The sequence below is a fragment of the Hemitrygon akajei genome, chromosome 9, assembly GCF_048418815.1.
Source record: "Hemitrygon akajei chromosome 9, sHemAka1.3, whole genome shotgun sequence".
Lineage (NCBI taxonomy): Eukaryota > Metazoa > Chordata > Chondrichthyes > Myliobatiformes > Dasyatidae > Hemitrygon > Hemitrygon akajei.
Window position 1 is genome coordinate 116,756,515 of NC_133132.1, and position 72,089 is coordinate 116,828,603.

The window sequence follows — 72,089 nt, forward strand, 5'->3', positions numbered from 1 at the left end:
TCTATAGCAGCTCTTTTGAAGGCAGCAGCTATCTTGAAGGTGCAGGAAGAATCTTCCTTTCTCACTACCAGATAAGCAAGGCGCTGTTGCTTGTTGATGAACTCCGGCAATTAGGCATTCTGCCAAATGCCTTTGGCAGTCTGCTTGGGGAGTTATTGACAGGATCCATAGTGTCCTCCTCCGCCCAGATATACTTGTGTTCAAAGTTGTGCAGCAAAGTCTAACTGAGTATTACAGGGCAATGAGGCCTGGGAACAGCAGAAGCAGGAAGAACTTCAGTATGGAGTGACACTTTGCGTTTGTGACCTTCAGTTCTTTGCACAGTCTGATGGAGCCACACACTGACATGTCGAAGTTGAATTTATTGTCAAATACAGAAGCACATGTATGCATACATGTAATGAAAAAGTTACTTGCAGCAGCATTAGAGGCACATAGCATCAAACACACAACATTCACAAGGAAAAAAAATGTTATACAGTTTTACACGGAAGAACACAATTAGAATTTTTAAAAAACTGAAATCCATTGCAGTGCGAAGTGGTTATAGCATTACTATACTAGGGTGACCTTCAGGACAATGGGCAATATTGGGCATATTTATTCCATTGTCTCCTAGGGCTTTGCAACATGATCCATTGGACACACTTCCCTTTGAATCCTCAGATGAGACAGAGCACAACACCGGTGACTGCCATGATAAAGGAGTGGGGTATGGGCCACACCTGTGTCTCATATAGCAGCACTGAGAACCTCACACCTGATGGCCAGGTTTCTGACCAATGCTGAAAGGGAGTGTCTCTCCCAGAGTCCCAGTTTTTATATTACTTGGACTATCCAGGCAAGTTTTGCATTACATCCCAGCTTATCCTATCCAGGTTCTCTTCACCTTTGTTTAGTCAGAATTGTTGGTGAAGCGAACAAACGATTGGCCGGGCCAGTTGTCAAGGAACATGGAGACCTTCTTGCTGCAAATGACTCTGACCCAGCTCAAACTGGGCACTGCTGCTGATCCATTAGCAGAAGAACATGGGATGGGTTAATGGACTGGGACAGTGTGATCAGAGTACTCTCTGCCCATTATAACTTCTTTTCTACTGCAATCCTTCTGATGGATTCTGAAAAATGTTCTATGCACGGTACAAACAAGACAGCGGAGACTGGACAACCTTGTTTAACTCCTGATTTGATGGGGAAGCTGTCCATTTTCTAAAAGTTAATTTGGACTGCAGTATTGATTCTATATGGACAGTTAGATTCAGTCCTTGATTCCCTCCTCAAACAGATCTTGGAGAACACATCCATTGTGTAGATGCATGATATTCAATAAGACGCCTTCTCCCGGTCCAAGCTGCCCAGACAAGTGTCTTCCCCTCTGTTCTACAACACGGTCAGAGATTTTCCTAGAATCCAGCTTTACTTAAATTTGAAATTATGTGTTTTCCTCAATGGTAAAAGCAGGTCAGTGGGGTAGAAATATATTCATTGTCACATATACTGAATATAGAATATAGTTGCATATAATATCATTGCATATTGCTATCATTAAAACTAAATTTTAGTGGATCACTATTTAGCTCTAACTATTGAAGAAAATATACCAATATTTATCGGTATCTGTAATATATGAATGTGATTTGTGTTCTTCATCACTTCCTTCTCACCCTCACCATCCATTCTTCCTCTAGCCAATCATGCCAGTCTGCTCCCAAATGTGTGACTTCATCTACATACATTTCCATGAGCAGTGGTATCATTTCAGGTCAGTAAGTACCGATCCTCACTTTGCACCTGGCCAGTGAGAGTCAATAGAACATCATATCCTCTTACATGTCCCAATCAGAATCCCTGAAAAGACCCATTCAATAGCTATCAGAGCATTTCTTGCCATCTTTCATTGCAAAAACCTGTAAGAAGTTTGCACATTCTCCCTGTGGCCACAAGGGCTTCCTCCGGGTGCTTTGGTTTCTTCCTGGAGTCCAAAGTCATGCCTTAATTGATCATTGTAACTTGTCCCATGATTAGGTCAGGATTAAATTGGAACGTTGCTGGGCAGCGTGGCTCAAAGGGCCGGATTGGACTATTCCATCCTGTAACTCAGTAAATAAATGAATGCCTTCTCAAAACCTGACACCAATTCAAATGAATGCAACTATTATGTGGACATAGGGTAGGTGGGCTGCTTTTCTCACTTCTATATTAGTATTAAATAATGAGGTTATTTGCATTTGGTCACTGCTATCAAATGATTGTGGGGGAAATAAACTGTTGTTGCTCTCATCTTCATCAACATAACCAAATGTGTGTGAAATGAGTACAATCTGCACACAACACCCTCTCAAGCACTTAGCACTAATAAGTCAAGAATTTCTTTCACACATCTTGTAGTTATACACTCTTGCATAAAACTTATTGCGAATATTAATATACAATCAAAACATAATTAATGTCTTAAGAGTTTAATATGTACTACAGACACATTATGATTGCCTAGTTCACCATGCTAATCTTTTTTATTATTGCCTTTAGATTCAAATTTGCAATAAACATCTTCTAACTTTTATATTTAAGGGCGTTACCATCACCATTCCTCACCTGGAAGTCAATTAACCAAAAGCATGGTTTCTGTGATAATGAGAGTAACAACGATGATACTCGTTCATTCAGCCCACTGTGATAAGACTGGTGAATGGTTCTTTTGTGTGATAAGATGGACTCCTGGCCTCACAATCTACAATGTTGTGATCTTAAACCTTATTGTCTACCTGCACTGTTACACTTTATTCTGCATTCTCTTATTGTTTTACCTTGTTCTGCCTCAATGTACTGTGCAATAATTTGATATTTATAAACAGTAGGCAAAACAAGCTTTTCACCTCGGTACAATAATAAACCAATTCCAACCCAAAGCTCACTAGACCAGTCCTACGAACATCTTGGTTACAAGAGCTGGTCACCAGCTATCCTGCAGCAGCGACTCAGATACTGACATTCCAAAGCCCAACCAATAACAACACATTAGGTGAGTGATAGAATATTCTCTACTTGCCTGCAGCTGTCATACAATAAGGCGCAAGGCCATGATGAGGTAGATTTGCGAGGTCATTACTCCATCGTTTCATTCGAGAGGTTGACTCTAGGCCTCACAATGTACATCATTATGTCTTTGCACCTTATCTTCTGCCTGTACTGCACGTTCTCTGTAACTGCAAAACAACATTCTGATATTGCTTTTCCCTTGTGCTACCTTGATGTACTGAAGTTATGAAAAGATTGTGAATAGCATGCAAAACAAATTTTTCCACTGTACCTTGGTAAATGTGATAATAAGAAGCCCATTTACCAATCATTCCAAAAGCTTGACAGCATCCAAGCCGTGACAACCTGTATGATTGGCATCTCATCATCTATTCTGAAAATCCAGTCCTCACTGCAAGCATCTCATGGCTGCAGTATCTGTAAAATTCATACCCTCCCAATTCATGACACCTACCATCAAGACAAGTGTTCCTCAAGCTGCCTGCCTCATTATGAATTGGAAATATATCACCCTTCCCTCATTGTACCCGATTATACATCAGGAACACCCTCTCCATCTGTCCTGTGAGAATACTTTCCTCAAATGGGTTGCAGCAGAAAATGACTTATTATTACTTTCTCACAGGCAATTAAACAATAAATGCTGGACTTACTCGCGGTGCCCACATCAGGAAAATGTATTTATTTCTTTCAAAAAAACATAAGTTTTAGACTTCAGGGGTATCAAGCATTACAGGACAAGGCAGGAAATTGCAGAGCAAGCTTAAGCTATTATGTAGCCCACTTCCACTCATGTTTCTCATACATTAAAACTAAACAAATAGAGGAATTCCAATTTACACACATGACCAATTTAACTCATGCTGAAGAGATCCTTGGTGCAACTTACATGAAGAATTTTATTTGTAATACTGTGTTCTTTAGGGGAACTTCCGGGAAGTGTTCCATGCTTGATTGCCAGATCACTCCTTCAAAGCCTGTTTTCAGGTGCTGAATTTGCTGTGGAGGGCAGGGGAATGAGACCGATTTTCCTGTGAAGCCTTTGCAAGCCAGAAGAAATGCATCAGTTCAACTCCATAATGCACAATTGCAAATGCATTAGCATGAGCACAATTTTTGTTCCCTCCTAGGTGTGGTGAATTTCTTTCCCCTGGTGTCCCTCAGGAATTCTGGTATGCTAATGCAAACACCCATCACAAATGTATTCAAATTAGCTTATTAATATTTATTCACTGCTGAATAAATGAATTAAAATGCCTTGAAGCACTACAAGGAATGGAGTAGCAACACCCATGTCATCTGAATAGGATTTGCCTTGAATTTGCAGAACTGGTATTCTTGGAAGGAATAATGATTAACATCATTGCTGTATAAGAAAGAACTAGGTGGCATAAAAGTCTGTGTTTCTGGCTAAAACCCTTCATCAGTTCTGACAAAGTCCTTGTTTTGGCCCAAAACATTGACTGTTCATTCCCCTCCATAAATGCTTGTTGAGTTCCTCCAGCATTTTGTGCGTGTGTTACTCTACAAAATCTCTTGTTTATGATACATTCAGTGTGCACTGCCCCCCCCCCCCCAAGGCTGGGGAATCAACAACTACAGGGTATAGGGTTAAGATATTTAATTGGACCTGGAAGGGCAGGTTTTTCCCCTGAAGAGTGGTCAGTATCTGGAGTGAGCTGCCAGATGAAGCAGGAACATTAGCATTTAAAAGCTACTTTAACATATATGTGAATGGGAAGATTCAGAGGGATGTGGGTCAACCACTGGCAAATGGGACTAGCTTAGAAGAAAATCTTGGCCAGCATGGACCAACTGGCTGAAGGGCTTGTTTCCAAACTGAATGACTCTGCAATTCTTCCCTTCCTGGGCCTCTCCAACTCAGTGGAATGGGACAAGCGTTGACTGATTCCGACAAAAAAGTCACATCGGAGTCGGAGTTAATTTCCTAGGCCCCCAAGTTGTTGAATGGGACAGACGTGTTGCCTAAGCCTGACAGCTCAGATGCCTGCTTGTTTGCAAAGGGACAGGCAAAAAATGTGGACTGGGCAAAGATGCCCACATGCAAGATAAAGGTTAGAGGAATGGGATTTGCTGCTGGTGCTTGCAAGAGTTGAGTGGGGCAGAGTGATTGAGTTTGATGTTAGAGGTCTTCAGATGTGACAAACAGAGAATGATCTTGGAAATAAAACATATTAGAAGTAATTCATTTTGAAAACATTGAATTCAATGCAACTAAACTTGGACAGAGGCAACTATACTGTGGATAAACAAGTTCATGGAAAGGAAAAGGTTCAGAATGATTGAATCCAGTACTGAAGACAGGTTTTGGCCTGAAATGACAGCTCTTTATTCCTCTCCATAGATGCAGTCTGACCCGCTGAGTTCCTCCAGCATTCTGTGCATGTTGCTCTGGATTCCAGCATCTGCAGCATCTCCTGAGTTTATAATCTCAGCACCCAGTTGAACTGAATCAACATTGTGTGATTTGAATGGGAAGAATATGAAGGCCGGAAATCACTGCCTAGATCACAGATCAGAATATTGTAGATCATCAAAACCACCAATTTTTGGGGTAGATGGCTTAATCACTTCCACTGGCAGCTCATTCCACACAAAACAGTATAGAAAAAAAAAAATTACTCATCAAGTTCCTACTAAATCTTTCCCCTAAAACAGTTTTTTTTTTGTATTTTAACTTGTTCCCTGTCCAAGACATTGAATGATGGCTGGCAATTTAAACAAACAACAGCACGTTACTTTTAAATAACTTACACTAGTAAAGCAGCTTTCATGCAGTCATTTCCTCTACGGGATAGAAGCTTCTGTTCTCAAGCAAGAAACTGCTGGAAATTCTCAGCATATCAAGCATCATCTGAGCAAAGAATAATAGAGTTAACATTCCAAGTTGATAACACCTTACCAGAAATGAGAAAAAAAAATGGTTTGATAATTCTATTTCTTGTTCCACAGAGGCCGTCTGATCTGCTGAGTGTTTTCCAGTATCTCCATTTTTTTTTAATTTCAGCTTTCATCATTTGCACTTTTTTTTCCCCATTTTAAAGCATTTATAGTCTGCTGCAATTCTCTCTCTGTAGGGCCTGGTGTTTTGGTTTTCAACTTCAGTTAACAATATGAAACATATTCAACAAAATAGAGAACAGCCAGAAGAAGATGGCACCAGCCAACAATGCTACCAAGGACAACATCCTCAATATGGGTCATGGAGCAACTCCTTTCACTTCTTTTTGATACGACTGCTGGAGCCTGCAAGCTACATTCTGGTGGTGTGTCCTCTTGTGATTTGGAGCTTTGCTGTGCCCGAGAGGGTAGCACGAGGCTGTGAGCAGAGCGTGCATCGTGGAGGCCAGGAGATAGGGCACGAGCCCTCGATCAACTCCATTTCTCACCGATCTTGCGATTAAAGAGCTGAGGAAGATAGAAATCATCAAGGCAAGTGCAGAGGGCAAGCAAGTGTTCAGTGCCATATAGCAGCCTCACACTCGTTGCTGCCGGAGGAAGGTGTCTGCATGTGATCGTCTCTATCCTTCTTGCTGCTCCAGAGGGAAGGCCCTTCCGTTCAAATGATCCCTCTCTCAATGCTGTTGGAAGATGGTGCCAGAGCAAGGTTTACTCAACGTGGTTTATGGATTGTGATCATAACACAACATTTTATGATATGTTCTAGTTTTCTGGTTGCTTCTCTTTTTGTTGCTAGTTTTGGGTGATTTTGAATCGAGCAGCCTGCAGATAATGAACACTGAGATGGACTGAAATATGCCTTTTGATTAAGTGTTTTAGTTTTTTTTGCTGTTAATGCAATTTCTTTTGTGCATTGAGGGAGTGTTGATTGTTTTTCTTTTTTGAACGGGTTCCATGGTTCTCCTTTGTTTCGTGGCTGTCTGTGGGGAAGACAAATCTCAATTGTATACTGCATACACACTTTGGTAATAAATGTACTTTGAATCCTTTTGAACAGCCAGTTACAAGTTACACTTAGTAAAAGGATATTTATGCACTGCGAGGCAAGCCATTCTGATTAGGTCCAAATTGGAGCAGCTTTCTGTTACATACCCATTATCATGGACTAAAATTACACAGATTCATTTAACCTTAAAATCAAAGATGGATTGGTTTTCAGCCTTCCCTGTCACCTGGGTAAGTAGGCAAGGCAAGAAGACACAGAAGTGTGCAAACCCAAAAACAGTTGGGATTACCATTTTCTTCCTCTTTAGCAGTCTCTCATGGCCAAAGGTAATCTTTTCCCACCCTGTTTTTGCAGGTTGAGGACCGATTTAAAATTTACAGACACTTCAGTGGGAAGTACAGCTGAGGCATGAATAGGTGCTGGTGAGGAAGAATGAGGATTAGGATATGCATTCTTTCCATTATTTACACTTGGTCTCCATATGCTTCCATCATAGATTTAATATGTTCATTGGCTGTCCACATGTTCCAACCCTATTTTGATTGACCAGGGATTCCAGTGATGCAGTGAGGATATCACATTTTTTCAAGATTTTAAGAGCATCCTTTCAGTGTTTTTCTCTGTTCCCTCAGATCTCACTTGATGAAATAATTTCTGATGAGCCATGTCACAATTCCAGCTCCGATAAATCCAAAACACATTTTGTTAAATTGCCGAACCAACATCGATGTCATCTTCCAGGTGAACATCCGAGTCCTGAGCATCTGAGCTGCTCCACTAGATCTGAAAGGCATGCTATGTCTTTCCTTGGCCCACCATCAGATTCCTGATCCTGATATTCCACTGAGCTCTGTCATGTCAGGAGATGACTAGAATTCTGGAAAAGTGCAATATTCCTACAGATTCATAGATCCCTGACTCATGGCTGTATGAAGAAGGGGCATTCATAAGGCATTACCAACCTCCAGTCCACACTCAAAAACCATGGATAAATCGTGGAAAGTGCACATGACCTGCCAAACTGTTTACCTGGCCGACCAATTTAGTTTCTGGACCAATTCTCCAGAACCATCAGCTTCCTCAGAATCCACAAAGATCGAGTGAAATCAAGACGTCAATCTGCTGGAGGAGCTGAACAAAGTAGGGACCATTTTCTGATCTATCAGTGCTTGCTGCCCTGCTTCCAGGGATCATCAGAAGATACATTCCTTTGCCATTCAGATAAAACTCTCAGCTCCCAGTCACTCCATCCTTGCTTACTTTACCAGCTTTGTTGCTATTCAGACACAAAGTTATGAGGATTAGTTTACTTTCACACCCCCTCATCTATTCTTTAATGGCACAATTCTCATGTCACAGTTCATCCTAATTCCTCAATGGGATTGTTTTATGAAAAATCTGTAAATATTTGTAAAATGGCATGTAAAAGAATATGATTGCTGGGGTTCTCTACAGTTACCTGATGAGGTAACCGTATTCTTTGGCCAGGAGCAGATGTCATCAGGTGGTGCCTAAGAGCGTTTCAACCCTTAACCACTACACTTTCCAAGTGGCAGGTCAGCATAGGTGGCCAAGTCACTGCCCATCTGCTCTTGACTTCTAGCTCAACTCCTCTTGCCTGTTCCAAATCCAGCAAGAGGCTCTTTTTGCTTCCTCCCCCATCCTACGAGCTGCTTGGTTCTTGCTCTTTTCATCAAGGCCCAGCACGGACAACAAGGTCCGTGCTGACCTTGCCAGCAACCCTCTACATCCAATTTCCAAGTGTAACAGCCATCCTTTGTCCCTGCATTCCTTGACTAAGGACTGGTACTTAAGGGCCTTCCTCTCATGAGCCTCCTTGCTTCCTTCCTCCCCTGGTACTGTGAGCTCCACCAGGATGATTTTCTTGTCTTCAGTGGACCACATTACAATGTCAGGTCGAAGTGTGATTAGTACTACCTCTGGAAACTGCAGCTTTCTCCCCACATCAACCCTCATCTCCCATGATTTGGCAGTTTGCAGAAGATTGGATTTAGGCCTCCTTGGTATGACGGCTGTAGCCCTCTCCCTGATGAGAATGACTGCCTGGTTTGCCTCTCTGCCAGCTGGTCTCATTTTACACCTCTCCCACTCCAGTATGTCAGCAGGGGACAGCAAGATTTGACCTATACCATCTTTGTTTTTGCATCCTGACAGTTTATATGCCAGAAAACCCTGCTGACCGGATAATTTTGAAAATGTCGGTTTCGCGTAAAAATGATAGGCACCCACACTATGCATTTTTAAAAATATCTCTATCCACATTGAAGCAGAGATTACGTCGAATCTCCTCCTGCTGCGCATGCGCAGGACCACCTACCAAAAACAAACGACATGTTTGGCGTTGATTCTCACTGTGAAAGACGGTGCGTGTTTGTTCAGTTACAGACTAGAAAAACTTAAACGACGGGCAGCTGTTGACTCTCATGCAGGAAGATTTAAAAGTTTTTAAAAAAAAACAAATACTGAAGCGTATGGAGGCAACCGACAGGGAATTTATGGACTGTATGACCCGGCTGATGACGAACATTGGAAAAACTGACAACTCTATTGCATTAATAAAGCACCTTGTTAAATGTGTAAATCATGTCTGTGTCAGTATTACCTTGTATTTCCATACAATGATACATTAGGCTGTTACACATCTATTGTCAGAGAAGTACTTGCATAAATAGGTAAACCACCTTCATACGAGCAAGGGCAGAAAACAGGGCAAAGTGAGTACAGTATACTTATTTATCCAGTAAGTTATGGGTCAAAGTCTTTGGTGAGTAGATTTCTAACTCTTCTGGCTTCAGTCTCGTTGCCTTCTGTTCTGAAATTGTTAGGTTGCGTTCAAGAAAACAATGAAATAGCGCACTGCCGTCTGATAACGTTTTCAGAAGTCTCCGGTTACCCTGTCCACACTGATCTGCCCGAGCAGTGTTTTTAAAAATACCCACCCTGGAAAACGTTTCTGAAAAGCTCCGGTTTCGGGGGACGAAAATAGCGTTTTAGTGTGGATGGAGGGTAAAAACGAAGAGAAAAGCTTCAGTTACGGATTTATCCAGCGTAGTGTGGACGTAGCCTTAGTTAGAATCCTCTCTCAGCAATTGTGATGGTGTATCTTTCACCAACCAACTGCCCAGCTCTTTGTTCATCCCTCCCCCATTTTTTAAATCTACTCATCTTTTGTTTCTCCAGCCCTGCCCAAGGGTTTTGTCCCAAAACATCGACTGTACTTTTTTTTCCCCCATAGATGCTGCCTGGCCTGCTGAGTTCCTCCAGCATTTTGTGTGTGTTGCTTGGTTTTCTGGCACTGGTAGATTTTCTCGTTTGTGATTTGCACTTGGAAAGATCCCATTTCATCAAGGCACCCTGTGACCCCAACTCTGCTGCCTTCGACACCCACCTTTCATCCTCGTGGTTCTGTACCTTTGCCTGGACCATGTCATATCTATCCCTTGCACTTGCACTCCTCCATCGTTGGAAGTGTTCTAAGCCGAGTCCTTGCCATCCTAGGCATTGTTTGCCAATGAGGTCTCTCAATTGCAGGGAGCTCACTGCCTGGTCTATGGCTGAGTTGGCGGCCCACTTTCTGCCTGATCTTGTAACTCCTGCTTGGTTTATTAGCTTGTCATCGGAGCCCCTCTTCGTTAACACAACTCTAAACTTTGTCATCAGAAGTGGTGGAGTTCAAGGTAGCAACGGGAGCTGTAGATGGCCTGATCTTATGTAGAGCTCCACTGAAGAAAAACATAGGGGGATCCCAGCCAATTCCGCAGGTACTTATTAACTATCCTCTCAATGCCTTCTACAGTGGTCATGGGGAACTCTTAAACCATGAAAAACCAGAGCAGCCTTGGTAGATGACCACATTGGTAAAGTTAAGACATGGCTATACCAGAGAGTCCAGTTTTGTTGATCCTCTTCGGCCCGCTTTACAGTGTTGGTGATGTTGGCGTTGTCCATCATTGCTGCATTAAAACATTTTCCAAGAAACAAGAAAAAAATTATGATAAGGAATTCTATAAAAAAAAAGTGGGACTTAGAAAACTGGATCTCAACTTAATAAGTGGCATAGTGACAGGAACTAAGGAGCAGGGGAGTTACCCGAGGAGATTTGTTAAACTTAATGCTGAATATTACACAAATAAAACTTAAACTCTCCACATTCTTTAGTGGCACAGTTAAGATTCTCTAGCTCTGTGGGCAAACAGAAATAGAAATTGAGCAATGAAAATCTTGAGTAGATTCCCTTTACCAAAGATGGACAATAGATAACTTACTCTTGTTCCAATCAGAGGTCAGTATGTACTTGGATTCTTTCCCTTCAAATAATCAATGAGGTTTCAAAGAGATCCCTCTTCATTCTTCTAATTTCCAGTGAGTACAGGCACAGAGCTATCAAACACTCCTCGTGTGTTAACTGTTTCGTTCCCAGAATCATTCTGGTGAACATTCTCTGGACTGCCTCCGATGCCAGCACAAATTTTCTTAGACAAGAGACCCAACACTGATCACAATACTCCAGCTGCATTCTGACCAATGGTCTATAAAAGGCCCAGCATTACATCCTTGCTTTTATATTCTAGTCCCCACAACATGAATCCTAACATTGCATTTGCCTTCCTTACCACCAACTCAACTTGCCAGTTAACTTTAGGGAATCCTGCACAAGAACTCCAAAGTCACTTTGCACCTCTGATTTTTATATATATTCTGTCCGTTTAGAAAATAGTCCATGCCTTTATTCCTTCTACCAAAGTGTATGACCAGGCACTTCCCAACACTGTTCTAGCTTCTACTTCGTTGCCTATTCTCCAAATTTGTCTAAGTCCTTCTGCAGACTCACTGCTTCCTGAATCCTACCTGCCCTCCACCTATTTTTGTATCATCTGCAAGTATGGTTCCAAAGCCATCAATTCCATCATCAAATCATTGACAGATAATGTGAAAAGAAATGGTCCCAATACTGATCCCTGTGGAACAGCACCAGCAGCCAACCAGAACAAGCCCCATATATTCTAACACTTTGCCTCCTGCCAGTCAGCCATGCTAATGTACTTTATGTAATACCATGGGCATTTATCTTGTTAAGTAGCCTTATTTGTGGCACCTTGTCAAAGGCCTTCTGCAAATACAAGTAAATGACATCGCTTAATCTCCCTTGTCTATCCTCCATTTTATTTCCTCAGAGTTCCAACACATTTGTCAGGCACGATTTTCCCTTAAGGAAACCATGCTCGCTCTGGCCTTCTTTATCATGTGTGTCCAAGTACCCCAAAACCTTATGCCTAATAATGGACTGTAGCGTCTTCCCAACCACTGAAGTCATCAGGTGAACATTGCTCTTATTGCATTCATTTACTATTTCCCGTTGAAGTTTATATCCCACATGCTCACTACTGTTCAGTGGCCTCTATATAACCTCATCGGATTCTTAACTCTACCCATAAGGATTCTACATTTTCTGATCCATTGTTGCCTCTTTTTAAGGATTTGATTTCATTTTTCAGCAACACAGCCACCACCAGCTTTGCCTACCTGCCTGTCCTTTCGATGTTAAGCTCCCAACTAGGATCTTCTTTCAGCCACGTCTCAGTGATGCCCACAATGTCATATTTGTCAATCTCTAACTGCATTACAAGATCATCTACCTTATTCCGTGCGTTGTGTGCTTTCAAATACAAAACCCCAGTCTTGTATTTATCACCATTTTCAATTTTGCCCCCAGTGTTAAACCTCACCACTTCCCCCATTTGCCTGTCCATCCTCAATCTCAATAGACACTGCATCAAATTGTATACCAACACCCTATCCCTCCATTTCTCATTCCCCTGCCAACTTAGTTTAAACACTCCCAAACAGCTGTAACAACCTTGCCTCCAAGGATATTTGTTCTCACGGGGTGAGCTGTAAACTGCCCTTTTTGTGCAGATCATACCTTGCCTGGAAGGGAATTCAATGATCTAGAAATCTGAAACACTGCCCCCTCACCACTTCCTCAGCCAATCTGTAGCATCATCCTATTCCTGCGCTGACTAGAACGTAGCATAGAGAGCAGTCCAGAGATCACTAACTTGGAGGTCCTGTGCTTCAGCCTTTTCCCCAACTTCCTCTACTCACTGTGGAGGATCTCAAAGTTCAAAGTAAACTTATTGTCAAAATACATATATAAAACAATATACAACCCCAAGATTCATTTTCTTGTGGGCATACTCAATAAATTCAATGAGAGGCTGCACCTAACAGGAAGCATAAACAATATGGAAAGGACAACAAACTTTGCAAATTTGAAAGTGAGGAAATAATAATAAATAAATAATGGATAGGAGATGAAGATTCCTGCAAAATTAAGTCCATAGCTTGTGGGAATAGGTCAATAATAAGGCAAGTAAAGTTGAGTGAAGTTATTGCCTCTGGTTCAGGCACCTAATAGTTAAAGGGTAATTGTTAAACGGTTCTTGAACCTGGTTGTGTGGGTCCAGAAGCTCCTGTATCTTCTTCCTGATGTCAGCAGCAAGAAGAGAGAACGGCCTGGGTAGGGGGTTAGTCAATAATGGATGTGATCTTCCTGGGACAGTGCTGAATGGTGAGGAGGTCTTTACCCATGATGGACTGGGCCATATCCACTACTTTTTGTAGGATTTTCTGTTCAAGAGCAATGGTGTTTCCATACCCATCTGTGATGCAACCAGTCAATATACTCTCCACCACACATCTACAGTTTGGTCAAAATTTTAGATGTCATGCCAAACCTTTGCAAACTTCTAAGGAAGTAGAGGTGCTGCCATGCTTTCTTCATAATAGTACTTACATACTGGGCTCATGGGCTCAGGATAGATCCTCCGAAATGATAACACCGAGGAAGTTAAAGTTGCTGACCCTCTTCCTCCTTTCCACCCATGTCATTGGTGTGAAGATGCACCACAGCCTCTGGCTGCTCATCCATATTATTCTATATCAGTTATGTGAGACAAACAACCTGGGTTTATTTTTCTTAATCTGAGAAGGCTGGAGAGTAGCCTGATTGAGGTATTCAAAATAAGAAGGGGCATTGTTAAGGAAGGTACCGAGGCATTTTTTAGTTGAGCTGAGGAATCTATGACCAGGGGCATAAGATTACTATTAGGCATTAGGAGGTGCAGAGGAGGTCCATGGAAGAATTATTTCGAGGATCATTGGAATCTAGAATATGCTGCCTGAGGGGTTCTTGGATCATAACACTTTGATGAGAATTTGAATTGCCAGGATTATGTGCTTGGAATGGAGTTAGCATAGATAGGATGGCATAGACAAAGGGCCTGTTTCTGTGCTGACTCCTCTTGTTGTAGGCTTGTAATTTAAAGCAGGTTCCCAGAGTATTTTGCTCCAGAAAGCACATCACAGTAGACAGGCACATTCAATGCAGGGTGCTTTAAAAAAAAATACAGGAGTAATTATTGTCAAAACAAGAGTAGAGAGAGAGAGAGAGATTTTTCAGACATCTGGGGACTTTGCTTCACAGATGCTAAATACGTAAAGCTAAAACAAAAAATTAGTAATTAATAATTGGTCTATTATTGTCATATATGCTGAGAAACAATGGGAAAAAAATTGTTAAAAATTCTTATCCCTGCAAGCACAGAATTGCTACACATGTCCATTCACCTCCTCCTTCATCTCAATTTAGGGCCCCAGACAGTCCTTCCAAGTGAAGCAACATTCACCTGAAAATCTGCTGGGGTCATCGACTGTATCCAGTGCCCCTATATGACCTCCCCTACATTGGTGAGACCCAGCATAGATTTGGAGGGTGGGGGGGGGGGGGGGGGAGAGACTGCTTTGTTCAGCAACTCTGATCTGACAAAATCAGGCTTTTCTAGTGGCCAAGCATTTTAATTCCTATCCCCATTTCCATTCCAACATGTTGGTTCCTGGCCTCCTCTTCTGCCACAATAAGGGCACTTTCAGAATGGAGAAGCACCACTTCATTTTCTATCTTGGTAGCCTCCAACCCGATGGCATGAATATCAATTTCTACAACTTCCGGTAACTTTATCCTCCTCCCCTTTCCCTCGTCTTCAATTCCCCACTGCAGCCACATACCTTTTCTCCTCACCTGCCTATCACCTCCCTCAAGCACCCTGAAACTTCATCCTTAACAATGTACTCCAACAGCTTACCAGCCACTGAAGTCAGCCTAACTCACATGATTTCCTTTCTTTGTAAACATTACCAATTTCCAGTCTTGTGTAGAATCATTCCAGAATTCACTCTCCTCCCGACCCTGGCACCTGGGAGGCAGTATGCCATCTGGGTGTCTCTTTTACATCCAAACAATCCCCTGTCTGCTCCTCTAATTATGGAATTCTCTATCACTAATGTACTCTTCTTCTTCCCCCTTCCTTTCTGAGCCACAGAGCTAGACTCAGTGCCAGAGACCTGATCACTGCAACTTTATCCTGCTAGGTCCTCCCTCCCAGTAGTAGCTAAAGAGGTATACGTATTATTGAGGGGGGAACAGCCACAAGGGTACACTGAGCTGTCAGCCAATTCACTTTCTTTCCACTGATAGTCACCTAATTACCTGCATCCCGCAACATAGGTGTGACTAGCTCCCATCTATCACCTTCTCTTTCTCCTATATGAGCCAAAGGTCATCCAGCCTGTAGCTCCTGTTACCGTAACATGGTTTGTAAGGAACCCTTGCTGGTTACACCTCATGTCACCAAAGATGTGCAAATATCTATAAATGTACAGTGGAGAGCGTTCTCACTGGCTCCATTTTGTTTTCATCCATGTGCCTGTCTACGAGTCTCTTAAATGTCCCCAATGTATGTGCATGCACCATCACCTCTGGCCGTATATTTCATGCATTTACCACACTGTGTCAAACATTAACCTCTGACATCCCCACTATACATTCTTCCGATCACCTGAAAGCCCTCTGCCACAAAACGAAAGACACATCATATTTAACAAGGATATAAACCTGATGCTGATTCTGGTTCATCCAGCAAATGATCCCGACAGGTTCATTGCTCAATTTTGTTCTCAAGATTTATTGAATTAACTTTTATCATATCCCATGACTGGATTCAACTTTTGGATTTGAAGTTCATTTTCTGTTGCTGCTGTGTCTGTGTCTGTGTGAATGGCCCATGAGGGAAAGTGTAATGCTATAGCCTATGGTGCACGTGACCCAAAACGTGATCAAAATACACCTGGAACGCATTTCACACCAGGTTCATCCTGCTCACCTCAAAGCTCATTCTGCCATGTGTAAGATATAAAATTAAAACCCAACTGCTTCCTCATCAATTGATATGCATGTCCAAAGACAGTAACTGCTATGTGGCTGTGTGTAATAGAGGAGATCAGAGGAAATTTAAAGCAGTTTGGTTCTGAGTGATGGGTGTCCTAGTGTGAGTTTTTCTGGGGGGATGGTGGCAAGTGAAGAATTCTATTTTTAATTCTTAACCACCCCATTTGAGACACCCCCCCCCCCCAACAGCTGATTTATACAAGGGGTCTGAAGGTTGTAGCTGCAGGAGCTGGGAAAGTGAATTGCTGCTGACACTTGACCTTTCACCCTTGGACCCCAAGGCACTCCCAGCACGTTAAGCGCATTGCTCTCCAGGGGTGCTTTTGTCACTCGCAGTAAATGAAATGAACTTACATGGTGGGCAGGACAAGCCAGCTGTCCGACTCCACCCATGTGAACGTATCATTGCACACTGGCCTATTGACACTGGTCCAGTCACAGTTCCTGAGGCCCCAGGGATCAGACAAGTGGCCAGAGGTAGGGATAGACAGTGGGTGACTGCACATATTCATGCAGATCACCATCACGTTGCAGCTGCTTGTAGTAGGACTGTCACAACATCATAATGCTGGCAATTTATTTTAATGACAGCATTTGACTTTCTGCATTGGTTCACATTCTACAATGATTTTTAAAAATGATCCCTCTCGCTAGCTTCTTTTTCATCTTTGAAAAAGGATGCGCTGAAGATGCATGGCACCAAATCATTGCTTAATGCTTCATTGATGGTTCTCTGCCCATGAAATTCTCCTTAGCTCAGGAACCTGGCAAAATCTCTCAAATGAGGAATAATCCCAGGGAATAAAAACCATGAATACAGCAAGCCCGCTTGATTCTTTCCACTTCTGCATTTGCCGATAATGTGCAACACACATCTTAAAAATGCAATACTTCCACAGAAGTCCAAATATTACTTTGTATCCTACACTACAAATATTGCAGACTGGGTTAAATCATTACGCACTCACCCAGAACAAAAATGGCTTGAGAAGGTCATAATTTGAACATGGGATATGGCTTCCAGTGGAAAGGGTATAGCCTTAGTTAAGTCTTTTCATTGCCTCTGCACTTGCATCAGATCACATCACTCTAGGCCACCAGGCACTCCGAGAAAGAGGGGAAAAAAAGACCGATTGATATCAATGAGCACAGATGGAGCTTGATAGACCCTGAAAAGAAGGCATTACCTGCTGTAGTCACCAAGCAGACACAATTATCACACAGCACTGGCTTCATTGTAGATCAGCAGGCCAGATAAAGCTAGCAGCAGCTGCAGCATATGGCTCAGCTCCAGAAAAAGAGTGGTGACGGGATTCAGGCCAGCTAAGATCTCATTCTGCAAACCGCAATTTACCAATTAGTCTGCATGTAGGTGGTTGCCTCCTTATTTTCAGCCGTCTCTCTGTTCACTTGGTACTAGAAGCCGTGGCAATAGTCCACAACAGACAATACAAGCCTCCCAGTAAAATTATCAAAGAATTATGGATGTTTCTGTTGTCTGTCTCTTATGCTAACTGAATATGAAAGCAATCAATATAAAAATAATAAAGTAAAAAAAAGATATTCAACAGCAATGTCATTTAGTGAATAAATTTATATACAGCTTGAGATGTAAAGGATATGTTATTCTAAGTACAATGAACCTATGAACTCTCTCATTTTTTTGCACCACATATTTATATATACTTCATATAGTAATTTATAATTGCTTTTTATTATTAAGTATTGCAATGTACTGCTGCCACAAAACAACAAGTTTCAACAACATGTCAATGATATTAAACCTGATTCTGAGATACATAATGTCTATTTGGTGCAGCTTATTTGATGGGATAAAAGGAGAAATTAATCTATAAATTAATTTCGGAAAAGGTTTAGAGTAGGGGTTCCCAACCATTTTTATGCCATGGACCAATGTCATTAAATAAGGGGTCCATGCAGCCAGGTTGAAAATCCCTGGTTTAGGGGATTGTGTGCAAAGTGCAGACAAATGTGACTGGCTCAGGGAATATACCTTGTAAAGCATGGGCAAGTTGGGCTGAAAGACCTTTCTCCATGCTGTATACCTCTATGATTCTTACGTTAGTCTGTTAACATCCAAGTACCAGGTATCAACATTCTTGCCTCAGTTACAAAGTTAGAAGACCTGAGGACATAATCAAAGCTGTTACACCACTATAATGATAATGTTGCATCAACTGTTGCTTCTTCTTTCAGAAGGAACATTAAACTATGTCTCTTCTTGACCTTACAGGTGTATATGATAGAACCCATGTCCCTATTTCAAAAGTAGGCAGCAGATTTTCCATTGTGTCTTGCTATTGCTTTATTTCCCCCAACCAATATAATGAAAGAAAGCTAGTCCCTGTTCATTAAAGCTAAGCATGCAATATGCATAATTCAGTAATGCTAATTATGATGAAAGTTCAATCATTCTTAGTTGCAAGTGTAATTCATGACAAAGCTACTCCAAATTATTTCTTCACCACTACCTTTTATGGGCCAGAACAACGCTTGAGGGAAAGGGTATCGAAAAGTCAAGTTCTCAGACAGGGCTGCAGGTATCTCTACCCTCTTCTGCTTAGACTACCTATAGCAATGACTTCAAGGCATTGGGAAAAAAAGTTCTTTTGCTGTCACGGTAAAATCCTCCAAATTCACAAGAGCAAAATCTTCAGTACTGAGTCTCCAATTAAACTCAGTTGGCTTTGCTACACAGGCCCCGCACTTCAACGTTTGAAACCAGAGGAAAGGATTCAAGGATGTGCTGACACCCTCCTACAAAAGTTCCAATATCCCCATTGTTTCTAGAGAATCTCCGATAAATCGCTGTTCTAACTGGAGCAGGAGCATTCACAAATGATACTGAGAACCACAAGGCTGTACATCAGAAGTAGGTAGAAGTCCTGTAAGTAGTAGGCAGAGCAGACCATCTCATAATCTGTCTGCTCCATCAGTCACCAGCATCTTACCTATGGAAGAATCTGCAGTTATTTTGCAATTTCATCAGACATCTCAGAAACCACACGACTGGAGTGGAAGCAAGTCATCCTTTTCCCAAAGTCCTTTGTCCAAGAAGGAGAATAATTATTTTCCACCTATATTGTTGTCAAGAGGCTATTGGTTGTAAAGGGCTTGAAATCAAACTGGGAACAAACAAGGAATTTTAGGAAAGTAAATGCTTTCTTTAATCTAATAGGAGGGGGAAGGAAGCAGATGTGTAGTCTGATCTGCCAACCTTGAACTTTTACAGAGTTGTAGAGTTAGATCAGTCACTAGAAGCCTGGAATCTTACCACAGAGATCCAAGTAAACCACCAGTGTTCAACAAAATAGTGATCCCTGATATTTAAGCAATTAAATAGCTTATTGGAATTGCTTTGTCAATAAAGTTTACTAAATTTTACCTAATTAATGTGAGCCCTGTTTACAGTTGCTTTTCCAGAAGCCTCAGTAATTGCTGGCTTGCTTTTATAAGCAAGATGAGCAGCCGAGATGAGGATGTGGTTTGGTAATGGGTGAATGATTTGCATCAGCATTTTGTGGAGAGATTATACTCTCAATATTAGACAAAGAGAAATGCTACCTTCTCAGTAGTTTATTTTGGGAGTGATTTTAGAATTTTTGTGTTATGGTGGAACATCCAGCGTATTTTAAAAGAAAGCTTTAACTGAATTATAAAGAAAATCTTAAACAAATCCCTATTCAATCCAGCATTAATGGATGTCTTTAGAAGGATAATATGCAGAGTTTCCTCTTCATAACTCAGCAGCCCTGACACCAATTAAACTCACTATTGCAATGGTCAGGAATTAAACTTGAAATCGTCCCAATTAGCGCACCACAGAATACAAGCAACCAGAATGTTATGGCTATTTGGGTAATGGAAATTTGCCCTTAAAGATTTTACAAAAAAAAACTGCCCAATAAAATTGAGATACATAAAATTTGATTGAATGCATTTTATGAAAAATGTGAACATACAAATTTTTAACCTGCTTTTCTTGACACGTGACATAGCAATACCAAAAACTGTGATACAGACAGTTTTCAAGGAACACAATTCCTCATAATGCAAGCCCACCTGCACAGTATGTTTATAGAAATAGTAACTGATTGAATATGACTGTATAGAATAAACTGATTCTGTATACTCAAAAGTAATATTACCTCCATTACACTAATGGAACAACATACAGTAATAACAGTGATTCTCAAATTTAATTTTAGTATTTTGAGCACTGGAGAAAATATTACAATTTATAAGCATTGAATGATGTAGAATTGCCTCTGTCCAGTGATTGAATTGGACAATCCTGCTAGCTGAACAATGCTCCGACAATATGGGTGAGTTTTCACGGTTCACGTGCATGCAAAACTCTTGTAAGAGAGGGACAATGGATGTGGCTCAGGTGGAGATTGAAATTATTGTAGCTAAGCTAATGTAAAACCATAGAAACTGACCCCCGCCTTTTCAGCAGGCCAGTAATAGTAATACTACCTGTTGCATTTTTGGCTTTGGCCACCTGATTGAGGGCATGCAGTTTTCTATATTTCCTTATCCGCCCCCCCCCCCCCCCCACCCCTCCAGTGGCTAAATGGACATTTAACTTTCAGAGCCCAAGCAATGAAGATGAATGAAATGATGAAATTGAAGTGAAAATTGCATGTGCTGATTTATCTTGACCCTCTTAGCATCCAAAACCCTTCAAATGATCAAAGGACAACACACTCAAAATGCTGGTGGAACGCAGCAGAATTTCCAGCATCTGCAGATTTCCTCCTGTTTGCTTTTTAAATAATCAAAGGATTATTGTTTCATAGCAAAGAGCTCCAAAGCTGAATTTCTGTCCAGTTTATCAAGGATATTATAGGTCCTGCTTTTACTAGAGTGACATACCAGTAGAGAATCTATGAAAATTCTTTCAACAGCTCTAGCTACATCCAAGTGCAAAAGGAGATCTTAACAGAATGAATGGTGCTGACTGGTAGTAAGCAGATCTGCCAAGCATGTTCTCCTGAGTTACTAAGGACTTCTTTTAAGTTGCTTCAATGAAGCAATCATAAAGGAGTATTGATCTTCCAAAATATCTGCTTGTCACATGGTATGACAAATTGCTTGTAATAGGTAATGACAGCAATTTCAGGAGTGACTGACATTTTTCTGTTCCACCGTCGTATTAAAGATAATATTACTTTGTAGCATCCAGTTTATCATCTACAGTTTCTATCATTGATTCATTTCAGGTATAACCTTATAAAGAATACTATTGCATTTTGTTACCACTTATTGTAATATTACAAACCACGGCAGAAAAAAGAATGACATTTTGGTATTGTGCGCTGTTGTGAATTTCAGGTATTTAAATAAGTTTTGTTTTAAAATGCTGCAGCAACATATTTAGTGGCTTGACAGGTAAATGCTTTGCTATAATCAGGGTTAATAAGACTTGAAAGATCCTAGATGCAATCTTATTTTGGTTTAGATTAGCTTCTTTTAGGTCAGGAATTAGTAATGTAGCTAAATTTGTTCTCTGCTTGTTTGGAAATTACATTATTAGACAGCTCCCGCTTTCTGTACCTTGACCAGTGGCCCTACTACACGGCATGCAAGTGTGTCTGTATTTGTATGAATGCATGCATTGTGTGCAAATGATCAGAGATGACCAAAGAGCTTGATGATTCTCTTTGGTGCAGAGCTTGCTTGACATTCACACGGAGGACAGAATGGTAAACCATATGACCAGGGAGACGCCAGAGCCACTAGCCAAAAAGATTGCTGTACTTACATGAAGAATGACCACTTGAGATCTACAGATGGGTCAAAACATTGCTGACTGCACCATGCCCAAAAGTTTCAATGTTATAGTATATTATAGTTACTATATATGTTATAGTAACTGCTAGTTAGTGCCCATGGAAACAAAGCACACTAGGAAGAGGAGCCAGGAAAACAACATCCCAGAGATCATTTGTTACATGTACATGTATGCTAGTGTCATTCCCAACGTCATTTATCAAGAGTTGAAATTCTGTGAGTCAGCTCCTTCCTTTTTCGTGAAGTTGAGAAGATATTTCAAGTTTCAAATGGAAGGCAAATCCAAGAATCCTTTCCCGTCTACAAGCCAGAAGGAAGTCGGCCCCAGTAAAGTGATGATGAGGAAAACACTGAGGAACAATGAACAAAAAATCCTGAAAGCACTCAGAAGCTTAGGCAATAGCTATGGAGATAGACACAGGTCACAGAATTAGCTGAAAGGAAAGAAAACAGTTTTCTGTTGCAGCAACAAATATAGTGAAGAAAAAGGGGAACTGGGGACCAGGAAACATTGAGAATGACTGGCTCAGGGTTACTACAGAGAGGTTGAAGGCATGCATGTGCCAGTGTATGGTGTTTGTGTAGATTCCCGGTTGCAATGAGAACATTGTCTTGGGAAAATCTAGATCGTCAAAACTATTGTTGCACCATCCATTAGCGTCATGAACTAACTTCCCTGTCCTACCATGGAAGTGCAGCAGTCAAATGCAGTGAAAGGCCGTGAAAAGAAAGCACCCAAATATAAAGTCCTTTCCTCCTGTACTGCCAGCACAAATGTCCAGGAAATAACATTTAACTTAGCGGTCAGTCTCTTGCTTGTGAGCCTAAAGAATGGGAAGGTAAGAGAAGGGACAGAGTTCATTCCACACCCCAACTCCTTTCGTAATAAATACAAGTAAATTAGACAGTGAGATGGAAGAGGATGGAATGCTGGTGCTAATTTCCACAGGTGCTTTTGGCAAGAAATGCCAATGTAGCCCATGTTTAGCAGAAGGCAACATCTTGACAAAAGTGGTGAAGCTTAGTGAAGAGTGGCAGCCACAAGGATTGTCAAGAGTCTGATTGTCTCCTAAATTGCCTTGAAGAGGCACTTTGCTCATGAGCACTTGTCTTAACTCCTCTAAGAGCAACCAGCTGCTGTGAGTAAGCATGGCACCAATTTGAAGCTCATCATCTCATGTTCACACCTTCTGAGCATGTGAAGAAGAGTTTCAAAATATTACAAAAGATATTTCTGAATGTTTTGTCAAGACTTCACATGTAAATTTTTCTTCTTGAAATATCCTGACAACTTAACTTTAAAAGGACTTCAGGAAGGGTAAGACAAAGGAACACATACCAATCCCCAGAAGGCTCAGAAGTGGAGAGTGAGCAGTTGCAAGTTCCTGGGTGTCAAGATCTCTGAGGACATAACCTGGTCCCAACATATTGATGTAGTCATAAAGAAGGCAAGACAGTGGTTATACTTCATTAGGAGTTTGAAGAGATTTGGTATGCCAACAAATACACTGAAAAACTTTGATAGATATACTGTGGAGAGCATTCTGACAGGCTGCATCACTGTCTGGTATGGGGGGGGGGGGGGGGAGATGGTTATTGCACAGGACTGAAAGAGGCTGAAGAGGGTTGTAAATTCAGTCAGCTCCATCTTGGGTACTAGTCTACAAAGTAGCCAGTACACCTTCAAGGAGCGGTGTCTCAGAAAGGCAGCGTCCATTATTAAGGACCTCCAGCACCCAAGGCATGCCCTTTTCTCACTGTTACCATCAGGTAGGAGATACAGAAGCCTGAAGGCACACACTCAGCGATTCAGGAATGGCTTCTTCCCCTCTGCCATCCAATTCCTAAATGAACATTGAGCCTGTGAACACTACCTCACTTTTTAAATATATATATTATTTCTGTTTTTGTACAATTTTAAATCTATTCAATATACATATACTGTAATTGATTTACTTATTTTATTTTTTCTTCTATATTATGTATTAAACTGCTACTGCTAAGTTAACAAATTTCACGACATATGCCAGTGATAGTGAAACTGATTATGATTGTCTCGCTAATTTGCCTTATAGGAGCTAATTGAAGACTTAATGTTTTGTTGGTAGTCTCCCTTGACCTGGGTTAGTAAGGGTTATATAATTTCGGCCAATGAAAATTGCTTCAGACAAGAGCAATGAATAGGACTGGGGGCCATCTTTCTCCCCTTTTGGTACAGAGAATCCCGCCTGCATGAGTACTTCCTTTGTTACATCCAAGAACCTAGGCAAAGTTCAGCCTCTGTCCTGGAATAATTCTGCACTTTCAATGCATGCCATCTTAGGGAAACCACAAGTGCTGTTGTTCAAAATATTTGCTTCAGTAGAAAACCTCTGGATGCTTTAGAAACTCTGCACAAGTTGAAAATTTTCTAACCAACTGCTAGGACTACTGTGGTCTGTCTATCCTGGTTTCAAACAAGAAATGCTGGAATAGCATCACTCTATACCTCCCTGGCTAAAATAACCCCATCAGCTTTCAAATAAAACCAGGAATATTGGTGCCTAATTAGACTTCCTGACTAGGAGAATGCATGCCAGGATAGGAAACTCTTGAAGAACTTTAATTCTAATTTTAATTAACCTCATGTAGTTTATAAAAAGCTTTTTAATTGATGTCACAAGGACATCCTTGCACTCAACAATGTACTTGTGATTATGGACTTCAGCAAGAGGCAAATGGAAGTAAACACCGCAATTCTCATCAAGGCGTCAACAGTGGAAAGGGTGAGCAGTTCCAAGTCCCTGAGCATCAATATCTATGAAGATCTATCCTGGGCCCAGCATATTGATCGTTACAAAGAAGGCATAACAACAGCTATATTTCATTGGTAGTTTGAGGAGATTTAATCTGTCAAAGACTCTTGCAGAATTCTACAAATGTACTCAAGGAGAGCATTTTGAGAGGTTTCATTTCCACTGGTTTGGAGACACCAGTGCACAGGATTGGAAAAAACTGCAGAGGGTTGCAAGCCTAGCCAGCTGCATCTTGTACACTAGCCTCCCACCATAGCAGATATCTTCAAAAGGTGAGGTCTTAAGAAGGATACATCCACCATGAAGGGCCCTCACTATTCAGGACATGCCTTCTTCTCATTACTATCATCGATGAGGAGATGCATGAACCTGAAGAAACATATTCAGCCTTTTTGGCACAGCTTCTTCCCCTCTGCCATCAGATCCATAAACCCATGAACACTACCTTGCTATTTTTGCTCTTTCTACACTATTTACTTTTTAAATAAACTGCATGATTGTAAAATGTAGTAAATGTTATGCTTAGCAATGGACTGCTGCCATTCCTCACTGGAATTTAGAAGACTGAGGGGGGATCTTATTGAAACGTATAAAATTCTAAAGGCATTGGACAGTCTAGATGCAGGAAGATTGTTTCCGATGTTGGGGAAGTCCAGAATGAGGGGTCACAGTTTAAGGATAAAGGGGAAGCTTTTTAGGACCGAGATGAGGAAAAACTTTTTCACACAGAGAGTGGTGAATCTGTGGAATTCTCTGCCACAGGAAACAGTTGAGGCCGGTTCATTGGCTATATTTAAGAGGAAGTTAGATATGGTCCTTGTGGCTAAAGGGATCAGGGGGTATGGAGAGAAAGCAGGTACAGGGTTCTGAGTTGGATGATCAGCCATGATCATACTGAATGGCAGTGCAGGCTCAAAGGGCCGAATGGCCTACTCCTGCACCTATTTTCTATGTTTCTATAAAGCAACACATTTCACGACATATAACTGTGATAATAAACCTGCCTCTGTTTCATTCACCCAATTTGGATTATCTAGTTTTGGCATTTCTACTTTGTTTCTACAGCTTTTAGATTCGTGATGTAGCCAGCCAAATATTACTACTTTAGAATGGGTCATTGTAATGATCAAGAATTCATTTATTCCCTTTTATCAGTTTTGATCAATAGCTGTGCTAGCAATGCCATTTGATAGCCACCTTTAAGTCACTGGGGGCTTTTGGACAGACGTACAGATTTGGCTTGGGCTGATTGCACTGCTTCATTGACGATCAAAAAAAAAAACCCCAGCTTTTTCCAAGGACACTACAGCTTCTTTTATAACCTGAATGTGGTCCAAATGTGTAAATGACTCGGCACAAACATACTTAATGGAATGTTGCATCTATTAACACTGTCAATTTTGTTTTTGGAGCGCGCAGAATGATACATGATTCAGAAATTAACAAACTTCACGACATATGCCGATGATATTAAATCTGAATCTGAGATCAGGGAGACTAACTAATAGATTAAGACTAAGAAATTGAATGGCATTTGTTTAGTTCTTTAAATGTGTAGTTTGACGGCTGGCTGGACCAAGATTAGTGCACACCGATCAATGCAGCGGTGGGAAGACCAGCTCTTAATACGCCAAACCATTTCATTGGAACAAGGGCAGGCAAAGTTGGGGTGAGGATTGAGCCAAGTAATCAGAGTGAGTCAAGCCAACAGACAAGATGAGTGCTGGACATCAATGCAAGAGCTAGGTGAGAAGCTAGGTTGTGGGTAAAAGGATCACGTGTTGGCCAGGTGGTCATTGGAGAGGAGGGGTTGGAACAAAGACCGAGTCCTTTAGTTCAAAAGCTCAAAGTACACTTATTATCAAAGTGTGTGTATCTGATGCAACTTTGAGATTCATCTATCTCCAGGCAGCCACAAAATAAAGAAACAATAGAATTCATGAAAATCCCCACATTACAAAGACAGTCAGACACCTAATCTGCAAAAAAAAAAAGGAACAAATCATGCAAACAATAAAAAGAAACAAGCAATCCACAGAACAGATTATATATTAGACATGGCATGCTAGTGAATTGGATGTATAATGCCATGAGCAGAATGCCAATTAAGCAGATTGCTAGGTTCTATAGAGTATCATTTTATTGATCATACATTCAAACAAAACATTCTATCACACACCTTATTGATGGTAATAAATCCTTAAGGCATCAACACATGAAGCAGAGAAAACACTCCTAATCAATGTATTTCTGTGGATAGCCAAGATAAACTTTCAGTCACTCTGGGTTCTCAGCATGTTTTTACCATTGAAATTTGTTGGGAGGTGATTGGAGTCTCGTTTTAAAAAGGTGACCACTGTGGAGCATGTTGGCATCATTAATACCACCAACCACTAATCAGCTCCAGCCTGAACAGTGTCCAAATTTGTGAATTGAGTTGAACACTACACTCTGCTCTGCATTTATGGCAGATGCCATTGATGAAAGAGCTGAAGAGGATTGGGTAAAAAATATTTATTATCAAGATATCCCCCACCACAGTGGCACAATGATGGTACATTTAATCATTCACTATGCATCATGGTCACAAGCAAATAGCAAATCTTCATACTGTATCTGAACAGTAGGACAGCAGCATGTATTGAATGAGGACAATACATCCACAGCCACATCTGAACAACATCAAGAACCAACATTTATGAAAAATGTTTTAATAGAACAAGGAAAATCCAGGCTTCTGCACTGAGACAGTGCTCCAGAGGAGATGTTAGGTCAAAAAGATAGATGTGATGGAGCATTTATATAAAGGGAGATAAGGAAGTGAGGTCAAAAGAGATAGAAAATATTCCATTGTAGCCATCAATGCTGCTTCAAAGTAAAAACATTATGATGAGGCGGCCAAAATTATTGAACCATGAATTATTGATCATTGGACCATGAGAACTGTATCAGCTGTGGCAAGAATTTTGTACCATAAAAATGGCTCCAAATGAAAGCTTCTCTACCTCTTCCCCAGTGCAATCACATCTTTCAGTGTGGTGACCGGAAATGTATACAGTAGTGTGCACTTATAAACTGTGTTCCAACAAATAAAGGCAAGTACGCCTCCTTTTACCACGTTATCTACCCATGTTGCTGCCTTTGAGTACCCGTACACATGTATACGAATGTCCTTCTGTTCCTCATTATCGTTTGGATTCTTACCATTTCTTGTGTATATCCCAGCCTTAGTATTCCTCACAAACTGCATTACCATACATTTTGCCAATTCTTTAAAGAGAGATTGCAGCGAATGCTGAACAAGGATATTGCACCAGGATTAACCTTCTTCCCAATGATGAATTCTGTAGGATTTCCCCTCAGTATTTAGCTCAGAAGTAATATTCATATCCTACTTATCCTCATTTGAATACTCAATTCAGAGATAGCCATCAAGGTACCACTGTTTGGTATTTATGTTACCCTCCGCAAATGACTGCTGACAACAGTTCAAATGCTTTCAGCTTTCAGGTGCTAAAATGGATACGACTAGAAATGTGTGGCAGGTTTTGGTTGGAAGGGGGGATATTAAAGTTAAACAATATTTATGAAAATGACGACACATTGAGCTGGGGGTAAAAATATTCAACGATACAGGTCATAGAATCGTAGAAAAGTACAGCACAGAAACAAGCTGTTTGGCTCATCTAGTCCATGCAACGCCATTTAAACTGCCTACTTCCATGGGCCTGCACTGGTACCACAGTCCTCTATACCCCTACCATCTGTGTACCCATCCAAACTTTTCTTAAATGTTGAAATTGAGCTTGCATGCACCACCTGTACAAATTGTTCCACACTCTCTTAAATAAAGCCAATGACCTGGCTTCCACAGTTACCAGTGATAACAAATTCCCCAAATTCACCTCCCTCTGGCAAAAGAAATTTTTCTGCAGCTCTGCTTTAAATGGACACCCTTCTATCCTGAGGCTGTGCCCTCTTGTCCTAGGCTCCCCTACCATGGGAAACATCCTTTCCACATCTATTCTGTCTAGGCCTTTCAATATTTGAAAGGTTTCAATGAGATCCCTCCCCATCTTCTCAATTCCAGCAAGTACAGACCCAGAGCTATCAAATGTTCCTTATATGATAACCCTTTCATTCCCAGAATCATCCTTGCGAACCTCCTCTGAGCTCTCTCCAATGCCAACACATCATTTCTTAGATGAGGAGCCCAAAACTGTTCACGATTCTTAAGGTGAGGCCTCAACAGTGCCTTATAAAGCCTCAGCATCACACCCCTGCTCTTGTATTCTAGACCTCTTGAAATGAATGCCAATATTCAATTTTCCTTCCTCACCAGCGACTCAGCCTACAAGTTAACATTTTGGGTGTTCTGCACAAGGACTCCCAAGTTCCTTTGCATCTCAGGCTTTTGATTTTCTCCCCGTTTAAAAAATATTCTGTAGATTTATTTTTCCTACCAAAATGCATGACTGTGCATTTTCCAACATTGTATTTCATTTGCCACTTTCTTGCGCATCCTACCTGTTTCCTTACTACTACCTGCCCCTCCACCAATCGTCGTATCATCTGCAAACTTGGTGACAAAGCCATCTATTCCATTATCTAAGTCATTGATATACAGCATGAAAAGTTGGTCCCAGCACCAACAGAAAACCACTATCCAACCAGAAAAGGATCCTTTTATTCCTACTCACTGCCTCCTACCAATCAGCCAATGCTCCACCATGTTAGTAACTTTCCTGTAATACCATGGACTCTTAACTTGGTAAGCAGACTCATGTGTGGCACCTTGTCAAAGGTCTTCTGCAAGTCCAAATATGCAACATTTTGTTAAAGACCTTCTGAAAATCCAAATACAACATCCTATGCATCCCCTGTATCTACATGTAATCTCTTCAAAGAATTCCAATAGGTTCATCAGGCAAGTTTTTCCTTAAGGAAACCATGCTGACTTTGTCCCATCTTGTCCTGTAACATCAGAACCCCATAACCTCATCTTTAACAATTGATTCCAGTCCTGAGTACTTGAGTCCTTATTGAGGGTTAATGCCATTCTCACCATATTATCACCCCAACAATATCTCCCCTCCCTATCTTCTAGCCACCTCCATACACCTACTGGACCCTTGTGTTGACATCTGGAGAGCTCAAGTTAAACTCACAAACATGGGTTCTTGGTGGACATGCTGTAATTATCGTGGGCAGTTTCAGTGTTCCTATTGGAAAAAAAAGATGCACTTGGTACAAAGGGAGTGCAATAAAGATTTGCCAGTCTGGTTCCAGGATTGGTAGGTTTGCTGTATGATGAGGGTTTGAAGAGAATGACTCTTTAGTGTTTAGAAGAATGACAGTAGATCTCAACGAATTTTACAAAAATCTTACAGTGCCTGACAGAGAGGATGTTTCCCATTGCCAAGCAGTCAAGGGTCAGGGGTATAGTCTCAGAATATCAGGTAAATCCCTTAGGACTGAGAAAAGGACAAATTTCTTCACTCAGAGGATAGTGAACCTTTGGAGTTCAATCACTGATTTCATAGAAAACAGCAGTTAATTAACTTCTGGCAATGGAGATACCAAATGACAGTGCAGTAAAATAAGGCTGAGATAGAAGAACAGACATTATTACAGATGAGACTTGAAGCACCAAGAGGACTCCATCTGCTCCCATTGTTTTCTTTCTGGGACAGTGAGCCAAAGGTTGAACAATCATCCGGGCTTCCACCTGTTAAATATTTTCCAGGAGCCTTTACTGAATAAAAATTTGCTCAAGGTTGTTGGCTAGGCAGATAAGATTTGAATGCCATAAAAATAATGATACATTTTTGATCCAGATTTTTTTTTTTTTAAATTGTATTTATGTTATGTCTTTCTCATCCATTACAGGGATGTCCTGAAGTGTCTTACATCCAGTAATTTGTCATCACTATGAAATGTGGGACACCATGTGCAACAACCTCCAACTACAATATGAAATCCAATTTTGTAAAACAAAAATGAGATACAGGATATTATCTAGTGCTAGGAAACTGGAAAGAAAACAAACTGAAAGAATAAATTACATAATATGACTTCTGGTCAGGATTGTGAAAACAGTGAATGAAAGACAAGTTCTAGAATTAATGATACACTTACACTTCAATGCTTTGTTTATTAAGCGCAGTTGGTGAGCAATCTCAGTAATCCCAGTATAGGCAGATTATGCTGAAGTGAAAAACTCTGGGCTGTCAAATTCTAGGTTCCATTAATTATGAGCCCAGGGTTCCTTTTTGTAGGAGAAAGTTTCCAAACAATTCTCTGCTATGTGATTGATGTGGTTCTACATTATTTGTGCTTAAGGGTACAATAAGTATCAAATATCTAACAGACTGATTCAGCTTTACCCATTTATGCTCCTCTAAACACACCAACAAATGGCACATTTGGTTTGGTCTCTGCCGCATATATCAAGATCTATTCCGACCAGCTAAATCACTGTTCCATTTCAAATCTTTGTACACTTTACCTATGTTCCATCCATACAGATGGATAGGCAATGATTAATCAACTGCTAGCAAGTGTCAAAAGATAAACCATCTCAGATATACAGATATACCAGATCTTCTGACGATTGGTCTTTTTTGTTCTACCTTGTACAATCAATGCAATTTATTCCAGGACAGGTTCTTGGCTAAGGTTTCTTCAACCAGTGAGAGAAATATTAAATCAGCAATATCAAGAATTAGTATAGTTTTTGTGCTCACAATATCCTGCAGTCCCTGTTTTGCAGAGTGGGGGTAACGTGCAACATATCTGTTACCTTGGTCATATAGGCTGGAAGTTTGATTATTGGAACATCTCTGAATTCCATTTCTGTCCTTACACTTCACACAGGGGAGGGGTTGCTAATGACAACTCAAGAGCTGCAGCTTTGAACAGTATTCCCTTTGCTTAGCCTTCGGCCACAGATCACCATCCCTTAGTTTAAAAGGCAGATGACAGAGATGGAGAAGCAACAGGAGGGAGGGGACAGTTAAAGGACAAAGTCAGGTAGAAGGCAAAGGTTGTCACATTTGAAAGCAGTTACGTCCCTGCGCATCTCCCAGACTCCCTTCCAACGATTATCTACACCTCTCTGCCTCAGAGAAACAGCCAAGATAATCAAGACCCCTCCCATGCTGGGCATTCTCTTTTCTCTCCTCTTCCATCAGGCTAAAGAAGCCTGAAAGCAGAGCTCAGAGGCAGCATCAGTTCCACTGCTGCAAGACTACTGAATGAAACCCCCGTACAATAAGATGGATCCTTGACCTCACCATCTACCTTATTGCCTGCATGCACTGCACCTCCTCTGTAGCTGGTACGCTACATTTCACATTCTAATGTGGACTTCCACTTGTACTACCTCAATGTATTTGTGTTGGAATGATCTGATGGAGAGCATACAAAACAGATTTTTACTGTACCTTGACACGTATGACAATAATAAACCATTTACCAATTACCTCAGTAAATGCAGAGCATTGAAACAGGAGACCTCTTGCACTGCTGCACACAGGGGGCAATGTACTGAGCAAATGAGTCACTAAGCCAGCTGATCATTGTGGTTCATTAGTTGTCCGGGAAGAAGTTATTAATTGCCACAATCACTAATAAACAATTAACCTTTGCTCAGTGCTTCTCTGATATTTCAGTTAGATTATTCCTTGGGATTGCTGCTCTGCTGTTACACTGTTGGAGTTAAATTGTTCTTGATTAGCTGATTTGCTGAGCAATTGTACTGCGTAGCCAGCAGGACCTTAGTTTCAATTTTTTTTTTAAACCCTGAAAAAAAAACACCTCCTCGGTAAATACTTAATTTATGTTCCCCACAGGTAACATTAAAATAAGCAAGCACCAGTTATACATCAGTCTGGGCTATTTAATCAGACTGAAAGATCATTTCATCAATTGGCTGAGGTTAGGTTCAAAAGAGCTGTATTGATTCACAGCCTGTGCTGACTTAGCTGATCCGTGTCAGAGCAGAAACAGCGACATATCCATCTGCCTCAGATTTTTGTGCTGGTTGAGAATATATTAGCGAAATATCCTATCCCTGTTCAGTGTTCTGTAATCAATGTTGGAAATTTGTTTGCACTTTTCTCTTATCCCACCATCCACTGCTCATACACCCAATAACCAAACTCCTTGTTTACAAGTGTTCCATTACACATACAGGTAGGTTAGCTGGCCACTATAATTTGCTCCTGGTTTACGTGTAGGTGGTAGAATCTTGCAGGAGTCCATTTAGGGATTATACATTATAGGGGAAAAAACTATCAGCAATTGACCTGGGAACCAATATGGAGTCAATGGACCTGATGATTTCCTCTGTCAAAAGAAAATATAAAAAAGCAAGATGCTATATTTTATATATAAACTTTTACACAGCACTGTATGTTAAAAAAATACACATACACACACACACGACAGAGAAGTGGGAAGGGGTGGGAAGTGGCACTGATGCAGACACAACCAGTCCTGAGACACCTGGCAAAGTAATTCCAAACAATTGGTTTAACAGATTATTAAAGAATCTCTCTGGTGCTTCCTGCAGCCACCCCTCTCCCTTTCCCCAACCATGATTCTCCTCTCCCCACTCCCTCCCAACTCTGTCCAAAATAGAGACCCATATCCAAATTAGGTTTCTCACAGACAGCATGTCAAGTTTGTTTTTGTGGCAGCAGTACAGAGCAATACATAAAATTACTACACTGCTGTGCAAAATTCTTAGGCACCCAAGACTTCACTGTAGAACATGAACAGTACTGCACAGTTTGACTCACAAATGGTGTGCTGATCTTTAACTTACTCCAACATCAATCTACTGCTTCCCTCTCATATAGCCCTCTAGTTTTCTTTCATCAATATGCCTATCTAACAGTCTATTAAATCTCCATAATGTATCAAGATTTCTGTAGTTACCACTTCTGTGGCCAGTGAGGATGCAAGAATCATTACCAAAGATGCATCAATCTCTAGCCTCGTTTCCTGTAGTGAGCAGGGGTTTATCCTGTCCGGTTCTGGAGACTTATCCATACTAATGCTTCCCCCCACCCCCCACAAAGTTCCAGAATGTTCTTTTTCCCTAACATCACCATGTTTGAGCACTTTAGTCTGTTCTGCACTGATCTCATATTTGTCAAGGTCCCTCTCACTGATGAATACTGAAGCAAAGTATTCATTAAGAACCTCCCCTAACTACAGATATTTTCTCTTATCCTTGATCAATCCTACCCCCACTCTAATCATCCTCCTGATCTTTGTATTACATGTGGAATGTCTTGGGCTTTCCTTCATCCTACCCACCAAGGCCTTCTCATGTCCCCTTACAACTCTCCTAAGTCAAGTCTGTTGCCAAGTTTGCAGATGATATGAAGATCGGTGGAGGGACAGGTAGTGTTGAGGAAACAGGTAGGCTGCAGAAGGATTTAGGCAGATTAGGTAGATTAGAAGAATGGGCAAGAAAGTGGCAAATTAAATATAATGATGGAAAATGCATGGTCATGCACTTAGGTAGTAGAAATAATCATGCAGAGCATCTCTAAACAGGGAGAAAACCCAAAAATCTGAGATGCAAAGGCACTTGGGAGTCTTTGTGCAGAACACCCTAAAGGTTAACTTGCAGGTGGTGAGGAAGGCAAATGCAGTGTTAGCATTCATTTCAAGAACTTTAGAATACAAGAGCAGGGATGTGATGCTGAGGCCTCACCCTGAGTATTATGAACAATTTTGCATTCCTCATCCAAGAAAAGATGTGCTGCCATTGGAGAGGGTTCAGAGGAGGTTCACAAGGATGATTCTGGGAATGAAAGGGTTATCATACGAAAAATGTTTGATAGTTCTGGGCCTGTACTCACTGGAATTTAGAAGGATGGGGTGGGGATGTTATTGAAACCTTTCTAATGTTGAAAGGCCTAGACAGAGTAGATGTGGAAAAGGTGTTTCCCATTGTGGGGGAGTCTAGGACGAGAGGACGCAGCCTCAGGATAGAGGGGTGTCCATTTAAAACAGATGTGGAGACATTTCTATAACAAGAGGGTGGTGTATTTGAGGAACTGGTTACTGCAGGGAGCTGTGGAGGCCGGGTCATTGGGTGTTTCTAGGGCAGAGCTTGATGGGTTCTTGATTGGACATAACATCAAAGGTTATGGGGAGAAGGCTGGGGAGTGGAGCTGAGGAGGGGAAAAAAAAAGGATCAGCCATGATTGAATGGCCAAGAAGACTCGATGGGCAAAATGGCCTAATTCTGTTCCTATGTCTTATTGTCTCTGGTCAACCACAATTTCATCACCCAACCATCCTTGCCTCAATAGAACAACCCTGTCCAGAAAATGATACAAGTTCTCCCTAAACAACCTCCACGTTTTCATTGTGGATTTCTCCTGACTACGTTTGTTCCTAATTTACATTCGCAAGTTCCTCCCCAATAATTTTCTCTCTCCCAATTAAATATCTATATTGCATACAGCTATCTTTCTCAAAGGCTATGCTAAAGATGAGGAAATTGTGATCACTGAGATCTGACACTTGTTCAGGCAAGTACCTTTCCAAAATATGCATCCTAATCTACTCCTAACTGTCCTTGTTGCTATTACACATTAGTCAATAAATACTCCCAATAAAGTGATTGCTCCCTTCCTGTTTCTGACTTGTACAAACACTGACTCAATAAACAATCCCTCCATGAAGTTCTCACTTCCTGGATTTGTGATATTATCTCTGATTATCAATGCCACTCACCCACCTCTTTTACCTCCCTCCCTGTCGCTTTTGAAACATCTGGACCCCAGAACATCCAGCAGCCATTCCTGCCCTTATGACGGTCACGTCTCTATAATTGTCACAATGTCCCAGTTCCATGGCACCACTGCCTCTACTCTTTCTCTGATGATTTCAGAGAAGTTGCAGAACCTGGGCCTCTGTACCTCCCTCTGCAATTCGATCCTCAACTTCATAACCAGAAGATCACAGTCTGTGTGGAATGGTGATAACATATCCTCCTCACTGACGATCAACACTGGCATATCTCAGGGGTATGTGCTTAGCCCACTGCTCTACCCTGTGTACACATGACTGTGTGGCTAGGCATAGCTCAAATACCACCTATAAATTTGCTGATGATACAACCATTGTTGGTGGAATCTCAGGTGGTAATGAGAGGGCAATACAGGAGTGAGATATGCCAACTAGTGGAGTGGTGTCTCAGCAACAACTTGGCACTCAATGTCAGTAAGATGAAAGAGCCGATTGTGGTCTTCAGGAAGGGTATGATGAAGGAACACATACAATTCCTCAGAGAGACCAGAAGTGGAGAGAGTGAGCAGCTTCAAGTTCCTGGGTGTCATGATCTCTGAAGATCTAACCTGGTCCCAACATATCAATGTAGTTAAAAAGGAGGCAAGACAGCAGCTATATTAGGAGTTTGAAGAGATTTTGCATGTCAACAAATACACTCAAAGACTTCTATAGTTGTACTGTGGAGAGCATTCCAACAGGCTGCATCACTGTCTGGTATGGAGGGGCTACTGCATAGGACCAAAAAAAGTTGGAGAAGGTTGTAAATCTAGTCAGCTCCATCTTGGGCACCAGCGTACAAAGTACTCAGGACATCTTTAGGGAACGGTATCTCAGAAAAGCAGCGTCCATTATTAAGGACCTCCAGCACCCAGGGCTTGCCTTTTTCTCACTGTTACCATCAGGTAGGAGGTACAGAAGCTGAAGGCACACACTCAGCGATTCAGGAACAGCTTCTTCCCCTCTGCCATCCGATTCCTAAATGGACATTGATGTTTTGGACACCACTTTCTTTTTTAAAAAAAATACAGCATTTCTGTTTTTGCACATTTTTAAAAAAAACTATTCAATATACATAATTGATTTATTTGTTATATTTAATTTATTATTATTATTTCCTCTGTCTGCTAGATTATGTATTGCATTGAACTGCTGCTGCTAAGTTAACAAATTTCACGTCACATGCCGGTGATAATAAACCTGATTCTGATTCCTGATGCTATTAGTGGACACTCGATTTTTTATTTTTACACAGAATTACCCAGGCCACATGCAATATACTAATTTACCATTAATATTTCAATTACATTTATACTTGTATTCTCAGTGGTAGCTACAACTGTATACCTGTTCGTTAATGAAAATATCTAATCAGCCAATTGTGTGGCAGGAACTCAAGGCATAAAAATAGATTCAGTTATAGTTCAGACCAAACAACAGAAAAGGAAGAAGTGTGGCCCAAGTGATTTTGATACTGGAATGATTATTGGTATCAGATGGGGTAATTTGAATATCTCAGAAACTGTTGATCTCCTGGGATTTTCACACACAACAATCTCTAGAGTTTACAGAGATTGGTGCAAGAACATCCAGTGAGGAGCAGTTCTGTGGGTGAAAGTGTCTTGGTAATGATAGAAGTCAGAGGAGAATGGCCATACTGGTTCAGTCTGAGAAAAGGACAAAAGTTACTCAAATAGCCACACATTACAACAGTAATGTGCAGAAGAGCAGCTCTGAATGCACAACACATCAAACCTTGAAGTGGTTGGACTACACCAGAAGATCACAAACATATGCTCATTGGCCACAACGTAGGTATAAAATATTTCTCTTTTACATCTAGAACTTTGTGTCAGAATATTTTTCAACATTATTGAGTATCAATCTGGAGCATGACAGAATAAAAACACTATTCAGATGTAGGTTATGCTGGATCTTTTTCTTTGTAAACGGAGATTATACTTTTTATATGAAAAGCAGGCATAATCAAAAGTGAAAGAGAATTCTGATAAAGCATGTGTTATAGATTTTGCATTATACTCTAACTTGTTTAAGAAAGTGCAGTAAGCTCAAAGAGTTTGCAGGCTGCATTCTCAACCAGCTGATTAGGTCAATGGTAAAACAGAACCTCAGCCTGCCTGTGTCTTTGTCAGTGGGCAATTCTAATTCTTGAACTAACCCGTTAGTTATGTAGCATGGATTGAAACTCATGTCCTGCTGGGAGAGAAAGTCAATGAGTGTGATAGCAACCTTGTAAAAAAAAGCTCTGACTGATCAAAGGAGGAAGCACTTTATGGCTTTCTGAGACCAGAGTGCTTGGTGAATAAGGAAAGAAGAATAGCAGTGCAGCAAGAATTAACAGCAAGTATGAAAAAAAACAAAAATGTTCCCAAGAGATCTGCTATGAAAGGATGGCTAGACATTCCTTTGTTGGATAAATTATATAACAAGAGATAACAGTGACTACAACTTCCTTTGTTTGGGTACGGAAGGTTGGCCCCGAGTTCTGCTTTTTAAAAATTAAATTTTGGAGAGGTATGTGGTTATGTTCTTGCTCGTTGACATGCACTGAGAAATACAAAACAGACAATATTCATTTTGATCTATTGAAGTTAGGTTCAAAAGCAGCCAGTCAAAATGTGCCTATAATCATGAACCTTTAGCACCTATCTGGGAACTAATAAGCTATTTATCCAAAATGAAAATCTCCAAGACTATTACTACAGCCAAAAAATTCACATTGATGAGTGCTCTGAGGACATGCTCCAGTGCATGTTTTATGGGATCTTACAATAGGAATGAATCTCTTAGAAGGCCTGCAGTTGTGATTCCTGTGCACTCCTCCTACAAATGGGCCAACAAGTCTAAATGAATACTTTCGGAGATGAGAAAGAGCATTGATGAAAATTGAGCAAGTCCTTTGTGGTTCTCATTCCCTGCCCAAAGGCAGAATAGGCAGGACCAAGATGAAGTCTTTGCAGTCCAACATGAAGATATTTAAAATAAAGGTAGAAAAATATTCCATTGAAATTGTATGACTTCATTGATTCCACGCTGTCCCCTATTCCCAACCATAGCGACCACCTCTTTCCAAAGCTTTGTCTGAGCTGTCACCCACCCGTTGGGTGTTGGAAAGTTCATGAATTTTACAGCCCATCTGTTTGTTCTTACATAGAGTCCACAGATCCAAAAATTCTCCAACTTGCCCACAAGAGTGGCTCCCAATCCTGAAGTAGAGTGCTGGTTGTTTTATTTTTCCCCCTGCATCCTGTTAGGAGACTTTGTATTACTGCCAGTGTTTTGTTTTATCCCTCTGTACTATGGGCAGGGATGGCTATGTTGTCTTGCTGCTCTATACCTCCATCTCAATGCACTGATGATGCAACCTTTGTTTGGAACAGAATTGGATATTTGAAACGGATTAACATGAAGTCACATTGGCACTGATGTTTCTAAGAGACGTTCACTTAGTGTTGTATCCAAATTATTTTCTCGTGCTGCTGCACTATAAACACCCAGTGTGGTGCATTGAATTGACAGAGTCAACATACCACAGAGAAGCTGAACGACAGGGGAATAACAGCAACACTGATTGGTCCCTCATGAGGGACCAGAGTTCTTGTTTACTTCTAGCTACACAGAGACAGGAAAATATTGATGCAGACATATACACAAATACAGACAGATTTAGAGTTATACACAAGTATAGGTGGCCACAAAGATACACAGTTTAACATTGGTAAGGTTATCGTTCTAGGACAATACTAGAAGCAATTACAAGATGCACATCTTAGATACAAATTCTGCTGGTTTAACCTTCTTGGTGGCATATAAGCAAATCTTCTTCTCTTAGGTAGTCCACTGGGGGTGGGGGGGGAGGGTCAAATGCAGCTTGCTCCTGATGCAGATCTGTGGGTTTTAAGGCAACTCAATCTTACACTGGAATACAATGCCAGCTAGCTAGTCACATAGTAGCAGATTAATGAACCTATGCTGTCATTGACCAAACCCTATGTTGCTGTTTAATGGAAATATTGGAACAGTAGAACCAATACTGGAAGTGTAAAGCACCTCACAAAAGGTACAGTAGATCTCCTCAGACAGCACCTCATGGACAAATCACACTATCCTCAAATCAACAAAAGCCATACAGAGTCTGTGCCAATTCCAAGAAAAATGCAGGGAATAGCCTCAAACACTGTACCTAAACTGTCTTGATCTCAAAATGTATTTAAATTAATTAATTGGGAGGAATAACAAACAATCTCAAATCAGACTTGTGTCAAGCAAAACTGTATCATCTCAGCCTATGTTTAACCTATGCTGTCTCCTCTCCATAATTAAAGTTGCCCCACCTCAAGTATCAATCTTCAGGATGTACTGTGTACTTGCCTTTGAGGGCTGAGATTCAGCTCTGTGTTTGATTTATTAAATGAAGCATACCAGAGAATAATCTTTATAAAAAATGATCCAACAAAAGTTCCATTACGAGTCATTAATGATAATGGACCACTTCTCATAACTTCAAAGCCATCAACTACCAAAGGTAGACATTGAAGTTTAGCTGCCATTGCCTTCAATGTCTCTTCAAAACTCTCCTAACTTAATGTCAATGAGGCCTCCCAGATCAACATCCCCAATATCAGAAGATAACTGCATTTAAAATGCTCCAATGAGCAGGTCATATGCCTTCAGCAAGACTCCTGGAATAGACATACTGCTGAGCTTCAACAAGGAAAGAGATTACCGTAGATTCCGGACTACAGAACGCACCTGATTAAAAGCCGCTGGCTCTAATTTTAGAAATAAAATCAATTTTTTACTTGTACAGGCCGCACCGGATTTTCGGCCGCAGGTGTCCCACGTTGTAATATGAGATATTTACACAGAAAGATATTACACGTGAGGATTTTTTAACTTTTAATTAAATCCATATGGTAACATAAACAAATACATATTGCAAATGCTTTTTTTCGAACCGTGCCTGTAACGCGGCTACTTTTAAATATACATTGCGTATACTTCTTTACTGAACAACATTCCAATATCTCCTAACGACTGGTAAAAAATATATATACTGCAGCCTACCAGGAAAAGTTATTGATCGCCTTTAACTTAAAAGCAGCGTTTTCGCTCCGCCGCTCGCCCCCCTCCTTCCCGTTTATCGCAAACCGGTATCCCACAAGATGCGGCGAAACCGGGTGTGACGTCATAGCATCCCGTGATGTAGTACAGAAAACAAATATAGTTAAAACAGTTCTAACTTTAACTAACAAATGAATTACTAAGCGAAAATATTATAAACTAAATAACTGCCATAAAGGCAGCACAATGCTTTTCTTCGAGTGTTTTCCATGTTGATGAGGGTGAGTACAAATGACTGATTTACAATAATTTAATTGTGAAAGTGCGCTTGATTTATCGTACAATTTCATTGGACCTCTGTGAACTACTCATCAATTTTATTGGTCTACTGTTACGAGGCAAAATGTTTTTGGCGGCATGAAAAAAAGCCATGCATTAGCCGCACCGTATTAAAGGCCGCAGAGTTCAAAGCTGTTCAAAATGTGGGAAAAAAGTAGCGGCTTAAAATCCGGAATCTACGGTACCTGATGGACAAAGGGAGCGATTCAAGGATATTAGAAACATAGAAAACCTACAGCACAATACAGGTCCTTCAGCCCCCAAAGTTGTGCCAACACATCCATACCTTAGAAATTACTAGTCTTACCTATAGCCCTCTATTTTTCTAATCTCCATGTACCTATCCAAGTCTCTTAAAAGATCGTATCCACCTCCACCACCATTGCCGGCAGCCCACTCCAATCACTTACCACTCTGAGTAAAAAACTTACCCCTAGCATCTCCTCGTACCTACTCCTCAGCATCTTAAACCTGTGTCCTCTTGTGACAACCATTTTAGCCCTGGGAAAAAGCCCCTGACTAGCTATAGGATCAATGCCTATCATCTCATACACCTCTATCAGGTCACCCCTCATCCTCCGTCGCTCCAAGGAGAAACGGCTGTGTTCACTCAACCTATTCTCATAAGGCTTCCTCCCAAATCCAGGCAACACCCTTGTAAATCTCCTCTGCAGCCTTTCTATGGCTTCCACCTCCTTCCTGTGGTGAGGTGACCAGAACTGAGCACAGTACTCCAAGTGGGGGGTAGGGGTGTTACTAAAAAAACCTCCTTGAAAATGTGTAACAAATCCCTGACTCAGGAATTCCTAGCTCCTGACCTCACAAAGCAGGGAAAGGAGATTTCAGAATGGCATTATCAAGCCTGTTTATCAAGAATACACAGAGGCTGAGGACAAATGGTAGAAGGAGTGCACCATCTCCTGTCTTCTCAACCAGATGCCTCATCAGCATCTCATGCTAACCTGCAACAAAACCTACATTAGCCTCATTAGGACTCACAGAACCCGAGAAGCAAGTCATCCTTGACCGTGATGAACTGCCTTTGAGGACAAGAACAAGAACTGATCAATGTGCTGAACAAATTAATTGTTACCAGCTTTCAAATTTGGTGTTAAAGTTAACTTTCTCATACGGGTGTAAACTATCCAGGGAATACAAGACATGTCCTTGGCACCTTAGCTGATATTTACTTTTCAAAACCTATCACAAAAAGGTCTGCCTGATATTCCTTAGTGATGCCATGGCTAATGCACTGTATTGTTCCTAAATTTTTCCAGTTTTACATTTCAAAAGTATTTTGTTCTATGTAAATCACTGAGGTTTTCTAAAGTCATGAAATGTGTACCACAAAAAGCTTTGTTTCTTTTGTGGAGTACTGTTGCTTTGATTGCAGCAAAACACTCAATCTAGTTTATACAGATATTAAAGTGTATCGGCAAATAAGATGGAGCAGTGTACTGAGATGCGTAATGACCTGGCTGCCAAAATTACCACCCTTGGGACACTGTAACGTTCTCGCTCGGGTGTGAAGTAACGCCGAGGTAAACGTCGAGATAAACCAGAATCAATGCAAACGAGACCGCAGTAAGATTAACCATTTACTGTTCACTCTTCACATTAACGCATGGTGAAAACTGTTGAAAAACAATACAAGATTGGTACAGTGTTTGTTCCCTTCTAAATATCACATTTACATTGTGAATACTTGCAAAGGTAAAACTACAATAACTACATTACATTAAAGTGCAGCATACAGTCAGAATCTAGCTGCTCCATTGGCTGCTTTAGATACACTTCAATACAAATTATCCCGACTCTTTAACTGACGAAAAGGTAAACCTTACCGACCGTCGTTACTTTTAACAGAATCGGCGTTAACATTTTAACTCAAAATACCGATTATCTAATGACTTACAGCGTTGCTTTCACTGTGTCTTTGGTGCATAGAGAGACCCTAGTCAGCGTTATGGTCGCACATGTGAGTGACCCCCACCCTTGCGTGAATCTCAAACCGGTAATTCCCCACAAGACGCGGCGAACCCGGATGTGACGTCATCGCAGCCGCGATGTATTACAGACAAATCAATTGATTTAAACAATCCTAACTTTAACTAAAAAAATGCTAACAAATTACTACGCGAAAATATTATAAACTAAATAACTACCATAAAGGCAGCACACTCCCCGCTTGGCCTTCGTAAGGTCACAATGAACATAATACGAACTTCAGCCTCTAAATCAGTCGTTAGGTAGAAGTAGAATGACTTCTGTAACAGGCCTTTGGTAAATTTTCCCATCGCCTTGGTCGGTAGTTTTCAACTCGACTTCCCTGACATGTCCATCCCTACTAGGGAATGTGGCAGTGATTCTGGCCATTGGCCAGCAGTTGCCGGCGATTTGCTTGTCCTTGAGCAGGACTAAATCTCCAACTTGAAGGTCCCTTCTCCATTGCTTTGTGTACAGGTCCTTATCGGAGAAGTCCCCTGGTGGAGGGGCAGCTCCTGCCTTCTGCGTAAGGAGCATTGATGGCGACAGTATGAAGGGGTTTTCCGGGTCAGAAGACACGGGTAGGAGTGGTCGTGCATTCATAATGGCTGTGACCTCTGCCATTGGTGTGCCCAGTACCTCGTGGGTCGATCGGATGCTTTGCTGCATCTCAGGTCTCCTTTTCGTGGTTTTTTGCAAGGGCGTGAACCGCTTGACTGCCTGCTCTTTGTTGTTTGGCAAGCACTGGCGTGGTTCTCTGAAAGGTAGTGGGGCGACCCCACTATTTGCTTTGTCTCTGAAGACCTTGGTGTCCTCCGTTTTTAAGATGATGGCGTCTTGAGTCGATGGAGCAAGTTTATTATCGTGCTCCTTATGAGCAAAGACAGACTGACCCAGCGTCTCGTCAGTTACTTTGCGCTTGTTAAAGCCTTGTGGTGCTTCCTGGACGCACATGGAACTTGTGCGGTGTTGAAGAATCATATGGCGGCTACTCTCTAGCACATTGGTCTTGAGGGTGTTAACCGTTGATTTGTGTTCGTTGCCAGGGCACACCTCTCCTATCACCACCCAGCCCAGATCCAGGCGTTGGGCAAAGGGGGCGTCGTGTGGTCCATTGACCTGCTGCCTAACCTTGTGTACCCGGAGAACATCCCTCCCTAATAGCAGGAGTATTTCTGCTTCTGGATCCAGCTCTGGGATGTATTTGCCGATGTGGTGGAGATGTGGTTGGTGTAGCACTGCACTTGGCGTCGGGATCTCAGTGCGGTTATTCAAGATTTTCTCGCACTCTACGAGTGGGGGGAGACAGATGAGGACTTTACCATCCAGGGACTCGATCTGGAAGCCTTCGGCCCTCCTTCCGTAAGTTTTCATGTTGCCTGAGCAAGTTCTAAGGTAGTATGGGAACTGCTCACTCTCAATGTTGAACAAGTTAAAGAACTTTGGACTGACTAGCGAGCGGTTGCTCTGATCGTCCAGAATTACGTAGGCTTTGATGGCCTTGTCTTTGGCTCCCTTAGGGTACACCTTAGTGAGACAGATCTTTGAACAAGAACGGCTTGCCTGAGCTTGACCGCAAACTTCCGTACAGCTCGAGCTGACAACAGTTGTCCTGGAGTGAGCTTCTCCCTCCCCGCCGTCCTGTTGTGGGGGTGAAGGAGCGTTGTCGGTTTGCGGTGACGGGCCAGGATGCATGGCCCAGTCGTGATTAGTGCTATCACATTCCAGGCACTTCACGGCGATCGTACACTCTCTCGCACAGTGAGAGGTCGAGGAACAGCATCTAAAGCATATTCCTTTCTCCTCGAGGAGGGCCTTCTTCTCTTCGAGGGGTTTTTCCCTAAACGTTCTGCATCTTTTGAGGGGGTGGGGTTTGTTATGCAATGGACAATTTTTGCTAGAGTCGTTGTTAGTTGTAAGGACTTCAGTCTTAAGCGCTGAGACTGGTTTAGTGATGTTGGAATTATTCGAAGTGGATTTATCTGGCTTGGTGTAAATTGTACTGCTTCCTGGACCTATGAGGCTAGGATCGTTTCGCTTCTTCGCCTCCTTGCACACGAACCTGGTGAAATACTCGAAGGGAGGGAATTGACCTTCGTGTTCTTCCTTGTAATCTGAGGCAACGGACAACCACCTGTCCTGCAGCCCAAATGGAAGTTTGTCCACGAGTTGTCTAATCCCGGTTGGAGTGTCTAGGTATACTAGACCAGCTGAGTGGCCATCTTCTTTGGCGCCTTGAATCTCCATGAGTAAATCTCCGAATTCTCTTAGCTTGGTGTGGTCCTTGGCTGACACCTTAGGAAAATTTCCCAAACGTTGGCATAGCGCCGCCTCGATAATTTCGGGGGCTCCGTAGCCCTCCTGAAGTCTCTCCCATGCTTTCTTCAATGCTAGCTCGGGTTTGTTGATGTACACTGAACGCATGCGTCTCACCTGTTCGCATGATTCTTTTCCCAGCCATTTTGCCATAAGATCCAACTCCTGGGTTGCTCTGAGCTGGACTCCGTCGATAGCGTTGGTGAAAGTGGAGTACCATGCACGGTAATTTTCAGGTTTATCGTCGAACCGGTATAGTCCTGAAGTGACGAGATCCTGTCGTGCGAAATACCGTGCTGCGGATTCGTCTGCAGGTGGCGTGCGGGCTGAGGGAACATGTCCACAGGTACATGACTGAGGGCGTACATCTGTTATGGGATTTGCTGGTCTGGACTCAGTCTTTGCCTCTCTTCTCCCCAAATCCGGTAAGTTCGGTGTCGAGAAGTACTTGTCGTGAGCCCTTGCATTCCTGGGTTCATCACGGAGTTGCGAGGGTAAATTATCTTCCTCGGATGGACGTGATGCCGTCGGGCCTCTCCAAGACTCCTCGTGAAGTGGGACGTTATCGAATAAGTAAAGAGAGGAAGAAAGAGTCTTCCATTCCATTTGAGATTGGACATAGTCCCTTGTACGTTCCAATCCGATCTTTTCTGAGGTAGATTTTCCGTCCTTCGGATCATGCATTTCTTCGGCGTCTTCTATTAACTCTGCTTCCACCTCGGCAGCTGCTGCTTCTCGTTCTAGCTTCAGCGCTTCTAACCGTGCCTCTACCCTTTTCCTTTCCAATTCGTTTTCGGCTTCTCTGGCAGCCGCTTCCTTCTGGTTTTCGGCTTCTCTGGCAGCCGCTTCGGCTTCTCTGGCGGCCTTTTCCTTCTGGTTTTCGGCTTCTCTGGCAGCCTTTTCCTTCTGGTTTTCGGCTTCTCTGGCAGCCGCTTTCATCTTTACTTCTAATTCTTCTTTGGCAAAGCGCGCTCGCACCTTGGCGGCTTCTGCTTTCGCTCTTGCTTGGGTGGCCTTACTTGATGCCCTACTGCCCCTATCGCAGGATGACGATGACTTTGACAACGACTTGATGCTGGATCGGGTTGACATGGCTGCACTTTAAACACCTGATAATGCCGCTTTTTCACTGTAACGTTCTCGCTCGGGTGTGAAGTAACGCCGAGGTAAACGTCGAGATAAACCAGAATCAATGCAAACGAGACCGCAGTAAGATTAACCATTTACTGTTCACTCTTCACATTAACGCATGGTGAAAACTGTTGAAAAACAATACAAGATTGGTACAGTGTTTGTTCCCTTCTAAATATCACATTTACATTGTGAATACTTGCAAAGGTAAAACTACAATAACTACATTACATTAAAGTGCAGCATACAGTCAGAATCTAGCTGCTCCATTGGCTGCTTTAGATACACTTCAATACAAACTATCCCGACTCTTTAACTGACGAAAAGGTAAACCTTACCGACCGTCGTTACTTTTAACAGAATCGGCGTTAACATTTTAACTCAAAATACCGATTATCTAATGACTTACAGCGTTGCTTTCACTGTGTCTTTGGTGCATAGAGAGACCCTAGTCAGCGTTATGGTCGCACATGTGAGTGACCCCCACCCTTGCGTGAATCTCAAACCGGTAATTCCCCACAAGACGCGGCGAACCCGGATGTGACATCATCGCAGCCGCGATGTATTACAGACAAATCAATTGATTTAAACAATCCTAACTTTAACTAAAAAAATGCTAACAAATTACTACGCGAAAATATTATAAACTAAATAACTGCCATAAAGGCAGCACAGACACAATCCAGGAATTAAAGATGGAACTTGGCTGTTTGTACAACACCAACCCTTTCCCTGCTGGACCTTTGGACAAGATATTCCTGAATGTCTAGAAGTGACTTCACTTTTTTATGATTCAGATGAACAATCCAACTAGTTAATACAATTCAGGGGAAATTGAATGAGATAGCAAATCATGAAAAGCAATAAAGCTTCCTGCATTGTTTCTTTGCAATTTTAATGTTGACTATTCTTTTCTGCTGCTGTGTGCCCTATTAGTATTGAAATCTTTATGTCATTATACTGTATATGTCTGTACAATATTGGTCTTCTTCACATTGTCTTCAGCTATCCAAAAAGCTCTTATAAAAAGTAAACCAGGCAATGGCTTCAGACCATTAGTGAGTGATATAAATTGAGTTTGGAACTGTACAAATCAATTTGCCACACAAAACATGTCATTTACATTTCTCTCCTTATATTTTAATATTTTTGAGGTCATTATGGCAAGAATTAATCATTCTGTATTGGGCATTTGAAGTAGTTCACCCTGCTTATTGCTTGCCATTTAGGCATGGAAATATCGATTTATGATAGTCCTTCAATAAGGAAGAGTTGGCAGCACAGAGATCTACCAAAGTATTTTAATTTTTCAGTAAGTCATTGTCAATAAACCTAGGGATCATAAAGAAAAATATTATTTTGTTTCTTCTTTTAAAGGTACACAAATACTATTCGGTCTTCTGGAAAAACTCAGACCTGAGCAGCGTTAGTGGGAGGAAAGAAACTTGTCAACATTTTAGACAGAAACCTTGCATCAGGACAGAGACTTCGACAAGCTGTTCAACCCACTGAGCTCTTCCAGCAGATTGCGTGTTGCTCCAGATTCCGGCATCTACAGTCCCTTCAAATATCATTGTTCAAAGAACATTTATTCTCAAAGTATGCAATATTACACAATCTTGAGATTTGTCTCCTTACAAACAGCCACAACAGGTCCAAAGAAACCCACTAAAAATAGCTGTCAAACACCCAATGTGCAGAGAGAAACAAAAATAAAATGAAGCAAATACTGTAGCTTTCAGAATGGAAGCTCACAAAAGAGAGTCCATCCACAGAGATGAACCAGACCAGGTGAGCAGAAGCACTACAGTGTGGAGTCCTCGCTTGGCTGGGGCCTGGCCTCTCCGACAGACTGGATTGCACGTGCCTGTATACTGCTCAGGGTCATGGACTACAAGTTTTTTATTTCCACTTCCCCTCCCCCGCCCCCCCCCCCCCCCGTGAATGCTTCTTTGCTCGCTATTTTGAATTATGTTATTTGCCATTTTTAATGTTACTCACCACTTTGAATGCATGCTTGCTATTTTGAATGTTTTGCACCTTGGCCGCAGAGGAACACTGTCTCATTCAGCTGTTATCCATGCATGGTTTGAATGATAATTGAGCTTGATTTGATTTTCCAATGGAGAGAGAAGCCACTGCTTGAACACAGTGTGATGCTGAAAGACTTGCCTTTTCCCTTTCAGCTCCTGCTCATTGGCTAAAAATATCTTTTGGCTTTATCCTCTAGGAACAGTTCAAGAAAAAATAAACTTGTGAATTTTAGGTCTAGTTGCATTTTAGCACCACCATATCTAGAAAATGAAGCCTTTTTTGTTCAGTATGACAGTAGGGCACTGATGTTTGGATACATCCATGTAAGAAAAACCATAGCGAATTATTTTAGCTGTTAGGTCTTCAAGTTCTAGTTCAGGTTTGTTTAATTATCATTCGACCATACATGAATACAACCAAACAGCGTTCTGGGACGTACAAAAAAACTGGATGAACTCAGCAGGTCGGGCAGCATCCATTGAAAGGAGCAGTCAACGTTTCGGGCCGAGACACTTTGTTAGGATTAAAGGAGGGGGCAGGGGCCCTATAAAGAAGGTGGGGGGAGGGTGGAATGTGCCAGGTGAAAAACCAATCAGAGGAAAGATCAAGGGGTGGGGGAGGGGAAGCAGGGAGGGGATAGGCAGGAAAGGTGAAGAAGGAATCTAAGGGGAAAGCACTATGGGTAGTAGAAGAAGGCAGAGTCATGAACGAGGTGATAGGCAGCTAGAAGAGGAGACAGTAGAGGTGGGATGGGGGAAGGGAGAGGAAGGGAATTACCGGAAGTTGGAGAATTTGATGTTCATACCAATTCGATGCTCTTCTGGGACTAAGATGCAAACCACAGTACCAGTATTCATACACATCACAAGGCACAAATCCACATACAAGATAGCAAGCACGCATACACAGTCACACGTCCTGTAAATAGATGATGGTATATGGGTGTTATCGGCAAGAACAAGCAGTTAACCATATAACAATCACAGCACGGAAACAGGCCATTCCGGCCCTCCTAGTCCGTGCCGAACTCTTAATCTCACCTAGTCCCACCTACCCGCACTCAGCCCATAACACTCCACTCCTTTCCTGTCCATATACCTATCCAATTTTACCTTAAATGACACAACTGAACTGGCCTCTACTACTTCTACAGGAAGCTCATTCCACACAGCTATCACTCTGAGTAAAGAAATACCCCCTCGTGTTTCCCTTAAACTTTTGCCCCCTAACTCTCAAATCATGTCCTCTCCTTTGAATCTCCCCTACTCTCAATGGAAACAGCCTATTCACGTCAACTCTATCTATCCCTCTCAACATTTTAAATACCTCGATCAAATCCCCCCTCAACCTTCTACGCTCCAATGAATAGAGACCTAACTTGTTCAACCTTTCTCTGTGACTTAAGTGCTGAAACCCAGGTAACATCCTAGTAAATCATCTCTGCACTCTCTAATTTATTGTTATCTTTCCTATAATTCGGTGACCAGAACTGTACACAATATTCCAAATTTGGCCTTACCAATGCCTTGTACAATTTTAACATTACATCCCAACTTCTGTACTCAATGCTCTGATTTATAAAGGCCAGCGTTCCAAAAGCCTTCTTCACCACCCTATCTACATGAGACTCCACCTTCAGGGAACTATGCACTGTTATTCCTAGATCTCTCTGTTCCACTGCATTCCTCAATGCCCTACCATTTACCCTGTATGTTCTATTTGGATTATTCCTGCCAAAATGTAGAACCTCACACTTCTCAGCATTAAACTCCATCTGCCAACGTTCAGCCCATTCTTCTAACTGGCATAAATCTCCCTGCAAGCTTTGAAAACCCACCTCATTATCCACAACACCTCCTACCTTAGTATCATCAGCATACTTACTAATCCAATTTACCACCCCATCATCCAGATCATTTATGTATATTACAAACAACATTGGGCCCAAAACAGATCCCTGAGGCACCCCGCTAGTTACCGGCCTCCATCCCGATAAACAATTATCCACCACTACTCTCTGGCATCTCCCATCTAGCCACTGTTGAATCCATTTTATTACTCCAGCATTAATACCTAACGACTGAACCTTCTTAACTAACCTTTCATGTGGAACTTTGTCAAAGGCCTTGCTGAAGTCCATATAGACTACATCCACTGCCTTACCCTCGTCAACATTCCTCGTAACTACTTCAAAAAATTCAATAAGGTTTGTCAAACATGACCTTCCACGCACAAATCCATGCTGGCTACTCCTAATCAGATCCTGTCTATCCAGATAATTATAAATACTATCTCTAAGAATACTTTCCATTAATTTAGCCACCACTGATGTCAAACTGACAGGTCTATAATTGCCAGGCTTACTTCTAGAACCCTTTTTAAACAATGGAACCACATGAGCAATACGCCAATCCTCCGGCACAATCCCCGTTTCTAATGACATCTGAAAGATCTCCGTCAGAGCTCCTGCTATCTCTACACAAACTTCCCTCAAGGTCCTGGGGAATATCCGGTCAGGACCCAGAGATTTATCCACTTTTAAATTTCTTAAAAGCGCCAGTACTTCCACCTCTTTAATTGTCATAGGTTCCATAACTTCCTTACTTGTTTCCCACACCTTACACCATTCAATATCCTTCTCCTTAGTGAATACCGAAGAGAAGAAATCGTTCAAAATCTCTCCCATCTCCCTCGGCTCCACACATAGCTGACCACCCTGATTCTCTAAGGGACCAATTTTATCCCTCACTATCCTCTTGCTTTTAATATAACTGTACAAGCCTTTCGGATTTACTTCCACCTTATTTGCCAAACCAAACTCATAACTTCTTTTAGCTTTTCTAATCTCTTTCTTAAGTTTCCTTTTACATTCTTTATATTCCTCGAGCAATTCCTTTACTCCATGCTGCCTATATCTATTGTAGACATCCCTCTTTTTTCGAACCAAGTTTCTAATATCCCTTGAAAACCATGGCGCTTTCAAACCTTTAACCTTTCCTTTCAACCGAACAGGAACATAAAGATTCTGTACCCTCATAATTTCACCCTTAAATGACCTCCATTTCTCTATTACATCCTTCCCATAAAACAACTTGACCCAATCCACTCTCTCTAAATCCCTTCGCATCTCCTCAAAGTTAGCCTTTCATCAGTTCTCAACAGTCCACTGATGAACGCACACAGGCAGGAGCAGAAGAAAATGGAAGAATGTCAGAGTCTCCCATTTATTATATTCTTTCTTTCTGCAAGCAGTCTTCCAAACAGGTGTGGTGGTGGTGGAGGGCGGAGAAAGAGATATTTTACTTCTAAACTAATTATTTCCTGCAGCATTCTATATTTATAGGATGCAGTCACCTCATTACTAGCCTAAGAATTCATAGCCAATGGCAGCCCAGAATTCTCACTTCAGCACAGAACGTGCAGAGTTAAATTCCATTGCAGCAACAAGTTCTGGATGATCCTCCAGTGAAGAATTGTTTGTGCTAAAGTGCCATAGGTGCACCGCTTTAGAAGTAGGTATTATCTTGGGTGAGTTTAATATATCACATGGCACTATGTTGAATAAGAGCGGGAGTTCTCTGTAATGTGGTGGCCAATATTTAACCTTGAATAAACATCAAGAATTTGAATTTTCTAATCATCTCATTGCTGGTTGCTGTGCACAAATTGACCACCATGATTCCTACATTACAACAGAGACTAAACTTCAAAAGTACTTAATTGGCTGTAAAGTACTTTGGAATGTCCTGAGGTCATGAAAGGTGCTATATAAATCCTACCACAATGAACCATCAGTGAAGCCCCAGGGATATTCTATTCTTATGTTCCCTGTAAACTTTCTTCAAAACCTCCAGCAGTTTCCTGCATTTCCATCAACCTTAGTGAGGTTTGTCATTCTACAGGACTAAATTGCAAATAGACAGTGCAGTCCTGGGCATTCAGTGAACTACAGCCTGAACAAACTTAAAACAGCACTTCTGTTCTTGTCTGAGTTACTAGTATTCCTTCAATTGTGAAAACACAAATAACTCATTTTTGTCCTTTCCAAATGTAAATTTAATGTTTATAAATGATTAATTTTTAATATTTTAAATACCTATAATAAGTTTTACACAATCAGGTCAATTATTCATTTTACATCATGTTACTTTAAGAACACTACCCTCTACTGAGGCATGAGTTCTGAACTTGTAACAAAGATCAAAGTAAATTAATCATCAGAAGTACATTTATATCACCATGCATCATTGAGATTAATTTTCTTGCAGGCATTCACAGTAGAACAATGAAATTCAATACAGTAGAATCAATTAAAAATGAACAGAAACTAACAACCAATGTGCAAAAGACAATCTGTGCAAATACAAAAAAAATAGTACTGAGAACACGAGTTGCAGAATCCTTGATAGTTAGTCCATAGGTTGTACGATGTAATCTATACACCTGGAGTGTAGTCCACAACTTAACCAATTCCTTGCTTTTTTTCATTGAATTGTATTTCTGGTTTCAGCAGAGTGCCTTCCTTACATTAGGTCTCCCTGCGTACTTCACTGTCACACGTGGGATCATTCTCTTCCAGGTACTGATCGAGCAGAGGCACTGAATCCAGCAGCTGCTCATAAAAGTCAGGAAAAGATTGCTCTTCCCAAGACCACAACTCAATGTGTCTGGAATTTTCAAAAGCAGTCATGATTGAGGGAAGGAATACTGCACCACCCCAACACTCACAGCCCATGTAAGCTCCTCTAAGCTTTTCACAGTTAGTTGTTGAGTTGGGAGCTGTTTATGCTTGCATTCAGTATTCAAGTCATTTGTTTCCCTTCAACACATCTTTTAAGAAGGAGCTCTGTGTCTTTTCCCGCTCTAATTAAGGACAGCTGGAAGCTCTCATATTACATGCGGTACCACCCCAACCCCCACAGTCAGCAATTCACAAACAGGTTTGCAGCCTTTCCCCACTTCACAGACTTTACTTTTGCATCATTTGAAACACAAATTTGCAGAATTTCAACATTATATTGCTACTCTGATATCACCTTTTTAGGTCTTAACTGCTCACTGAGAAAGGTTTTTGTTGACAGCTTGGCTAAACGGAGAATCAGAGGACTGAAAAGAAAACCTCCGTAGGACTGAATTCCATCATTACAAAACTGGCAGACTCCACTAGGCCCCATCTAAAGATCGTCATCGTCTGAACCCTTAGTGCCTAGTGGCACATGGGGCTTCCCACCTGAAGATGCTGTGTCTTAAATAAAAAACACAAAATGCTAGCAGATGCTGTCTGGCCTGCTGAGTTCTGCCAGCATTTTGTGTTTTTTATTTATTTCCAGCATCTGCAGATTCACTCGTGTTGCCTGTGTCTTAAATATTACACTTCACTTGAAAAAGTTGCAAGATTTTAGGTGGACAGACTATCTCAGCTCAGTAATAAATTACCTGCTTGAAACAATTATTGGGAGTGGGTTTTAACTGCAGAATTTGTTGTCTGCATTTTATGTTTAAAGATATTCTTGCATCCACGTATTCTGCCATGAATTTTTGTTTAAGTTTTCATTATTCTATCTTGCACTACGTAAGAGGCCATTCAGCTGCTCCTGTGGGAGCAATCACATTGTAGTAAAATTGACAATCAACTGTTGGATTGCTTGGATATTTCGATGTTTGACTCACTTGGATCCCTTTCCTGTATTCACAAGTGCCAGGTTTCCATGCTCCCTTTGAACTTATTAGTTCACTAAAAAAAATTATAACTATGTAACTAACATTTTTTTAAAAAAATTAGCATGTGCTGGCTATTGATAGAAAATATAATCTTCTAGAAAACTGGCCAGTCTTTCACTACCAAATTCTTAGAAAGTGTTAAATTTCCTGGAGGCCCTTTCTCCCTTTCCTTATTACACAATCCCCTGCTGCAGTATTTCTCTCACACATACCCTTCAATGTCCTTTCAATTCTTCTTTCTTCCACCATTAACGTAACAATGAGTAATTGACAGTGGACACTTAACTCTCCGTCTTTGGAGTTGCTAGTGCACCCAGAGGAAGCATATAATCAAACAGGATAATATGCGAACGTGCTCTCACTGGAGGTCAGGACCAAACCTGAGCCACTGGAACTGTATAGCAGTAGCACCATCTCTGCTCCAACTTGCACAATCATCCTGAAGATCCTAACATGTACAGACAAAAAAAAATTCTACAAATGCTAACCCTCTCCCTCTCATGGAGGGATTTTATACTTAAACTCAGATAGTAGAGGTTGCAAAGTTAACCTGAACCACTCAGAGGGCACAGGAGCGCCGCAGGGAACCGTACTCTCTCCGGTCCTGTTCACCCTGTACACATCAGACTTCCAATATAACTCGGAGTCCTGCCATGTGCAGAAGTTCGCTGATGACACGGCCATAGTGGGGTGTGTCAGGAATGGACAGGAGGAGGAGTATAGGAAACTGATACAGGACTTTGTGATATGGTGCAACTCAAACTACCTGCGTCTCAATATCACCAAGACCAAGGAGATGGTGGTGGACTTTAGGAGATCTAGGCCTCATATGGAGCCAGTGATCATTAATGGAGAATGTGTGGAGCAGGTTAAGACCTACAAGTATCTGGGAGTACAGTTAGACGAGAAGCTAGACTGGACTGCCAACACAGATGCCTTGTGCAGGAAGGCACAGAGTCGACTGTACTTCCTAAGAAGGTTGGCGTCATTCAATGTCTGTAGTGAGATGCTGAAGATGTTCTATAGGTCAGTTGTGGAGAGCGCCCTCTTCTTTGTGGTGGCGTGTTGGGGAGGAAGCATTAAGAAGAGGGACGCCTCACGTCTTAATAAGCTGGTAAGGAAGGCGGGCTCTGTCGTGGGCAAAGTACTGGAGAGTTTAACATTGGTAGCTGAGCGAAGGGCGCTGAGTAGGCTACGGTCAATTATGGATAACTCTGAACATCCTCTACATAGCACCATCCAGAGACAGAGAAGCAGTTTCAGCGACAGGTTACTATCGATACAATGCTCCTCAGACAGGATGAAGAGGTCAATACTCCCCAATGCCATTAGGCTTTACAATTCTACCGCCAGGACTTAAGAACTTTTTAAAAGCTATTATTAATGCTTTTTGAGATAGTGATTTAGATGCATATCATATTTTTTACTGAGTTAAGTATTGTATGTAATTAGTTTTGCTACAACAAGTGTATGGGACATTGGAAAAAAAGTTGAATTTCCCCATGGGGATGAATAAAGTATCTATCTATCTATCTATCTAATGGGAATGGGAATTGACTTCACATTTCACTCTCGGTCGAGTCTTTACTGTGTATAATGAGGGGAAGTATAAATCTAGCTTTCCAGGCCAGTTGAGTTAAAAGTTGACCTCAGGTGTCCTTATTAAATTGCATTCAGGACCAAACCTTCTGATACCAACCCATAATAGTGAAGAAAATTGTTATTGCTAAGATTAGTTAACAACACAAACCAGAAAACTGCTCTTCCAGTCAATCTGACCACATCATATGATACTTTTGCAAACTTGACCAAAGAAAGAATTTGAATACTTTGATTCCCTCGTCCTGATATTTTCCTATGCATACAAGTTTGACAAATTCAAAAAAATGCCAAGATGCTAACAAGTTTGTAAACATTAATAGAGAGAAAAAGTACCGATGGCTCTTTTTCAAAGCAATAGGGCCTGCCATACTTCATAAATATCAAAGCAATTATTTTTTTAAGAATCTTTTTAATCCAATCATACTGAGTGAGAAGTTAACTTAAACATTTAGAAGGGAAAGCTATCCTACAGGGTTATTGCAAGAACCTGAATACATATTTATGGTGTAGAAATGTAAAACTGCTGCTTTCTTCCTGCTTAATAAAAGAGAGAAAGATTATGTTAAAGATACATGCAGGCAAAGTCTAGGAAGATGAGGCAGACATCAAGTGAAAGAAAGACTTAATACAAGTTCCTGTCTGCCATTCATATTTAATAATGCACACTACATTATCGTCAGCTGGTCTAATAACATCAGGTTTGTTATTAACTAAAGATTGCATGATTTCTATCATGATTGTTCTCATTTTCATAGTTCTCCATTCCCCATCTTCCTCTATGATGGAAGAGAATAAACCACAAAATATGATTAATATCTACATACATTTGGGTCCGTTTCTGCCACCGTAGTACATGCAACAGAATGAGCATAAGTACTACATACAGTGCCTATAAAAGGTATTCACCACCCCCCTCCCCCCGGAAGTTTTCATGCTTTGTTGTTTTACAACATTGAATCACAGTGGATTTAATTTGGCGTTTTCAACACTGATCAACAGAAGACTCTCATATCAAAGTGAAAACAAATTTCCACAATTTGGTCTAAATTTATTGCAATTATTAAAAATAATTGATTGCACAATTACTCACCCCCTTCAAGCCAATATTCAGTAGCTGCACCTTTGGAAGCAATTAGAGCCTTGAGTCTGTGTGGATTGGTCTCTGTCAGCTTCGCATATCTAGACACTGCAGTTTTTCCCCATTCTTTACAGAACTGCTCAAACTCTGTCAGATTACATGGGGATCATGAGTGAACATTCCTTTTCAAATCTGGCCACAAATTCTCAATTGGATTGAAGTCTGGACTCTGACTTGGCCACTCCAGCACTTCAACTTTGTTGGGTTTACACAACAGTTTTGGCTTTATACTTGGGGTTATTGCCTTGCTGGAAAAATAAATCTTCTCCAAAGTCACAGTTCTCTTGCAGATTGGATCAGGTTTCCCTCCAGGATTTCCCTGAATTTTGCTGTATTTATTTTACCCTCTACCTTTACAAGCCTTCCTGGGTCTGCTGCAGTGTAGCATCCCCAAAGCACAATGCAACCACCTTCATGCTTCACAGTAGGGACGGTGTGTTTTTGATGATGTACAGTGTTTGGTTTACACCAAACATAGCATTTAGTCTGATAGCCAAAAAGCTCAATTTTGGTTTCACCAGACCAAAGTACCTTCTTCCAGCTGATTGCAGAGTCTCCCATATGCCTTCTGACAATTCTAGCTGAAATTTTACAAGAGTTTTTTTCCCAACAGTGGCTTTCTCGTCGCCACTCTCCCATAAAGCTGCGATTGGTGAAGCACCTGGGCAACAGTTGTGTATGTGCAGTCTCTTCCATCTCAGTCACTGAAGCTTGTAACTCCTCCAGAGTTGGCATAGGTCTCTTGGTGGCCTCCCTCACTTATCCCCTTTTTACATGGTCACTCAGCTTTTGAGGACTGCCTGTTCTAGGTAGATTTAAAACTGTGCCATATTCTTTCCATTTCTTGATCAACTTTACTCTACCGCAGAAGATATTCAGTGACTCATAAACTTTCTTGTATCTAACTCCTGACTTGTGCTTTTCAATAACCTTTTTGCAGAGTTGCTTGGTGTGTTCTTTTGTCTTCATAGCATCATTTTTGGCAGGGTACTGACTCATCAGCAGTCGGACTGTCCAGATCTCAGTGTATTGGTACTACAGGTGAAACACCTTAACTACACAAAAGTGATCTCCGTTTAACTAATTATGTGACTTCTAAAATCAATTAGCTGTATCATTGCTAATTTGATGTGCCATATTAAAGGGGGGGTGAATACTTAAGCAATCAACTATTTTGTGTTTTATGTTTGTAATTAATTTGGATCACTTTGTAGAGATCTGTTTTCACTTTGACATGACAGAGCCTTTTTCTGGTGATCACTGTAAAAAAAAAGCCAAATTAAATTCACTGTGATTTAATGTGGTAAAACAATAAAACATGAAAACTTCCAAGGTGGATGGAATACTTTTTATAGGCACTGTATACCAGCAAGCAGAACAATGTGCACCGATGAATCAGATCAGAATCGGAATCACTGCTGTAAGTCATACAACTTGTTGTTTTACAGCAGTAGTACAGTGCAATACATAAAAAAGCTTAATTACAATAAGAAATATGTGATTGTCTCAGAATGCAATACTGCATATGTGGATTGGGCTAAAGCAATATTAAAAATCAGATGGTGCTTCTTCTCATATTGTTATCGTCTGGTTCTCAATTAACAAACAATCAAAAGTTTAATGAAAGATTTTCCTATAATTACCTGAGTAGAAACATTTTCTAAGCAGGTATTCAAGAACCGAAGTAATTTGCACAAAGTTTACAATATCAAGCTTTAACTCTGTGAATGTATGACCTAATGAACAGTACCTGGAACTGGCTATGCTATTCACTGAGAAAAAGTCTATTATTACATTAGAGCCAGATGAAACTGATTATGGTAAATGAAATCAGATGGACAGACTTAGCAGCAGCTGCTGTATTCAATGAGTAAAATGGAATTCATCTGCAGCAAGTTGAGCTATTAATACACCCTACAATACTTTAATAGAAAATTCTTAATGCACAAATGACTTTGACTGAAAGCTTCTCTGTATTAAAAGCTTAAGGTCTTGACTGCTTGATGGCTGAGCAGATTTCTCCAGTAGTTGGATCATTCGATTCAGGAAGATCCTGTGTTCATTCTTTATCCAAATGATCTCTGCAGTGTGCTGCTATAACTAGAGGCAACATCATGGATTAAGGAAGAATCCACTAATGCTCTGACGTTAGTCCTTCCAGTTTGCCCTCCCAAAACCCCAAACATGTTCCTTCCTTCTCTTTCCATTTCTATTAGGAGTTCTTTGCTAAAACTGCATGTTTATGGGTTCCATCAATCTCATTGGTCATATTTTGCACAATTATATTGTCTTCTCAATTTCCTTGTTAATTTTTCAATTTTATCATATGCTTTGAAAAAGATCCTTCTTAAATCTAAATGTTCCACATTCACTTCATTCTTAAATACCTTTGTTATATTCCTTTATTAGAGAGTAAAAATTCCTTAAAACCTCGATTATTCTAAATTCAGGACTTAGCCTGAAATTTCTCTTCCAATACCATTCAAAATTTCTACTTCCCTAGTGCATTTTTTCTTTAATGGGAAGATCAAAACTGAACTAGCAACATATGTATCTCTGAAGCTATATACAATTTCAGATTGATTCCTTTGTCTTGAATTAATATTAAATATACAGCTCAACATTTTCATAAAAAGGGAACAATTTTTTCTTCTTTTAATACAAACTCAGTTGCCATTGCATAATTACATTAAATTTTATCATCAACCTCAGGATGTGGAACATTAATTATTATCATTGTTCCAAAATAAATTGGATGTCATTAGTGGAAATCAATAACTTTTCACCATTTGTATAAGTTATAAATACAACACCGGCTTTTCTCTTTTTAAAATTGGGTTCTATTTAACTTTTGCTATTGCTACTCCTTCCATTTTCCACTAATGCCTAGATATTATTTTTGCAGTTGCTTTTATGCTGTGGTGTCACCTGTTTATGGCTGCACAGGAAAGAGGCATTGGAGTTGGTGCATTCCACTGTTGTGTCAAGGGTAGTGTGGTGCGGTGTCCAAGATAGAGTTGGTGCTAACCCCCCAGAGTTCGTTCAGCAAATGACAAGTCATATTGTGTTTGACCACAGACTGCAGCAACCTTCAAGGACTCAGGGTATTGGACAATATTTTTTATGACTGTATTTTACTGATATCTGCTTGCTATTTCATATGTACTATACATTGGTGCTAGAAAGTTTGTGAACCCTGCTGAATTTTCTCTGTTTCTGCATAAGTAAAGCCTAAAATGTGATCAGATCTTCACTCAAGTCCTAAAACTAGATAAAGAGAACTCAATTAAATAACACAAAAATATTATACTTGTTCTTTCATTTATTGAGAAAAATGTTCCAACAACACATGTATTTGTTGGAAAAATGTATGTGAACCTTTGCTTTCAGTAACTGGTCTGACCCCCTTGTACACCAATAACTTCAAACAAATGTTTCCGGTAATTGTTGATCAGTCCTGCACCTTGGCTTAGAGGAATTTTAGGCCATTCCTCCTTACAAAACTGCTTCAACTCTGGGATGTTGGTGGACTTCCTTGCATGAACTGCTTGCTTTAGGTCCTTCCACAACATCTCTATAGGATTAAAGTCAAGACTTTGACTCGGTTATTCCAAAACACAAATCTCTTTCCTTTTAAACTATTCTGTTGGTGATTTAATCTTGTTTTTTGAATCATTGTCTAGTTGCATTATCCAACTTCTATTAAGCTTCAGGTGACAGACTGCTACACTGACATTCTCCTATAAAATATCCTGAGATAATTTTGAAACCATGTTCCCTCAATGATTGCAAGCTGTCCAGGCCCTGAGGCAGCAAAGCAGCCCCAAACCATCGTGCTCCATCCACCATGCTTCACATTTGGGATGAGGTTTTGGTGTTTGTGCGCAGAGCCCTCTAAACGTATCAATGTGCATTTCTGCCAAAAAGTTCAACTTCTGTGTCATCTAAACACAGAACATTGTCCCAGAACCATTTTGGAACACCCAAGTAGTCGTTTGCAACTTGAGAAGTGCTGCAATGTTTTTTTCTGAAGAGCAGTGGTTCCTTCTGTGATGTCTTTCCATGAACACCATTCTTGTTCAGTGTTTTTCTTATAGTATGCATATCAACAGAGAGTTCCCCAAGTTCTAGAGGTTTCTGCAGGTCTTTTGCTTTTACCCTTGGGTTCTTTATCACCTCCTTCAGCATTGCACATTGTGCTCTGGGTGTGATCTTTGCAGGACGCCCCCTCATAGGGAAAGTAGCAACAGTATTGATTTTCCCCGATTTGTAGACAATTCCTCATACTATGGACTGATGAATGCTCAGATCTCTAGAAATGTCTTTGTAGCCTTTTCCAGCTTCATGCATCTCTACAGTTCTTCTAAGGTCCTCTGATTGTTGTTTTAATCAAGGCATAGGTGCACATAAGCGGATCTTTCTTGAGAAGAGCAGGCTCTGTCAGCAACCTGACTTAGTGTGTCTTTTTTATAGGGCAGGGCACTTCCACACCCACACCTCCAATCTCATCTCATTGATTGGAACACCTAATGCCAAATAGCTTTTGTAGAAGGCATTGCCCTAGAGGTTCACATACTTCTTCCAACAAATACATGTAATATTGGATCATTTTTCTCAATAAATAAATGAACAAGCATAATGCTTTTGTGTTATTTATTTAATTGGGTTCTCTTTATTTCATTTTAGAATTTGCATGAAGATCTGAACATATTTTGGATCATATTTATGCAGAAATAGAGAAAATTCTACAAGGTTTACAAACTTTCCAGCACCACTGTATGTGCCTGTAGGTACTGTTGATACTGTGTTTTACACTGTAACCCCACTGTAATGCTGTTTCATTTGGCTGTATTCATGCATTAATGTATGGTTGAATGACAATTAAGCTTGAACTTGAACTATTTTTTTCAGCAATGGATAAACATGTCTTTCCTTTCCTTTGGTCTTCTGTTCTTCCTAAAACTCACAATTACCCTCTCAATTCTTTCCTCACTCAAGTTGATGATGTTGCAAAGTGTACCTGTCAGCTATTCTAACCCAATTCCCATCTTAAAATGCACCTATCACCTTAATTGAAAAAGTGGTTTGGATGCTTACTGATGGGTCCCTTCTAGTCTGATAACATGCATATGAGTATTACTCGAATGATATTAAGGTGACAAATCTTAGTTTGATTCCTGTACTAGCAAGCCAATGCTATCCTCTTTAACCAACTATAATAACTTAAAATTTTCTAACTGGCTATTAACAATCAGTCCTAATTTATCTATTTCAATTGCATTTGGCTTTGTGTAAAAAAAAAGTCTCAAACTACTCTTCTCATCTTTGTTGCTCTTCAGAACACTCAGAGCATGTTGTGGCCCAACTTCCTGCTAACCTGGCTCAAATTCATCCTAATTGTTTCATTTACCAAATTAGTCAAAGTGAACGGCTTGTTTGGTTGAAGTCTATCCAGCTGTACAAAAAAGGCATGTGTTTAAATGGCACCTATCATTAAGACTTAAAGGTGTCTATGATTCATCTGGCACCTATGACTTAAAAGTGCTTTACAGCCAATTAAACATTTTGAAGTTTATTCACCTTTGTGAAGTAGGTAATCAAGCAACCAACTTGAACACAACAAATTTCTTGTAATAGCAAAGTGATAGAACTCTTTTGTTCTTTTCTTCAGCAATGTTTATTATTGACCAGTTTTGGCTTGCATGTTGAGGTAACTATCCTAATCTCCAATGACATGGTGTTACAGAGGAAAACAGGACTGTAGTTTAATGTCTTACCCAGGAGAATACATCTCAGTGTTCACAACTGCAATGTACTCATGACATTCTACTGAAGTATCTACCACAAATTTCTAAATTGTGGTACTTGAACCTAAAATCTTGTGAAGTGGGGGGATAATGCTTCCAGCTGGGATAGATTGACAAAAAGTTTTGCTTTTGAGTATCTCTATTCTTAAAATTATTCCTGTGAACTAAAACATTGAATATCTTCCTCTGGATATATATAGATATATATATATATATAGTGTAATCCAAATAATCTTTTAAAGTTCTATCCTTGCACACCTCTAATGGTGCAAGTTTATTGTTTCTATTTGTGTGAGGTCCATGTAAATCCATCATATCCTCTAATTTAGTAGAATAACCTTAGTAGAAAAAGTTTTTCTAAATACTTATTGTCAGTGTATCCACTCTCTCGTGTTCATTATCATGTAATTCAAAGAACTGTGTCATTTTTCCTTTGTGTCCTGGCCAGTAGTTCTCTTTTTTTTTGAATATATGTATTTTCTTTTTGATGTTAATTGATCATTCCTATGTGCACAATGACTGCCTCATATCCTAGATTTCAAGTCATGAAAAGAAACAACTGAATGTAAAATACTTCAGAATAACATTAGTTGCTAAAATGTATATAAATTAAAATCTTAGTTTCTTCCACAAAACGTCAAGTTAGGCTTTAAACACAGCACTTTGTCACCTTGTGTTTCTTCCTTCCCTGCTCCACCTTCTAACTTTGGTTCCTCATTTTTATTCTCCAGTCCTGCTGAAGGATCTTGGCCTGAAATGTACTCTTTTCCATAGAGTCTTGGCCTGTTGGGTTCTTCCAGCATTTTGTGTGTGTTATTTTGTATCAATGTTCTTACTTATCAGCATTTAGCACTGGTGCATTCTGTCTATTGCTTTGAAGATTCAACATTGGATGCCTCCAGTATCTCATTTCAACATTTACTACCAGAATTTTGGCATCCAGGGCAAATTATTATAGAGAAGTCCATATGAATAGTTTGTTATCCTTCAAGGGCTAATTAAAAAGGAGAACAAAATGAAAATTTGGAAACACACATTTGCAAATTATACATTCAGCCTTAATAAATATATTTGGCCTCCCCACCCACTCACCCATAGTCCATAGGCTCTATGGACAATATCTAAGTGCAATACATGGGCATAGTTCTTGATGCTATTTTATAGCAAGAGCTTATGCAGCACTTGAATGGGACAGCCTGTTTCTTTAAATTCCAGAGATGTTTTTTTAAAAATTCAGTTGTAACTTAGATTTCATTCTAAATAATCCAGACATTATGTTAAATGTAGGATGGGGAGGGGGAAATGTGAAATGATAGGAGAAGACCGGAGGGGGTGGGGTGAAGCTGAGAGCTGGAAAGGTGATTGGCAAAAGGGATACAGAGCTGCTGGAGAAAGGAAAGGATCATGGGACGGGAGGCCTAGGGAGAAAGAAAGAGTGGGGGGGGGGGGGGGAGCACCAGAGGGAGATGGAGAACAGGCAGAGTGCTGGGCAGAGAGAGAGAAGGGGGGGGAAACTAAATATATCAGGGAGGGGGTCATTAACGGAAATTAGAGAAGTCAATGTTCATGCCATCAGGTTGGAGGCTACCTAGTTGGTATATAAGGTGTTGTTCCTCCAACCTGAGTGTGGCTTCATCTTGACAGTAGAGGAGGCCATGGATAGACATATCAAAATGGGAATGGGACGTGGAATTAAAATTTGTGGCCACTGGGAGATCCTGCTCTCTCTGGCGGACAGAGCGTAGGTATACAAGGTGTTGTTCCTCCAACCTGAGTGTGGGTTCATCTCTCTCTCTCTCTCTCTGCCCATCACTCTGCCTGTTCTCCATCTCTCTCTGGTGTTCCCCTCCCCCTTTCTTTCTCCCTAGGTCTCCTGTCCCATGATCCTTTCCCTTCTCCAACTCTGTATCCCTTTTGTCAATCACCTTTCCAGCTCTCAGCTTCACCCCACCCCCTCTGGTCTTCTCCTATCATTTCACATTTTCCCCCCTCCCCCTCCTACTTTCAAATCTCTTACCATCTTTCCTTTCAGTTAGTCCTGACAAAGGGTCTCAGCCTGAAACACCAACAGTGCTTCTCCCTATAGATGCTGCCTGGCCTGCTGCGTTCCACCAGCATTTTGTGTGTGTTGCTTGAATTTCCAGCATCTGCAGATTTCCTCGTATTATGTTAAATGTAGTCATTATGTTTTTAGTAACTGAATTGCCACTGTGCTGTTTTGCACTGAATGCAGTAGCACCGCAATCTCATTGTCCTCAGCAATGACAATAAAACTAGCTAAGATTGTGAACTGATGCAATGTTGACCATGGTTTGGTAGCTACAATGTCATCTTTGAGTTAGAAGGCCGTGGCTTCAATCCCTGTCCAGAGACTTGAGAATGAATTGAAGACTGGAACTTCACTGGAAAATGAGAGAGTTCTGCACTCTTGCCATTGGGTGCTTTGGTTCCTGAGTTTATTAATGATGCTTCATGTTATAAACAAAGGTCAACCTTTACTAAATCATTGGAACGTTCAGTTCACAGGGTCAAAGGAGAGGGATCAGTTGTACTGAATTTACATTGTGAAAGGGGAGGTTGTCAACCTACAAGCCCTCATTGTGGCCTCTCTGACCGCTTCTCCATAAAGTTAATCCCAGCATACCAACCGCTTGAGAAAATGGGGATTCCAGTCAAGAAGACCATCATTGTATGGCCTAAAAAGGCAGTCACTATGCTTGGAGTCTGATTTGAATGGACTAACTGGCAGATGTACAGGGAGAAGGCAACAAATGGAGAAGACACAGACCTCAAGAATGTAGATGATCTGTTTTTGGTTAAATTAGTACATGCAGAGACAGTGAAGGTACCTCAAGAATGGTTATCTCACAGCCTAATCCTAAACCCTGGTTGAACATGGCGGTATGCTCCTACGAAAAGCCCAGGACGCTGCCTTCATTTCCAGTGACAGAAAATCTCTGAGCAACCAGGAGATGGCCTTTTCCCTCTTGATCCCTTGTAGGCATCAAGATGGCAAAGGCAACCAACATACAAAAAAATTCAAGGATACCTGTCCAGTAATGATCCTTGGCGTATGTGGCTAGGCATTATTGCCAACACAAGACTGTCAGCTGCACCAGTAATTCCTCCCTCCCTGATGCTTTAAGCAGCTTTTGTGCATGCTTCCAAGGCATGCATCACAATGCTGGCCACGAGAGCTACAGCCCACCCAGGTGAGCCACCACTGTCTGTAACAGCAGAAGACATCAGAAGGACTGAACCCCTATAAGGCAGCCAGCCCATACTGCATCACAGGCCAAGTAGTCAGAGTGGGTGCAGACAAGCTCACTGATGTCTTCACAGATATCTGCACTCTTCCAGGTTGCTGTCCCCACATGCTTCATATCAGCACCATCATCCCTATACCAAAGAACACCACACCGTCAGAACTAAATGACTACTGCCAATCATCATGAAGTGCTTTGAATGGCTGATATTGGCAACTATCAAAAATTCCACTCCTGCCACATTGGACTCTCACCAATATGCTTACTGACAGAACCACTCTCCAACAGATGCCATAGGATCTGTCATGCACCTGGCCCTGATACCCTTAGAAAATAAGGACACTTATGTCAGAATACTGCCAGACGATGTTAACATCTGCTGGATGATGCTGAGGATATCCTACGAGGCTGTGATGGCAGTGCTATCATGTTTGCTGTTGTGTGCTGGGGCAGCAGACACCAACAGAATCAACAAACTCATTCGTAAAGCCAATGATGTTGTGGGGGTGGAACTGGTCTCTCTGACGGTGGCGTCTGAAAAGAGGATGCTGTCCAAGTTGCATGCCATCTTGGACAATGACTCCCATCCACTCCATAATGTACTGGTTAGGCACAGGAGTACATTCAGCCAGAGACTCATTCCACCGAGATGCAACACTGAGCATCATAGGAAGTCATTCCTACTTGTGGCCATCAAACTTTACAACTTCTCCCTCAGAGTGTCAGACACTCTGAGCCAACAGGCTGGTCCTGGACTTATTTCCACTTGGCATGATTAACTTATTATTATTTAATTATCTATGGTTTTATATTGCTATATTTCTTCACTATTCTTGGTTGGTGCGGATGTAACGAAACCCAATTTCCCTCGGGATCAATAAAGTATGTCTGTCTGTCTGATACTGTTTCTAGATTTCAGTTTAGCATTCAACATCATTGTCACATAGATCTTGGTGGACAAACTCTTTCTTCTCAGTCTAAAATGACGACTGTGTAACTGGGTGTTAGATGTCCTAACAAACAGACTTCAGATAGTCAGGATGCACAAATGCTTCTCTTTCTCCATCATCTTTAACAGAGATGCCCCCCATCCCCCACATGGCTGTGTGCTGAGTTGATTGCTCTACACTCTGCTCACACATAATCACAAGATCAAACACCCGAGCAATCACATCAAGTTTGCCGATGACATGGTATATCACCAATTCTTCTGAATTCCAGTGAATGCAGGTGCAGAGCCATCAAATATTCATGTGACAAGCAGTTTAATCCTGGAATCATTTTCGTGAACCTCCTTTGAACCCTCACTGGTTTCAGCACATCCTTTCTGAGATAAAGGGCCCCAAAGCTACTCAAAATACTCCAAGTGGGGCCTCACCAGTGCTTTATAATGGCACATTACATCCTTGCTTTTATATTCTATTCCTCTTGAAATGAATGCTAACATTCCATTTGACTTCCTCACCACAGACTCAACCTACAGGTTAAGGCCATAAGACATAGGAGCAGAATTAGGCCATTCCGCCCATCAAGTCTGCTCTACCATTCCATCATGGCCGATCGCAGATCTCACCCAACCCCATACACTTGCCTTCTCACCATATCCTTTGATGTCCTAACCGATCAGGTAACAATCAACTTCTGCCATAAATATACACACAGTCTTGGACTCCACTGCAGTCTATGGCAGAGCATTCTACAGATTTACCACTCTCTGGCTAATAAAACCCCTCCTTACTTCTGTTCTAAAGGGTCACCCCTCAATATTGAGACTGTGCCCTCATGTTCTGGATATCCCCACCATAGGAAATATCCACTCCACTTTCACCCTATCTAGTCTTTTCAACATTCACTAAGTGGCAATGAGATCCCCCACACATTCCTCTCAATTCCAATGAGTACAGGCCTAAAGTTGCCAAACACGCATCATATGTTAACCCTTATGAATCATCCTTGTTAAGCTTCTCTGGACTCTTTCCAATGCTGAGCCTTTGTAAGACACTAGTCAAGGCCTTGACTAGTGTCTTACAAAGGCTCAGCATCATCTCCTTGCTTTTATATTCTATTCCCCTTGAAATAAATGCTCACATTGCATTGCCTTCTTTACCACAGACTCAACCTATAAATTAACCTACTGGGAGCCTTGCATGAGGACTGCAAAGTGCTTCTGCACTTCTGAGGTATGAATCTTCTTCCCATTTAGATAATATTCCACACTATTGTTCTTTTTACCAAATAGCATTATCATACATTTCCCAACACTGTATTCCATCTGCCACTTTTTTTGCTCATTCTTCCAATTTGTCTAAGTCCTGCTGCAAATACATTGCTTTCTCAACAGTACCTACCCCCCAGATATCTATATATCATCCACAAACTTTGCCACAAAGCCATCAATTCCACTAAGTTATTGACAAACAATGTGAAAAGCAGTGGGTCCCAATACTGACCCCTGAGGAGCGTCAATAGTCACCGGCAACCAAGCAGAAAAGGCCCCCTTTATTCCCACTCGCTGCCTCCTGCCTGTCAGCCATTCCTTTATCCATGCCAGTATCTTTCCTGTAACACCATAGGGTTTTATCTTGTTAAGCAGCCTCATGTGTGGCCACTTACCAAATGCCTTCTGAAAATCCAAGTAAATGACATTTAGGGAATTCTGCTCAAGGACTTACAAATAGCTATGTGCCTCGGATATTTGTATTTTCTCTCCATTTAGAAAATAGTCAACCCTTTTATTTCTTCTACCAAAGTGCATCACCACACACTTCCCAGCACTGTATTCCATCTGCTGCTTCTTTATCCATTCTTTTATAGAGAGTCCTTCTATAGCCTCTCTATTTCCTCAAAGTTACCTGCTCCTCCACCTATTTTCATATCATCTGAAAACTTTGCAACAAAGCCATCAATTCCATCATCTAAATCACTGACATAGAACACAATAAGTATCAGTCCCAACACAGGCCTGTGTGGAACACCACTGGTTACTGGCAGCAAATCAGAAAAGGCTCCTTTATACCCACTCTTTGCCCCGCTAATCAGCCACTGCTTTATCCATACTATCTTTCCTGCAATACCATGGACTCAACTTGTTAAGCAGCCTCATGTGTGGCACATTGTCAAAGTCCTTCTGAAAATCCAGATACACAATATTAATTGATTCTCCTTTGTCTATCCTGCTTGTTTTTTTCTTCAAAGAATTCCAACAGATTTGTCAGGCAAGATTTTCCCTTGAGAAAACCATGCTGACGATGACCTACTTCTCATGAGTCTCCAAGTACCCCGAAACCACATCCTTAACAATTCACTCCAACATCTTCAAAACCACTGAGGTAAGACTAATAGGTCTATAATTTCCTTTCTTCTGCCTCTCTCCTTTCTCAGAGTGGAGTGACATTTGCAATTATCCAGTTTCCTGGAACCATTCCAGAATCTAGTGATTCTTGAAAGATCATTACTACTGCCTCCACTATCCCTTCAGCCACCTCGTTCAGAACCCTGGGGTGTACACCATCTGGTCTAGGTGACTTATCTACATTCAGACCTTTCTGTCTCTAAAACCTTCTCTCCAGTTGAGGTAACTTCGAACACTTCATGACCTCTGAGACCTGGATCTTCCACCACCCTGCTAATGACTGATGCAAAATACCTATTCAGTTTATCCACCTTTTCCCCATTACTACCTCTCCAGCATCGTTTTCCAGTGGTCCAATATCCATTCTAGCCTCTGTTTATGAATCTGAAGAATATTCTAGTATCCTCTTTAATATTATTGGCTAGCTAACTTTAATATTCCATCTTTACCACCTTAATGACATTTTTAGTTGCCTTCTGTTTGTTTTTAAAAGCTTCCCAATCTTCCAACATCCCACTAGTTAATTATATTCCCTCTTTTAGGCTTTTATGTTAGGGCTGACTTCCTTTGTTAGCTATGGTTGTGTCATTGCACCTTTCGAGTTCATCCTCTTTGGGGGGGGGGGGGGTGTGTATCTCCTGTGCAGTCCGAATTTCTTCCAGACATTCCAGTCACTGTTGCTCTGCTGTCATCCCTGTCAATGTTCTTTTCCAATGAATTCTGACCAGTTCATTTAATCTCTCATGCCTCTATAATTCCCTTTACTCCACTGTAATACTGACACATCTGACTTTAACTTCCCCTTCTCAAATTTCAGGGTGAATTTGATCATATTGTGATCACTTATCCCTAAGGGTTCTTTTACCTTAAGCTCCCTGGTTAGTTCTGGTTCATTGCACAACATCCAATCCAGAATAGCTGATCCCCTTGTGTGCTCAACCATGATATGTTCTAAAAAGCCATCTCGTAGGTATTCTAGAAACTCCCCCTCTTGGAATCCCGTACCAATCTGATTTTCCCAATCTACCTGCATATTGAAATTCCTTATGACTATTGCAATATTGCCCTTTTGGCACGCATTTTCTATCTCCCATTGTAACTTATAGACCAAATCCTTACAGCTGTTTAGGGCATCTGTACACAATTCTCATCAGAGTCTTTTTTACCCTTGCAGTTCCTCAGCTATATCCACAATGATCCAACACCTTTCAACCCTCTGTCACTTCTTTCTAACCTTCCTGCCTGTCCTTTCAATATAATGTGTATCCTTGGACATTAAGCTCCCAGCTATAATCTTCTTTCAGCCATGATTCAGTAATAACTGCAACATCACACTTGCCAATCTGTAACTGTGTAACAAGTTCATCGACCTTATTCTGTATACTGTGTGCATTCAAATATAACACCTTTAGTCCTGCATTATGTGCATATGTATGCACAGATGCAATTAAAAGATTATTTGCAGCAGCCTCATAGGCCCATAGCATCAGAAAGCAGCATTAACAAGAAAAACAGAAACTAAATATAAATTATACAAACTTCTTACAAGAAAATATACAAAAAGAACAAAAAGTCAATTTCAGTTCAATGTGACAAAAGTTGACATAAATGCTGCTAAACTGTAGTGATTAATGTGTAATGTTCTGTAAGGATTCACTGCTAATGTAATGGCTTCTCTGTAATGTTCGCTGCTGAGATAACAGTTTCTCTGTAGCAGCAATGTTTGGGTTATGGCTGGAGATAACAGGACTGTGGTATGCATGTTAGCCAATCAGAGATTGTTGCTTTGTCTGGAAAGATTTTTTTTGTGGTCTTTATCAAGGTGAGATGAAGAGGGAAGATGCATGTAGAGAGACCTGGTAGACTACCAGACAGAGTGGACTGGGATCTGATGGTCCAAAGGTTATTGACACTCAGAGGAGATCGATGGTGGAAGAATGACTACTGAATGAGCTCCAACGTGAACTTTTGACTTTCCTCGAATTGGGCCTTTTTAAAAATTTCATTACTAACCCTATATTCAAATTAAGATTCACAAAGTTAAATCATTTAATTGCCTATGATGTACTGTCTGATATTTTGCATTGTGGGTTTGTAATTGGGTGGTACATTACACAGCATCCACACAAATGTGATTTCCCAGTTGGCGGGGCCAGAGGCGGTTTCCCCTAGATGAACATGAGCTGGGCAAGCCTGAGCATTACAAATGTTTTGCTGATGGGTCAAGAAAAAAAATATCTTGTGGGAAATCTTTCTCGATCAACCTGATGATTTAGGTCTTCTGTAGATGCGGCTGATGGTGGGAAGGGGCCTGTGATGTATTAGGCAGAGTCCACAGATCTCTGCAGCTTCTTATGGTCCTGTGTATTTGAAATGCCATACCAGACAATAATATAACCATGAGGATAGTTTCAACAGTACCTCTGTTGCAATTTGTTAGAGAGTTCAGTGACAAGCCAAAACTCCTTAAACCCCTAAGAATGGAGAGAGACTGACATGGTTTCCTTAAGATCGCATCTATGTATTGGGCCCAGAACAAGTCATCCAATATCTTAATACCCAGGAATTTAAAGCTGCTGATTCCCACCATCACCAGTCCACCAATTCACAC

General features: G+C 41.0%; 1 protein-coding gene across 1 annotated transcript; it reads right to left on the reverse strand.

Moving 5' to 3' along the window:
• Window positions 1-26,852: 26,852 nt before the first annotated feature.
• Window positions 26,853-47,053, reverse strand: LOC140732676 (uncharacterized). The gene is made up of 3 exons (XM_073055363.1): window positions 46,968-47,053; window positions 45,876-46,686; window positions 26,853-26,865 (listed from the first exon to the last, which is right to left on the reverse strand). Exons 2-3 carry the CDS (start codon window positions 46,517-46,519, stop codon window positions 26,853-26,855), a joined length of 657 nt encoding a protein of 218 aa, XP_072911464.1. The 5' UTR covers window positions 46,520-46,686; window positions 46,968-47,053.
• Between the last annotated feature and the right edge of the window lie 25,036 nt (window positions 47,054-72,089).

Bases quoted from the DNA above. Each gene is read 5' to 3' on its own strand.
- LOC140732676 (XM_073055363.1), bottom strand. From the start codon at position 46,519: ATGTCAACCCGATCCAGCATCAAGTCGTTGTCAAAGTCATCGTCATCC.